Source organism: Pinus tabuliformis, chromosome 1_2, assembly GCF_031772625.1.
Source record: "Pinus tabuliformis cultivar Carrire ecotype Pingquan chromosome 1_2, CPIR1, whole genome shotgun sequence".
Taxonomy (NCBI): Eukaryota; Viridiplantae; Streptophyta; class Pinopsida; order Pinales; family Pinaceae; genus Pinus; species Pinus tabuliformis.
The window spans coordinates 1229797084-1229869172 of NC_142298.1; the positions used below are offsets into that span (position 1 = coordinate 1229797084).

At 38.8% G+C, this 72089-nt stretch overlaps 1 pseudogene; it reads left to right on the plus strand.

The window, feature by feature from the left end:
- Positions 1–33564: 33564 nt before the first annotated feature.
- Positions 33565–36474, plus strand: LOC149210683 (DNA topoisomerase 1 alpha pseudogene; annotated as a pseudogene).
- The last annotated feature ends 35615 nt before the right edge of the window (positions 36475–72089 follow it).

Here is a 72089-nt window from a genome sequence, read left to right on the forward strand (position 1 = left end):
AAAAGGGAGAGAGAGGAAGTAAGAGAGAGAGTACTAAAGAGAGAGAAGGAGAGGGAGATGGGGTTTGAGGTGGGTGAGATAGGGAGGGAAGAAGAAACACATAGAGGGAGAAAGGTGGAGAGGGAGGGAGAGTGACAAGGGAGAGATGGAGAGATAGTTAGGGATAGAGGAGCGTGGGAGGGAAGATAGATAAGGAGAGAGCGTGAGGGATAAAGGAGAGTGGGAGGCAAGAGAGAGAAGGAGAGAAGGTGAAGAGAAAGAGATAGAAGGGGAAGAGAGAGAGGGGGAGAGGAAGAAAGATATATATAGATATGGAGAGACAATGTGTATGTGTGGGGGTTGATATAGAGAGGAAATAAGAAAAAGCGAGATACAAATATATATATTATATAATATTATATAACTAGATTCATCATAACCCTGGATCTATCACGTGCCGAGGGGCATAAAAAGTCTTGAGGTACAAACCTTTACTCAATACTCAAATAAGAGGTTTACACCTAAAGAGATTTGATCCCTCTTGGCACTTCATAGATCTCAGGTTAAGATGGATCTAGGCTAGCAATATCTACATATATAAATAGAAATTCTTTTTTTAATTATTATATTAAAATTCATTTTTTATATTACTATTATTGTTATTATTTAATTTTATCATTATTTCAAGATAAATAATAAATTAAAAAAAAAAATCTAAGAAATAAATTGAAATCTAAGAAAAGTAATTATCACATCCTGTAAAGATCTCAGGTTAAGATGGATATAGGCTAGCAATTTCTACATAAATAAATAATTTTTTTTTTTATTTTTTTTATATTAAAATTCATTTTTTATATTACTATTATTGTTATTATTTAATTTTATCATTATTTCAAGATAAATAATAATTAAAAAATAAATCTAAAAAATAAATTGAAATCTAAGAAAAGAAATTATTAGATCCTGCAATCAAGTTTGATTAAAATGAAAATAATTATGTATTGGTACCATAAAATGTTAAACAAATTTTCTTCCTTTCTTCTTTCCTTTCATTTACTATGGTTGTCTCTTAGCAAGAGTGACTCCATGAAGGTAGCATAGCCTAGTCAAATTTTATTAAAATAAAAGGAATTGATGTATTGGTAACACAAAAGGTTACACATTTTTTCTTCCTTTACTATGATTATGTCTTAACAAGAGCACTTATTAAAATAAAAGGAATTGATGTATTGGTATCACAAAAGGTTATACATTTTTTCTTCTTTTCTTTCTTCCTTTATTATGGTTATGTCTTAACAAGAGTTGAGACTCCATGAAGGTGGGGGAGCCTACTCCTTTAGCCTTATCATAATCTGCCAAAGATGGTTCCCACCCCCACCCCCACCCCCAGTGGAACCAGGTGAAAGAAATAACTAAGTTTCAAGACATTTCATGTGCCATAATAAGGGGCATTCATGTCATTCTATTTTTAAGGAGGGTGGGTTTTCTTATTTGTTAGGAATTTTTTTCTTTTTTTTCTTTAATTCTAATAATATATTTTGCTTTAATATTAGTGTTTTTCTTTTGTAAGATAGTTGATAATATGAATTGTTTTAAAATTAATCCAAAATAAAATTATAAACATAAAGTTGTATAAAAACAAAATTGGGCATAGAATACGACTAAAACCACGTTGTTTTGTTCAAGAGTTTGTCTTTCTGGGACACAAGAAGACAACTTAATGACCCAAAACTAGAAGATATCTAGCACCATTGAAAACTTACTCCCTTAGGGATCACCAAGAAGTGCCTGGCGACATCTCGCACGACATGAAATTTTCCATAGTTATTACTCAATTTAGAATTAATTTTACATGTATAAGACCCCTTTGTTGGCACCTCTAGTTTGACTCTTGAATTATGATGCATTTTCCACTGTAAATAAAAATAAAATAAAGTAAAAAGTTCTAACCCCTTTGTTGGCACATCTAGTTTGACCCTTGAGTTATGACGCATTTTTCACTATAAAGAAAAATAAAATAAAATAAAGTAAAAAGTTAAGTGGAAATTTTACATTCTTCATAGTTATTACTCAATTTAGAACTAATTGTATGTGTATGAGACCCCAATAAAATAAAATAAAAAGTTCTAAATATAGAAGTGTAACTTCGACATTCTCCATAGTTATCACTCAATTTACAACTAATTGTATGTGTAAGAGACCTCCTTTTGTGTGATTTAACTGTAAGCTCTAAATATAGAAGTGGAACTTTGAGATTCTCTATAGTTATTACTCAATTTAGAACTAATTATATGTGTATGAGACTCCCTTTTTGTGTCATTATGCTAAGTCTAAGAAGACATACATACTCTATCCCCTCTCATTTTGAAAGTGTGACTTTTTTAGGAGGAAACACATGCTCTTAACCATCAAATTTTCAATAATTTTTTTAAGTGTTGAGATTTTCACCGAAACAGCAACAACAACAACCAAAAGAAATTAAAAAACCTTATTGTTGGGCCGAGAGTAACCCCAATATAGGGTAGTATAGGGTAGATGTAAATATTTTTTAAATTCTTTTTTCTGTATTCTATATTTTTTAATTCTATTTTTTTATTAATAAAATTACAAACTATTTTGCTAGATAAAAGAAACACACATATTACATTAAAATATATAACATATAAATAGTATTAAGCAAAGTCTTTCGTTAAAAATCAGAAAAGCTTGAATACATAAAATATAAATAATACTTATAAATTAACATCCATTTTACCATATAAATTAAAATAATGATTTCATGTTCGCCTCAGGTAGCTCAAAAGGCCATGGGTGTGGAATGAAGTCTCACTGAGCCGAGATCGCTGAGATAAACTCGAAAATAGGGGAGTCCTACCAAGGTTACCAAAAAAACATAATGATTTCATAACCATACTTAAATTTAATTAATAAGCACATAAAAAATTAATATTTACAATATAACATGATTTTTAACCATGAATATTGACCCCTTTTTACCATGGATATCTGTACAATACGATGGGCCAATACCATGACTTATCAATGCCACATACCCAAAACCATAACTCATTTCAAAATTAAGAAACAAAAAATTATAAATATTTTATTTTAATTTAATTTTATAACATTTTTTAAATTAAAACATAATACTTACAATAAAGATATAATATAACAAGATTCTTAACCATGGATATTCATCATCATTTTACCATGGATATTATTAACTTGTAATAGAATTTGTTACAATACCATGGGCCAATGACATGGCTTATAAATACCACTAGCCAAAAAACCATAACTCATTTCAAAACAACCTATTTTATAAATATTTTATTTTGATTTTATTTTGTAACATTTTTTAAATTAAATCTACAAGCAAAAAGCTGTGTGGGAGATGTTGTAGCATTGTAATGTTTGTAAACATTTACATATGGGTTCAATTTAAACAAATAATAGGTTAAAAGTAATTGGTTAGAGTGACACTATCAATCTATTTATGTAGAAACATTTAACTTGGTGAAAATAAAATAATTTTAAAAAATAAAATAAAACAAAATAAATTGATAATCATAAAACTAAAACTAAATTAAAATATTATAATTAATAATAAAACTTATTCATCCCGATTAAGTTGAGAGGATCAAATCTCTTGAGATACAAACCTCTTTAAACCAAAAAATAAAAATAAAAATAAAAATAAAAATCCCATCTTAACTCAAAATAGTTCCAAATTAAAATAAATCTAAACTACACTAATAATAATAATATCCATAATAAAACCCCTTTGATTTCCCACTTTACCCATTCCCCAATTAGCCCATGAGCCCTCAAGACCCCCACTGTCACGCCCCTACACTTGCGGTAGTCTTCCAACCGCTTATAGCGAGGTGCGGCACCACCGAACGCTTTCTTTTCACCAATACTAACCTTCGTGGACTACGCCTAATTCACTTGTCCTTACCTAGTTTGTGTTTCGCAACCAAGTAAAATGCAATTATCCTTTATACTTAATGAAGCCCATACTCATTCATTATCCATAGCAATTATAACAAGAACATCAACAATTGCAACAAGTATAAAGGGGAAGGGCAACTCCCGAACTAGTCTGCCCGACAATATATTATATTCAGTCTTTCTTCAATAATACAATACAAGTAATGCTTGGCAAGCTCCAAGCCAATACTTAGAATAATTTACAACATAGGCAACCATCCTTTACAATACATGTGCACCTTTGCACAAAGAGTAGTACTCACCCAAGCCACTTAATCCTCTTCACCAAGTCCTGCACAAATCTACACATATACCAAACCTTGGGCACACCTTTCCCACACCTCCAACTGACACAAGACAAGTCTAAAGTTGCACCTTAGATAGTACGCATGAGCTATGCACAGCTCCTATCTAAATCTGCGCACTTCTCATTTTCCTCTTCCTCTTATGCGTAGAGAGTGATGAGAGTTCCTTGTTCAAATGAGCCTCAAGGCTCCCACATATATACACTACTTAGCGTGGGTTTACATGGGGTGTGCAGCCCCTTGGCCAACCCCCAAAACCACTATCATGCACCCATAAGACTTGTACACAAGTCGGCCTCAAGTCTACTCCATCGCATATATATGTATGGTGTCCAACACTTAGTCGCATAAGTGTTTCTCCTTCCGTCACACATATCATCGCATTATGTCCGCATCTCTGTCGCATTGTCGTTTCGTGCGCGCCTGTGTGCCCGTCCGCCTGCGCCCTCGTGCACGATGACTCGCCGGCGCCCGTCGCACCCGCAACTGGAGGTCCTTACATCCTCCTCCACCTGGAATCGTTGTCGTCCTCGACAGCATACCATCCCGGTAGCCATCCACCAAGATCATCATCATCCACGATGTCAACCTTTCCATACAAGGCAAACATCCCTGCAACATATGTAGAGTCTCATCTCCATCATATCTTGACTTAGTGACCAACTGCCACCAAGCTCACCATGCCAAGGTATGTACCTCAACAGTATTCTCTTCATCAGATATCATCTCGATCCATGATCATCGACCCTTCTGCCACAATCTCCACTACAACATCTCGTGTCGACCTCATCATGTGTCCCCTTGTGAACCTTTGTCATGATATTCCAACAAAATGCTAACACATCTCTGCACACTTCACGACCCCATGTCTGAACTAGTTGGGTAGCTAATCCAACCATCACGCTCAATCCATGAGAGTGAACATCCTCATGCCATCATCAGTTGTTCCTCAAACAATCTTCCACATCCTCGACTCTTCAAGAATCCATCTCCATAATCCATGCTCAGGTCCATGGAAACTCCATCCATCTCATCTACAACATGTCATGATGCTTGATTGCAAGCCATCCCTGCACCATCAATCATACCTACTCCATATGCCTAAGGGAATCACTGACATGAGCAGCTAACAATGAGCCCCATCTTCTTCATCCGTCTAAGAAGATGTAGAGGGAGTAGAGCCTGAAGGCTCTCCCTCACTAATCAACTCAATCCATCTATCAGGATCCTCAATCTCCATCCTTTGTAGATAAGCAACCCGGTCTTCCTTCTGGACATCCGGCCTCACATATACCTCATCATCATGATCATCATCCTCAACCAACTTTAGCCTTCTTGACAAATCCAAGATGCTATCTGAAAGTGATATAATGACCAATGACTACTCGGTAAGCTTTGCCTCAACAGTAGAAAATCGCTTACTCATGTCTCCCATTCTTTTCTCATCCTCCATTTGCATCACTCCTAGTTTACAATCAGGCCTTGTCACACCAATGGTTGGAACACCAATGGGTACATCTTCCCTTCCATCATAAATGTTGAGCTTCTTCAAATGTGGAACAATCATAGCATCAAATTGTTTCATGAATTCCATCCCCAATACAGCTTCATAGTCATCAATCCGCATTATAGTGAAGTCCACCTTCCTAGTCCATTCACCAAGTGTAGTGTCCACTCTCTCAGCTATACGAAGAATCTCAATAGGAGGAGAATTCATTGTCTTCGTTTGTGCCTTTGCCCGTACAAATTTCAGCCCAATCCTTCTCGCAGTATCTTCACCCATGAAGTTGTGAGAAGCCCCACTATCCACCATAGTGAGTACATCAGCACCCCCAACCTTCATTCAAACATACTCCAACTTGTTTCTTTCAGGGTCTCTCCTAGAGACCTCCTCCGTAGTAGCAGAAGCACCTTCATTCCTCACATCAGATTGTGCAATAGCAGCCACCTTTGGTTTAGAAGGGCAATTCTTCATCGTATGTGGTCCAGCACATATCCAACACTTCAAGGCTTTCTTCGTCTTCGAACTATCATCTGATTTTGAAGCATATTCCTTCTTCTTATCTTTTGGTTTATCAAACTTCTTCTTCCTATCATCAGAAGTCTCATCATAATGCTCCACCAACCTGTCAACAGCAGCAAAAGCTTCTTCAAGTGTCCTAATCTTCTTCCTCTTCACTTCATTGCATGCCCAAGGCTTCAACCCAATAATGAAGTTGAACACCTTGTCCCTCTCCGCCATGTCAGGAAGATCCAGAGCTGCACTTGCAAACTCCCGCTGATATGCTTGTAAGCTCCCGGTCTGTTTTATGTAATTAATCTTCATCCTTGCTTCCCATGTTTCATCCTGAGGACTGAAATGAGTCTGCAAATCCTTCTTCATGTCATCGCACGAAGTAATTTCATCAGCACTACCATTGGCAATCTGATCCAACCTCCTTCGCCACCACATCTTAGCATCCTTTGTTAAGAACTGAGCAGCCACCTTGACCTTTGTCTCATCATCAGATAGACCCAACCCTTCCAAGTATTTCTCCATGTCCCATAGAAAGTTGCCAATAGTCTTTGCATTCCTTGTGCCATCATAAGATTCTGGTTCCTTGACCTTCACATGAGGCACTCCTCCACCTGAGTTATGCCATACAGCCTTCTTCAACACATCGATCTCATCCTTGGCTTCGTCAAGAGTTTTCTTCAAGTTCACGATCTCTGCAAGACCTTGATCCCTTGCTTCTTCAACTTCTTTGACCCTTACTTCAATTTGTGTACACATAATTTCAGTGTACTCATACTGTGTCCGGAGTTCATCATGTTGTGTTCGGAGTTCATCAAGCTCTTCCTTTGCCTTCAAATTGGCCTCTTGTTCTTTAGTAAACAAGTCCATCTTCTTATCCCAAGAAGTCTCCATATCCTCCATCTTTTCCAACACCTTTTCAATGAACCCAATAGTAGTATCCTTCATAACATGACTAGACCCAGCCTGAGATTCGACTGCCATCTCTAACAGCTTCTTTGTCCTTTGCAATCTAGTTTCGACCATTCAACAGCCACCAAGTCACCTGCTATGAGAACCAACCCTTGTTCCACTTGTGTGAAACAGTTTCCTTCACCTACAAGTACTTGTCACAAGCAACCCTGCTCCAAACCAAAGTCTTGCTCTCACCTGTCAAGTGTATACCGACTTCAATGCTTCAACACCTGAACCTGTTCACAAGCTTCAACCTATTACGAGCAAACCTTTCTCCCCAGCTCTAGACCGACCTCTGATACCACCTGTCACGATAGTGCAGTGGGATCAACACTTCATCATCAACCCAAACACGAGCTCTGATACCACATGCCACGCCCCTACACTTGCGGTAGTCTTCCAACCGCTTATAGCGAGGTGTGGCACCACCGAACGCTTTCTTTTCACCAATACTAACCTTCGTGGACTACGCCTAATTCACTTGTCCTTACTTAGTTTGTGTTTCGAAACCAAGTAAAATGCAATTATCCTTTATACTTAATGAAGCCCATATTCATTCATTATCCATAGCAATTATAACAAGAACATCAACAATTGCAACAAGTATAAAGGGGAGGGGAAACTCCCGAACATGTCTGCCCGTCAATATATTATATTCAGTCTTTCTTCAATAATACAATACAAGTAATGTTTGGCAAGCTCCAAGCCAATACTTAGAATAATTTACAACATAGGCAACCAACCTTTACAATACATGTGCACCCTTGCACAAAGCGTAGTACTCACCTGAGCCACTTAATCCTCTTCACCAAGTCCTGCACAAATCTGCACATATACCAAACCTCAGGCACACCTTACCTACACCTCCAACCGACACAAGACAAGTCTAAAGCTGCACCTTAGATAGTGCGCATGAGTTATGCCAGCTCCTATCTAAATTTGCGCACTTCTCCTTTTCCTCTTCCTCTTACGCGTAGAGAGTGATGAGAGTTCCTTGTTCAAATGAGCCTCAAGGCTCCCACATATATACACTACTTAGTGTGGGTTTACATGGGGTGTGCAGCCCCTTGGCCGACCCCCAAAACCACTATCATGCACCCATAAGACTTGTACACAAGTCGGCCTCAAGTCTACTCCATCGCATACATATGTATGGTGTCCAACACTTAGTCGCATAAGTGTTTCTCCTTTCGTCGCACATATCGTTGCATTATGTCTGCAGCTCCGTCGCATTGTCGTTTGCCCACTCGTGCACCCTCGCGCCCGCCCGCGCCCTAGTGCACGATGACTCGCCGCACCCTCGTGCACGATGACTCGCCAGCGCCCGTCGCACCCGCAACCGGAGGTCCTTACACCCACAATGTAATGAACTCCATTTATTAAACGATAGATTGTTTATGGTGTTGCCTCTTAATGTTACTTATTAAGTTAATTTGAATTCACTAATTTGTTATATTAAATAATAAATTATTATTTAATATAATATCCATTTTTAAGGTCACAGCTCAGATTGATACCAAATTGGTGTATGAGACCCCTTTTTAAAGGACAAGGAAAACACCTCCCAGCAACAATTTTCAAGAAAAAAAAAGAAAAAACACAAACTCTTAACTATTAAGCCCATTAATAAAGATTCAATTTCATTACTATATTTAATTTAATGTATATTCTTGGCCACTCGTCATCATGTTGCATCATTCTCTTTTTTAGGAGTACGTTACATTCTAATAATTATCGTGACGGAATTTGATTCGGTAAATTCCCGTAGAATACAGTCATAAGTTGTTCCTTTGATATCCATTCCGTGTTTTTCTACTGCTCCATCAACCTTTGCTAGCTTCTTCATTCAGAAAGACTATGGAAAATAGTGTTTGGAATAAGCTGTCAAGTGATCTGCAAATTCTAGTGCTCCTCTGGCTTCCCCCATTGGATTTACGTAGAATTTCATTCACTTGCAAGTATTTACGCTCATTATTATCAGACCCATCCTTTGCTATTTATTATGACCGCAACTGCCTCACCGATCCGTCTTTCCTTCTCGCTTCGCTTCACCTTGAGAAACACATGCAAAAGATTGTTTTAAACTCCTTTATTTGGCATCCAAGAAGGAATGCCATGTTTCTATGGCAAAGCCCACTGTTCGATCAATTGCCCAGATCCCACTGGTGCTCATCTAGTTACAGCGATGGGTTCGTGTGCTTCCAAGGGCTCTTAACCCCTTTGTACAATGAGAAGTATAAGTTATTGGTTTTTAACCCTCTCTTTCCCCATGAGTCCAAGATTTTGACCCTTCCTGCCGCATCCGATTCCTGGAGGGATTTGTATACAACAATCGCCTTCGACAGAAAAGTTAACGTTTGCAAGCTCATCTTCTGGCGACAGTTCGGAGAATTCAGAATTATCACTGGTGTTTACAACTTCAAAGAAGGTACATGGAAAACGATAACAAAGTGCAATGGAAGTGGTAAAGAATTCACTGTTCGGTGCTGTGCTCAACTCGTGAATGAGCGGTTCTTGTGCTGGCTATGCACTGACTCGATTTCATCTGTAAAGACGGTGTTTGTGTTTGATGCGGAGGAAGAGAAGTGGAAGGAGCCAATGCCTCTGCCTATCGAGTATTCTATTTGAATCGGTACACATGAAAAAGAGTTAATAATAATAATAATATTCATTTTAAGGTCACAGCTAAGCCAGACACCAAATTGGTGTATGAGACTCCCTTATTTGTGGGACAAGGGATCCACCTCCGCGCAGAGATTTGCCTGCTAAGTCTACGAAGGCATACATACTCTGCCCCCTCTAGTTTTGAACTTGTGACCTCTTAGTAGGAAACACATGCTCTTAACCGTTAGGCCCATTCAAACTGTATCATTAGGCCCACTCAAGTTGTTATATGTGCTAAGCAAAACATTAGTGGAGCAAAAGATGAAATTTGGGCTACGGAAGTTTGATATGGAACAAAGAGTTTGGGGAGTGGTAGAATTGACCCAGCCTCCGACTATTGAGGAAGCAGATTATCGTGTCCGGGGAGGTCCGGGATTCCTCTGGGTCGAAGAATGGGACAGAAACAGAGAGATGAACTGTAAGTGGTTTTATGATATCTCACATCATTGTTGGCAAAGTTTAGGCCAGCTCAGAACGTGGAATGTTGAATGTTTTGAAGCGAGCCTCTTTAGGTTGGGTGTGTAAACTTCACGGCCTGTTACCGAAGAGCTTGAGGGATGAAGACAACCTTTGACTTTCAGACCTGATGGTTCAATAACAGGAGTCTACATCAAGGTGAGGTCAAACCAGTAGAATTAGGGCAAAGCGTGCGATGGCTTTTATAATAGTAATTTTAATAATGGATCGTGGTAGTCCAGTTTGTGTATTTTTATTATAGTTGCAATGAACAAGATTAAGGGCTAAGCATGCAATGGCTTTTTTATAACAGTAATTTTTGTTGAAATCTAATTTCAACTACGCACCCAAAACCAGAGCAGCGCCGGATGCGTACTCAGCAGCGCGGTGGATTGACCGGAATTCGGCACCGGAATCTTCTCGGAGCGATTTGCCGACGACGGAATATTCAGGCAAGGAGCTCCGATATAATATGGAGGCGACGCGTGTCACCTGCATGACATAAGCAAGCGTCATTTTCTCGGGTGCTATCGCTCAGACAGGTAAGGCCATCCGATATCATCCTCAGCCGTCCGATCTCCTTGCGCATCCTCAGTCGTCGATCGCGTAAGGTGCATACGGGCCTGCAGCAAATCAATTCATTGCGTGGAGTGTTTGTCTTTTTGTTGACCACCGAGAATGGAAGAATTAATGGAGTTGGTGGTTGTACGTAATTTTTGGTGAACGCCCTTTAAATGGTTATGGGCACATTATCATATTTTTTTATATATACGTAGTTTTGGTGGAGACCCATTAATATGGGTATGGGCGCATAAGTTTTATATATTTTTATATATGCATGTACGTAGTTTAGGTGTGGACCTTTAATATTAGTATGGGCCACGTTTTTTTATGTATGTTCTTTATATGTTATGTAAGCCCGCGTGTGTGGTCGTCGAAATGAAATAAGTCTTTTGGGTATGGTGACTGTGCACCGAGGATGTGCATGTTTTTGTTTTGTGCCATATATTGAACGCACAACAGTGCGGTAAAGAGTAAATAGGAAAAAGTGTGGTGTGCTGCACGGGAGTAATTGCTCAGAGAACAAAGAGCAATGTTGTGCCTGCGCACGGTGGCGGTGGTGAATTTTTGTTGTAATGAACGCACAGCAGTGCGGTAAAAACTGAACAGAGGCGTATGTAATTTTGTGGTAAATGTTAAACGCACAGCAGTGCGAGATATCAGGAGCAGGGGATGTAATTTTTTTTTTACCCCATTGTAAAACAGAAGTTGTTGTAATGCCCACAGCAGTGGAAGACCATAAATGAGGAGACAGAGTTTCTCCAGTGAATCGCTCTCAGCAAAGAGGATGAATGTTTGTATGAGGCTTTATATTTTAAGCAATAGAAATGTTTTTATGTTGTGTAATGGACTGTTATGAGTCATTTGGTTTTATTAGCTTCGCTGTGCAAAGGTCCTGGAAGAAATGAAACAGAGCATTGTCTCTGTGGTGTCTGTGGTGTTTTGTCTGTTTTGGTTTTTGGTATTTTCCCGTTGAAAAATATCCAACAGTGGTATCGGAGCTAGTCCAGGCTCTTTGAAGACTCAAAGAAGCTGAAGGAAGGTGTTGTTGCAGCAGTCAAACCTCTCCAGCAGTGTGAAGCCACAGCCAAAAGGGGTAAGGTATTTCTCAAAGCTTTCCTGTGTGTTACTGTTAAAGGAACAGTCAGTGATTTAAAAGAAAACACAGTCAAGTATTTAAAACCTAGATAAGAATGACAAGGTCAAATAAGAAAGCCTCCAAGCCTGCTAAAAATGTGTCTCCCTCCTCTACTAAACTAGAAGGCAATCCATTGGAATACATTTTATTTGAAACCCCAAAGTTTGATGGAAACTTTGATGTATGGGAAATAATGATGAGGGCTTTCCTAATGTCTGAGGGGATTGAAGTCTTGGAGTCAGTGATTGATGATAGCAAGATGGATAAAGAATCCATGGAGTATGATGCACAAGCAGCAAAACTAATCTTGGATGGACTCCCTGATTCTGTGAAGAGGAATCTAGGAAAATATACATCAGCAAAGGATATATGGGACAGACTGCATGACCTTCATGCAAAGGGAGCACTGACCATGACAATGAGTCAAGAAGAACCCATCATAGAAGCTGAGAATGAGAAGCTTGACCTCATCAAGGTTCAAGTAAAAGAAAGGGATGAAGAGCTAGCCAAGCTCAAGAAGGAGCTTGATCAATGCAAGAAGAAACATCATGAAGAAGTCATATCCATGACAAATCAGCTGAATAGTGCAAAGAAGCAGGCAGATGCCTTGACAAGTCAACTTGAACAAAGACACAAGAAAGTGAATAAGCTTGTGGAAGAGATTGGACAGTACAAGGTAGAGGTCTCCTCCCTTAAGTCTGAACTACAAGAAGCCAGGAAGCAGGCACAAGGAGCTGAAAAGAAAATGAAGAGCAGTCAAGAAAAAGATGAAGAAATCTCCAAAATGAAGTCTGATATTATCTCCTTCAAAATAGTAGCAACTCAAGCTACTCGTAGCAAGGAAGAAACTGAGGGACAACTAGCAAAGAAAAATAATGAATGTGAAAAGTTAGAAGAAGAGGTTGTCCTCCTCAGGAAGAAGGCTGAAGGGATGAACAAGGTCATGAAGAGCTCTCAATCTTTGGATTATATGCTCAGCTATCACAGATCTCCATTTGATAAATCAGGACTTGGGTATGTAGGTGAACCCTCAAACAAGGATGAGGATGCTTTAAGCAAAGGAGATGTGAAGAAGCCAGAAAGAGATGGTGATGCTCCTAGTTCCAGCAAAGGAAAGGAGAAAAATGAAGGCTGCAATAGAAGAAATCCTACTCCAAGTAGAAAATCAGCTCCAAGAAGAAATGTAGCTGATGTCAAAGAGGCAAGAGGCAATGGTGATCATCAAAGGATCTCAAGGCAGCAAGGCTACAGAAGTACATCAAAAAAACCTCCATCTCCCAGGTACCAAAGTTCATTTTATGGTTATTGTTATGCTTGCTCAAACTTTGGTCATATGGCAAAAAACTGTAGAGCATTTCATGGAGATAGATGTTGTGGTCCCCGACAATCTCCAAGAAATAATTTCACAAGAAGAAATCATGAATTCTCATTCATGAATAAAGTTGAATGCTTCAAGTGTCATAACATTGGGCATATGGCACGTGACTGTAACTTGACATGGGCTCTTACACAAGCTAGACCCATGCAAAAGAAGAAAGTTACACAAGTATGGAGAAGAAAAGAAATACAGTGTGAAAGCCCCTTAAGCAACGCAGGTGATCTAAGTTTGTTTTGAGAAGAGTCTGCCAAAAGAAGACAAGCACACATTAAAGGGGAGCTTGTAATTTTTGTTGTTGAACTGTCTTAACATTCACTCTTTGATGAAGACCTTTCATAAGGGAAAAATATGAAGTTAAATATGCCATAAAATCAGAGAAGAAAAAGGGGACAGTGCTCAAATGTAAAGTGCAGCAGCGCAATAAGAAGAGTATGCAGAGCATGAAGACCCTCACAGCAGTGGGAAGACAGAACATAAAACAGCAGTTTGGAAAAAAAATTTGGAGCACATGGATTAGAATGAACAGCAGTTTTGAATTTTTGCATGGCAATGGAAGGTAGTTTCCTTCTATGTAATGTGAGAGAATATACTCACAGCAGAATGAGTGTAATGCACAGCAGATGAAATGTTTTGTATTGGGAATGAAAATGCAAAGCAGTGAGAAGAAAATGAGAAGAAGGCAAAACGCAGCAGAGCGTAAATGCCCAGTGGCTGAGAATGCAATGAAATTTTTGTTACACAGCAGTAAAAAAATGTAATGTTTTTTTTCTTCATATGCAATGCAGCATGCAAAGAAACGCATAAAGAAAAACAGGGACAACAGATTTTTAATGCACATGGGTGAATGATAATGTGTGGCAGTAGAAAAATGAAAGGAATTGCACAGCAGTGCATTATGAAAATAAAAAAATGAAGCTGAAGATTGTGTGAAGCAAGGGTGTAAAAAGGAACAGGGGCAGCCCGTGTTAACATGAGTTAGTGTATGGGCACACAGAAGTATGATGAAACAAAAGGCAGCCACAGTGCAAATTGCAGAGGCAACACAGCAGCAAATAAAAACCCAGGGATGACAGTCTATTGTTATGGGTATGGACAGCAGTGAATATGAAAAATGCAGCAGCAATACGTTTTGAACAGCAGCACATGCAAAAGAAATTTTCCTTACAGCAGTAAAGGTAAATGTAATGAATTTGTTGTTCATTGAATTGAAATGCAATATATGCAACAGAAGTGAATGTAAGAAATGTTTACACACAGCAGTGTAAATTTGTAAATTGGGACAGTGTAATTGTTCCAGAAAAGACAGAGTATTTGGTCTTTAAAGAATGCACAACAATGCAGAGTTTGCAAAGAAATGTAAGTGAAGTGCAGCAACACAACAGCAAGTGTAGACACAGCAGTGTGGGGTAGACGCAGCAAAGAAGATGGCACAACAGTGCAGCAAAGAATATGCAGCAGCATAAAAGAACAGTGTAATGATTGTTTGTTTTTGAAACTGCATCTAAAGCAGTGTTTGGCAGTAATCCCTCCGTGAGAGGAAGTGAAGTTCTTAGTGAATCCCTCTGTTAAAGAGGAAGGTGCTTTTCAGCACAGTGTCATGGTGAATCCCTCAGTCAGGAGGAAGATGCTTTTCAGCATAGTGTGGTAAATCCCTCTATCAAGAGGATGGTGCTTTTCAGCATAGTCACAGGTGAATCCCTCTGTCAAGAGGAAGGTGCTCTTCAACACATTGTAATGGTGAATCCCTCTGTCATGAGGAAGGTGCTCTTAAGCACAGTTTCAGGTTAATCCCTCTATTAAGAGGAAGACAAATTTGATTGTTTGTGGAACTGCATCAGAAGCAGTTGGTGAATCCCTCTATGTGAGGAAGATATCTTTGTAACAGCAGTACTAAGGAATCCCTCTACGAGAGGAAGAGTCTGGGTATGACTGAATGCCCAGCTGTTGAAATTAAAGGGCAGTGTTGAAATCTAATTTCAACTACGCACCCAAAACCAGAGCAGCGCCGGATGCGTACTCAGCAGCGCGATGGATTTACCGGAATTCGGCACCGGAATCTTCTCAGAGCGATTTGCCGACGGCGGAATATTCAGGCAAGGAGCTCCGATATAATATGGAGGCGTCGCGTGTCACCTGCATGACATAAGCAAGCGCCATTTTCTCGGGTGCTATCGCTCAGACAGGTAAGGCCATCCGATATCAATCTCCGCCGTCCGATCTCCTCGCGCGTCCTCAGCCGTCGATCGCGTAAGGTGCATATGGGCCTGCAGCAAATCAATGCATTGCGTGGAGTGTTTGTCTTTTTGTTGACCGCCGAGAATGGAAGAATTAATGGAGTTGGTGGTTTTACGTAATTTTTGGTGAACGCCCTTTAAATGGTTATGGGCACATTATCATATTTTTTTATATATACGTAGTTTTGGTGGAGACCCATTAATATGGGTATGGGCGCATAAGTTTTATATATTTTTATATATGCATGTACGTAGTTTAGGTGTGGACCTTTAATATTAGTATGGGCCACGTTTTTTTATGTATGTTCTTATATGTTATGTAAGCCCGTGTGTGTGTGGTCGTCGAAATGAAATAAGTCTTTTGGGTATGGTGACTGTGCACCGAGGATGTGCATGTTTTTGTTTTGTGCCATATATTGAACGCACAGCAGTGCGGTAAAGAGTAAATAGGAAAAAGTGTGGTGTGCTGCACGGGAGAAATTGCTCAGAGAACAAAGAGCAATGTTGTACCTGCGCACTGTGGCGGTGGTGAATTTTTGTTGTAATGAACGCACAGCAGTGCGGTAAAAATTGAACAGAGGCGTATGTAATTTTGTGGTAAATGTTAAACGCACAGCAGTGCGAGATATTAGGACCAGGGGATGTAATTTTTTTTTTACCCCATTGTAAAACAGAAGTTGTTGTAATGCCCACAGCAGTGGAAGACCAGAAATGAGGAGACAGAGTTTCTCCAGTGAATCCCTCTGAGCAAAGAGGATGAATGTTTGTATGAGGCTTTATATTTTAAGCAATAGAAATGTTTTTATGCTGTGTAATGCACTGTTATGAGTCATTTGGTTTTATTAGCTTCGCTGTGCAAAGGTCCTGGAAGAAATGAAACAGAGCATTGTCTCTGTGGTGTCTGTGGTGTTTTGTATCCAACAATTTTAATAATGGATCGTGGTAATTGAGTTTTCTTGGTGGTGGTGTTGTTTTTTTGGTTAATAGTTGCGATGTACCAGATTAAGCAGCAGTATAAATGTAGATAAATTGTTATTATAAGTATGTTATTCTGTTTTAAAATGTTATATATAGGGGTGAATATTTTTTTTTGTCGGTTATAATGAAGTTATAGTTAGTATGAGTCTCATGATATGATAAGGAGGCAATGTAGAATGAATAATTAATCCATAAATTTCGACCATAAATTATGAACAAAATTGTTGAATGCTTGAATTGTGATCGATCATAGGAATAGAGACATGTATTACCATTCAATTGTTTTGATAGAAAACTCACAATCATAAGTGTGAGAGTCTAAGGGAAAGTTATGCTAATCACATGTCAGGTTTTAGTTATTGAAAAATAAAAAAATAATAACAGTAACAACTAATAGAATACGAGGTAAGAAGAATAACATTTTTGGACATGGAAAGTAAGAGTGGCAGCCACATCTACTGTTGGGTTAGGATTCTTCGTCTATAAATCAGTTGCAGTAACATGGATGGGAAGGGTCAATAGATCAGTTGCGGTAACATGGATGGCAAGGGTGGATAGAGGAAGTCATCTCCTTTGCTAATGTAAGTGTTGTGTACCTTTCTATGAATATGTATCATTCGTAAATCTAGGTATTGCATTGGGAAGGGTCAATAGATCAGTTGCGGTAACATGGATGGCAAGGGTGGATAGAGGAAGTCATCTCCTTTGCTAATGTAAGTGTTGTGTACCTTTCTATGAATATGTATCATTCGTAAATCTAGGTATTGCATTTGTTAATAAAGTAAGTTTAAACTCTAAATACCTGTGATACCTAAACTTTTTAGATATTCATGCAAAGATCTAATGTTAAACTTTTGTGTTGTTATTGTTTTCGATTATTCTAACTCTTGGATTATTGTTATCATTCATGTTTTCATTATTGAAAAATAAAATAATACAAAACAGTAACAACTAATAGAATACGAGGTAAGAAGAATAACATTTCTGGACATGGAAAGTAAGAGTGGCAGCCACATCTACTGTTGGGCTAGGATTCTTCGTCTATAAATCAGTTGCAGTAACATGGATGGGAAGGGTGGATAGATCAGTTGCGGTAACATGGATGGCAAGATGGATAGAGGAAGTCATCTCCTTTGCTAATGTAAGTATTGTGTACCTTTCTATGAATATGTATTATTCGTAAATCTAGGTATTGCATTTGGTATTAAAGTAAGTTTAAACTCTAAATACCTGTGATAACTAAACTTTTTATATATTAATGCAAAGATCTAGTGTTAAACTTTTCTGTTGTTATTGTTTTAGATTATTCTAACTCTTGGATTATTGTTATCATTCTGGATCTATTGAGAAAAATATAGTTAATCTTTTAATTATGCCTATTCTCTAAGATCTAACTCAGATACATGAATCGAGCCATCCTTCTTGACCCTGTCGTGTAGCTTGATGAGGACTGTCAACATGAATTAATAAAATTTCCTCTGAAAAAACTACTCGCTTTGCCCCTTAATGCAAGGCCGTCTTCAGCTCCTCCGGTCATCTTTCTTTCTCTTACCTAGCCAGGTCTAGACCCCCGCGAAATGGAGGTCTCTTCCAGGATGAAGTCTGACTACTATCATCACGGCCTCCATCAATGTAACTGACTGGAGATGAAATTCGAGAATGCAAGTTGGATGAATATGATGCCAAAAAATCACATAAACTTTGTTCTCGGACAGCTGACTCCTTTAGATAACCATCGTTGGAAACACGCATATCTAGAGGCAGTTCCTGATAAGACCTTATACGATAACTATCGCTTCCCGTTAAATCCACACTCCCACCATAGCCATCTTGTTCTCGCCTTCCAGCTATGTCCCTGTGCATATTCAAAGCTGTTGCAGCCTCATTACTGGAGGACCCTGTTCTCGTCATTTCAGACCTCCCCCAAAATTTTGTCTTGATACTCCATGTCCACCTTGAATGGAGAGCCCCATTCGCTACAGTTCTCTCGTGCTAAAACACCTTTAACTGTAAAGTTTTTGTGAGATGACTGTGCCAAAGGAGAGATCCTCGATAGAGTGAACAATGGAAAACTAGATAAAGAAAATCAAGCGTACATAATTATGTTTACATAACTGGGTTTGGAAAATCGAACATACATAGCTCCAGTTCTTTATCTGGCATACCTAATTACATAGCTTCTTCTCTTTCGTCTGGAAAAGAAAAGGGGAGTTGTTAAGGTGATCTAGTGAAAAAAATTTCGATATTTTAAGCACTGTTGACAAATTGTTTTTGGTTTACAATAATTCACTGAATAATAATCACAAGGAAGTTGTGTCCTTATGGAACACAACTTGTTCACTTTAACCTGGAACCCAGCACCCTAGTAAACACTAAATCAAATTCAGATCAAAGCATCAGAATAATAGATATGAGTGACAGCAGCATTAAGCATTCAAGAAAGAAATGTTGTTGTTCTTGGTCATCTACTAATTAGCCAGAATTATCCATAATATTAAGGGAATTTGACCCCCAAAAAAAAGGTAAACTGCTTCTCTAAAAATTTGGTTTTAACCATGGGGTTGTGGTGGTAGCAGTTGGCAGTTTGGTAATCCACCAAGGTTTAACTCCCTTGAAGGCACAAAAAAGTGGTTGGGATCAGCCAAAGTTTTAAGTCATTTTAATCATTGCATTTTAGACCCAGAAAAGTGCTTGTGATTTGTTATTGGCCATTGATGACCATCTTTCCCTCATTACTCAGGTTAATTGTAATGTTACTTGAGTTCGGAGAAATACTGTCCCAAAAGAAAAAAATAAAAAATGGAGAGGGAAATTAAATTGGATTTCACAAACCATGACAATTTTGAAAATGTCACACTAAACCCTGGAATTCTCACACATAGCAAGCCGGATCAGGATCCCTACATACACGTGCACTTGGTGCATTCACATACATTGTATAGCTATAACCCTACCCTACAGAAATATGACCTGCAGAATGACTTAACTAGCGGGATCTCCTATCATTTTGGCGAAAAAGTTCTGGATCAATTTCGATTAAAATAACAACCCATGGAATTACATATATCAAGGAATCTGAGACATTACATCAGGTGAGAGAGGAATCTGGGACATTAATTCAGATCTGAAGTAGTTATGTACTGAAGTACTAGCAATTTACGTTTTAAAGTTTTATTCATGGTAAAAATTATTCAAGGAATTTCCATTTCAGATAAAACTTATTTGAGGAATTTCCATTGCTGATTAATGATTAGCCAGTGATATGTATTTGATGATCTTCAAGCATTCGATATTTGATGAAGCAAACAATGTCCAGGAATTGTGTCATAGTCGGATAGTGCAGAGTCTGCATCGCCTTAGCCTCTTCAGAGTTGAACAGTCAACAGTGCCTCCCACCTACCGAACACCTCCTTAACTTATTCAAAATTGAAAGGGCAACACCCTCAATAACCAAATAAATGTAACCTACTCAATTTTTAATATAAATATGGATGCTCAGCCAAAGTAGGACATCCCACTCTCTGTTTGAGATTTCTTTGTTTAATTCACCACGATCAGTTACATTTTGGTTTGTACTCTTTCCTTCAAGAGGTATAGGGCCCTGGGCCTACTCCCTGTGGAGGGCCCACGGGCTAAAGTAGAGAAATAATTTAAGTGGTTTTTTGGTCCATTCACTAAGTGAAACTGGAGCTGTTATGTTATGGAAAGAAATTATAGAAGTTGATATCGTTGCCCATATTCGCTAGATTGAAGAGAAGAGAGGTTGAATCGCAGGGAGTTTAAGAATCATGTATGAATGAGCTTTGTGTTATTTGTTGAATAAAAGGAGATGTGGAACTAGTGAGCTTTGTGTGTCAAAGCTGATGTGCTGTGTGTAAATCACCTAGTGGGTAGTGTGAAGATTGATTTTTGAGATCTGTCTGAGAATATAATAGTCATATCAGTTCTCCTGGAAATTTGTTGTCTACCGCTATTGAAGAAAGGAAAAAACTCAACAAATGTCCCACAAAGTTTTCCCTTCATAAGTTGTTTTCTTTCTGCCATAATGAGTTCTGGACTGTGACCGGATGTTTTGTTAGAGCTTCTGTTTCGAATAAGGGATCATGTTTTGTTAGAGCTTCTGTTTCTAATAAGGGATCTTACAATTTGCTCCTGAAGTCCAAGATTTTTTCAGAAGAATTTACCCGGGGAAACAGTAAATGCATCCAAGTGAGCGTGGAAGACCTTCCAAAGGCAATGTTTTGTTAGAGTTTGTGTTTCCAATAAGGGATCGTACAATTTGCTCATGAAGTCCATGGTTTGTTCAGAAGAACTTACCCTGTGAAACAGTAAATGCATCCACGTGAGCGTGGAAGATCTTCCAAAGGCAACGGTTTCTGTTTGGATGATTGACATAGTGAGGCCCACTTTGTCTTTTGCGTCATTGTCATTTAGATTGAAGTAATTTGTGAAGTATTTATCACTATATTGGTGTTAATTATTGTTGAGAGTAGCTCTTGTCCATGAAGGGAGGGAACCCATAAATTATTTGATCTAGATGGTTTAGAAGCCGGAAGCACTGTGTTAGAAGATAAATTTTACGAGCAAATGAGCTCAAAAATCAGTTGTGGCAAAGTAGGTAAGATCAACTTTAATTAAAAACTCTAGTTGTAGACATGATATCACAACCATAGGGACTTAATTAAAAAAGGAAAAATGGAAAAGCAGAGTAAAATAAAAGAGGTTGCGGAAATTTACTTGTGTAATATTAAAACCATAACGCACACTTTATATTATATGTTAAAACATAAAGAAATACATTCACTTGATAAATGAAGGCTGGAGCTCCAGGTGAGAAAAACAATAAACTTAATGGGATTTAAGCATTACTAGGTTGGGGAGTAAACTTCTATAACACTCGTTTTCACTTCCCGCCAAAATTTCCTCCACGATTTTCTCCTCACTCACTACCTCAGAGACTCTAGCTCTCTAACTTGCCCAACATGCCCAACATTACAAATGACTTTTACATCCATATTTTTCTTAACATACAATTTTCACATTAATTACATGATAGAGAAAATATTTAATATGCAACATGGGCGGTTTTACATAGTAAATGATTTTCTGAACTTGCAGGTGTTGTGGAGTGTGGGCAACATTCGTGGAATGAATGTTTGCCCATATCTAATTAATAAACTTCATTAAATGCTTTAACCTTTGTGATGTCCTCTGTGATGTGTTGTTGAATGGTCCGCTCTAAACTTCTTCTAACTTCTGTCATTATGGGTGCAAACAAAATCGCAACCATGTAGTGGTTGACTAGGAAAACATGATGGTTGTCAGTGTGTTTAAGGCAATGGTTGGGATTATTATTTCCAACACTCCCCCTTAATCGCAACTGCCGCCATTGACAATTCTCAAACAATCTCTAAAATAAACAAAACTTTCATGTGCCAATGGCTTTGTGAAAATATCAGCAAATTGTTCATGTGACCTGTAGTGCTGCAACACAATTTCATCATTGTTAATCAACACTCTAATAAAATGATATTTAGCATCAATATTCTTGGTCCTCTTGTGAAAGACCGAATTCTTTGACAATGCAATAATGGACGTGTTGTTGCAGAAAATAGTTGTCGTTGCCTCTTGGTTGCGGCAAAGATCCCTCAACATCCTTCTCATCCAAACTGCCTCACGTTGTTGCTGTTGCGGCGACATATTCAGCTTCTGTTGTTGATAATGAAGCTATCGGCTGCTCCTTGGAAGCCCATGAAACAGCTCCAGAACCCAAATGAAAAACATAACCCGACGTGCTCTTTCTGTCATTGACACTTCATATTGTTTTGTCCCATTGATATACCTTAGAATTCTTTTCGCTACTTGCCAATGTGTCTCCTTGGGTGTCTCCATGAACCTTGACACCAAATTCAATGCATACATTATATCCGGCCTAGTGGCGGTCAAATACATCAAGTTGCCTATCATACTCTTGTATAATGTCGGATTGACATTGCTACTGTAATCTTCATTGCTCAACCTCAACCCCATGACAGTTGGAGTTGGTGCAGGCTTGTTCTTTTACATTTTAAACCTCTCCAAAATGTTTGCTACATACTTTGCTTGAGAAATAAAAATACCATTTTTTGTTTGCTTCACTTCTATACCCAAAAAATATCTTAACAACCCCAAGTCAGTCATTTCAAATTCATTCTCAAGAGTTGTTTGAAATCAACGATGACAAAATCATCACTGCCTGTAAAAATTGAATCATCTACATATAAGATGACAATAAGAATCGTACCATCGATTTCTTTAATGTAGAGAGTGGTTTCACCGTCACATTTGTCGAAACCATTGTCCAACAAGTAGGCATCTATCCTGCTGTACCATGCACGCGGTGCTTGCTTCAGCCCATAAAGAGCTTTCCTCAACCGATAGACTTTGTCTTCTTGGACTTCTACCTCATAACCAGGTGGTTGTGCAACATAGACTTCCTCTTTCAACACTCCATTCAAGAACGCTAACTTTACATCCATTTGATACACTTTCCATTTATGTTGCGCGACAATCGCCACAATTGTACGCACCATCTCCATCCTCGCGACTGGTGCGAATGTCTCCTCATAATCTCTTCCATGTTGCTGCTTGTATCCTTTGACAACTAGCCTTGCTTTGTGCCTTTCAATCTTCCCATCAACATTGCTCTTGGTCTTATAGACCCACTTCACTCCAATGACTTGTTTTCCTTGCGGCAAGTCCACTAACTCCCATGTGTCATTCTTTTCTATTGCTTCTATTTCTTCCTCCATTGCTGCAACCCATTTTTCATCTTTGATTGCATCTTCAAAGTGAATTGGGTCATCTACATGACAAAACAAAGCAAATAATGAATTCAGACCAGCGCTGCTATCAACCTCATCTTGCTCATAAATTTCATTTAGATTTATGAATTTTGGTCTTCTTACGCTTGCTGAAGATGGGCTTGATATCTCACTTGGTGTTGCGCTTTGCGGTGTGCTTAGAGAAGCACTTGCTTGACTATGTGACATTGTCCTATTATTTGTTGATGGTGTTGCTTGTTGCTCGTTTTGTTGAGCTTGAATAGGAGTAGAGGGAGTCACTCTTGAGGAATTCCTTATTGCTGTAAATTCCTCTTTGTCTTCATGTGGTATACATGCTTTTACATTGACTGTCTTCTCTAAGCTTCCATCCCATGCTTCCCCTTCTATGAACTGCACATCTCTGCTGATTATGACCTTCTTGGTTGATGGATTGTAGAGATTGTATGCCTTGAATTCATCATTGTATCAAACAAATATACATTTCTCCCCCTTATTGTCCAACTTCTTCCTCAACTCATTCGGGACATGTGCATAAGCCACACATAAAAAAACTCTCATGTGAGTGACGCTATGCTTTCTTCTACTCCATGGCTCTTCAGGAACCATGTTCTAGACACTTTTGGTTGGACATCTATTCAAGATATATGTTGCACAAGCAACAACTTCAGCCTAATAGTCATTCGACAAATGATTTTCCTTCAATATCCTCCTTGCCATCTCCATAATGGTCCTATTCTTCCTTTTCCTCTACACCATTTTGCTGAGGTGTATATCTTGTTGTAAATTGCTTTTGAATTCCATGCTCCTTGCAAAATCGAAGGAATTCATTTGAGATGTATTCGCCGCCTTTATCATTTCGGAGGACTTTGATGTAGTGTTAACTTTTCTTCTTAAAAAGAGCCTTGTATTGGCGAAACTGCTCAAACACTTCACTTTTCTGTTTGAGGAGATAGACCGATGTCTTCCTTGTGTAGTCATCTATGAATGTAAATACATAGTGGCTACCACCAATTGATGGTGTCTGCATTGGTCCACATAAAACTGAGTGGAAAATCGCCAAAAGTGCCTTTGCCCTTATTGACTTTCCTATTGGAAATATCTCCCTATGTTGCTTGCCCAAGATGCATCCTTCACATATGTTGTCTGGTTTTCCTATGAGTGGTAAACCCTTCACCATGCCTTTCCTATACAGCAAATTCAAACCTCCAAAGTTGAGATGTCCAAATCTCAAATGCCATAAATAGTTTTCATCTTTGACCTCTATTTGATAGTTCACTTGTGTGACAGCTGCCTCTTTTCTTCCATCCTCTTGTGAGTTCATTGATAGTTGTGCTTGTGCACCTTCTTTCAAATCTGATCTTATCTTTAGGGGAAACATTCTATTGTTTTTCATATGAACCTTTGTAATCAGTGATCTGCTTGGAAGCCTATCCAAAATTGTGCACCCATCATATTTGAAAAAGACATTGTAGACCTTTTGCGTGAGTTTTCCAATGCTTATGAGGTTATGTTTCAGACCGGGGACAATGTAAATATCTGAGATGTACTTCTTCTCCCCATTCTTTGTTAGGATATTAACTTTTCTTTTTCTCATGACAAAGACTTTGTTATCAATCCCTAATGTCATTTCATATTTCACACTTCCATTTAGATTGGAGAACATTTCTATGTTTCCTGACATGTGGTTGCTACACCCTAAATCTAGATACCATATATCAGTTTGTTTTTCTTGTGCTACATTACAAGCTAAAAACATGCTATTGTGGTTCTAATTTTCTTTTACAAAATTTGAACTTGGATTGTTACTAATGTCATATTGCTTTTTTCTACATTCATTTGCATAATGTCCATACTTCTTACAATAATGACATTGAACTTGAGATTTATCATACCTCTGACCTTGTGCTCGATTCTAGCTTGGGCCTTGACTTAGATTTTTCTTACTGCCTCTTCCACTCGAGGCTGAAGGGCTGCTTCTTCCGCCTCTGTGTGGGCTTCTTCCTCTTCCTCTAGTAGATGATCTTCCTCTTCCTCGACCTTAACCAAATGATACTTGTGTCTTGAAGGCATGCTCCATCAAGGAGTTTGTTGTTCTATTCAGTCTATGTTCATGAGAAACCAGTGATGCATTAAGCTCATCCACTAGGAACTGTGAGAGATCCTTTGTCTCTTCTATAGCCACAACAATGGCCTCAAACCTTGTTGGCAAACTTTTCAAAACCTTCTCAACTATTTTTCTTTCCTTAAGTGTCTCACCATGAGACTTGATTTGAGTAACCATCCCACTTACATGTGTAAAAAACGAGTCTATATTATCAGACTCTTTCATACAAAGTGTTTCAAAATCTCTCCTTAGCATTTGTAGCTTTGCTTTCTTGAATTTTTCCATTCCTTGGCTGTCTGGAAGGTGTCCCACGCTTTCTTGGACTTCGTTGCTGCTACAACCCTTGGGAAAATACTTCCATGAACTGCTTGGAAAATATAGAATAGGGCTTTTGAATCCTTCTTCTTGTTGTCCCTCAACAGATCTCTTTCTGCTTGAGAAAAGGCATTGTATGTTGTTGCATCTGTTGGTTCTGGAAAACCATTTTCCATGAAATCCAAAATGTCTTGAGATGAAAACAGAGCCTTCATTGTAATAGCCCAATAGTCATAATTTTTGCTATTAGACTAAGGTATTTGTGGATTAGTCAAGCTTGTGCTTGATGTTGCCATTTCTGAGCGTAAAATAAAAAATTTCTACCAGCTGGTAAATATGCCACTCAAAACAAATTCTTACTGCTAGTAAAAACACTTGTTTTTACACTAACAATATTTAACCCGCTCCTATACCATCTTAGAAAATAAATTTTCTGGGGGTAGAGGAGCTCAGAAATCAGTTGCGGCAAAGTAGGCAAGGTCAACTTCAGTAGCAGAAAGGTAAATCTTTAGGTTGCGGCGAGAATATCATAACCACAAATGGACTTAATTAAAAACACTAGTTGCCATGAGGATATTGCAACCACAAACGGACTTAAATAAAAGCAGAGAGTTCACTTACGGCAAAACAGTGTAAAATAAAAGAGGTAGCGAAAATTTACTTGTGTAAGATTAAAACCATAACGCAACTAACCAAACTTTCTATTATCTGTTAAAACATAAAGAAATGCATTCACGTGATAAATGGAGGCTTCAGCTCCAAGTGAAAAATACAACAAACTTACTGCCATTTACGCATTACTGGGTTGTGGAGTAAACTTCTGTAAAACTCCGTAAAACTGGTTTTCATGTGCCCACCAAAATTTCCTTCACGATTTTCTCCTCACTGCCTCACAGATTCTCGCTCGCTAACTTGCCCAACATACCCAACATTACAAATGACTTTTACATCAATAGTTATCTTAACATACAATTTTGACATTAATTACATGACAGAGAAAATATTTAATACGCAACATGGGCGATTTTACATAGTAAATGATTTTTTGAACTTGCAGGTGTTTTGGAGTGTGAGCAACATTCATAGAATGAATTTTTTCCCATATCTAATTAGTAAAATTCATTAAACGCTTTAACCTCTGTGATGTGTTACGGAATAGTCCACTTTGAATTTCTGTTCTAACTTTTGTCATTCTGCATGCAAACAAAATCGCAACCGTGTAGTGGTTGACTGGGCAAACATGGTCGTTGACTGGGCAAACATGATGGTTGTCAGTGTGTTTAAGGCAGTGGCTGTGATTATTATTTCCAACACCCTGTTCAATCGTTTCGACATCAAGAACCAGGAGCGTGAGCCAACAATATCCATCCATGCGGGAATGATGCCCTTCAAAACGGTTAAAGCCTCACTTTAATGATGTATGTGTATGTAACATTACGTGGAACATGGAGCAATCAGCGTCCGAGTGGTTAGCAGGAGAAAATTTCACGTGGTGCGGTAAGAATGGAATCATTTACATGTTTTTAAACCTACGCTTTGAGTGGAGACTACATTGTGAAGCTATATTTAATATGATTGAAATGACATAAATCCATATGTTTGTTTTACTCTTTCAATTCATCCTTTTAATTAAAGTGGGACAAATAAAATTTGATACATGGATTTGAGACCTTGAAGAGAAGGGGCTTCGAAGTAAATTAAAAAGTTCATGAAAGCACCATTAGTGTGCATAATTTTAGAGAAGATGAGGTAAAATAGATCAAATGGGTTTATATATTTGGGTAGAGTATTGACTTTTGTATTCGTTGTATCTATCGTGAGATTCTTGTACTTTGTGTTGTAAGGGGGTGTATGACCAATTGTACCTGACACCCACCCCATAGTTGATTTGGCAAAGTATGTTGTAAGCCTTGTTGAGTCAAATAGGGAATGTTTATCCCTCTTAGGTGGAGAGAGGGTGATATATTGTTAATTTTAGGTATGTTCTATGCTTAGTGCAATTTATTTCAATTTTCAGAGTTAGCTCAATATTTTTTCCGTTAGCAACCACATCAATAGTAAATTGCACATAGAACATAAAAAAAAATCGCAGAAGACAAGCCAAGACAAGAGGACACAAGATATGGTGCTAGAGAGGGACAAACCCCAATGTGGGGAAACCCTTGATCAATTCTTCTTATATGTTCTTCAATAGTTCAGTAGAGAGAGAAAGAACTAGTACATATACAATAGAAGTCAATTGTTTGAATTATCTAAATAAGAGCATAGATCATCTCTAAGTAGATGATACATGAGGTAGATGAACTCAGTTGAAGACATTATACTTCAATTGATTCTCCCAAGTGATTTCATCACCATGCTACACCTATCATTGTGTTGCTCCTCATCATCATGTTGCACCTCACTGTGTTGCACCATGTAAGAACCATCATCACTATGCTTCATCTCATCATGCTTCATCAATCATGACTGTACCCATCGTTTTACTACATCATGTACCATCATGTGACATTGTTGCATCATGTTTGCCATATTGTCCCATGTGCTTGCTATACCATGCTTTCCACTATGTGCTTACTACACCTACTTACCGTATTGATATTTCATTGTAAGCATGCCTTTGTTGCTGACCCATTGTTACATTGTTGTACCATGCCAACATTGTAACATTGTTGCTATCATGTTGTCATTGTAACATTGTTGTTATCATGTTGTAATTGTAACATTGATGTACCATGTCATCATTGCTATCATGCTGCCCATGCATCTTGCTGCATTCAAATTTCATGGGTCACCTTGCTGTCACATTCCTAGCATTGTTATCCCACTGTTAATGACTGTTGCTCCGATGATTTCTTGTTGTTCCATTTGTGTTTGCAGCACCATGTGACCTTGTTGTCCCATCTTCCTTCGCTGCACCATGTGACCTTGTTGTCCCATCTTCCTTTGCTACACCATGTGACATTGCTGCCCCATATTCCTTTACTTCCAACACACCATACAAACATTGATGTTCGTCACGTCATTACTGCTATAAATTCTGGGACTGGTTAGGGCACACAATAGTCCCTAATCATCCTCAAATCTGGCCCAGAATTTCCCTTATGAAATGCGGCCTACCCTAGTGTGAATAGACCTCATTTAGATAACTATGTCTAGGGTATTCTAGGTCTGCGACTAGGGCTTCCTTAGGACTGCGTCTAAGGCTTCCTTAGGACAGTGTCTAGTGCTTCCTTAGGATTGCTTCTAGGGCTTCTTTAGGACAATGTTAGGGCTTCCTTAGGACAACATTAGGGCTTCGTTAGGACATCATCTAGGGCTTTTTTAGGACAACATTAGGGCTTTCTTAGGACAATTTCTAGGGCTTCCTTAGGACAACGCCTAGGGATTCTTTAGGACTATGTCTCGGGCTTCTTTCCATGGCTGAGATATGATCTCTATTAGGGCTTCCTCTCCTAGAATTATCTCCCACTAAAACCCAAAGCGAGTGGAGAGAAATCAAGAGTGAATTGTGTGTGTCAAATGACTCTTAAGTCATCTCCTTTTATACTAAAACGTTGAGCACATGTGGGTGTTATTTAGTTGTTGGCTGACCTTCACGAATTGTCTTATAACACAAATAAATTCATAAATCCATGAATACTTAACAAAATTGGATGATCTTTAGATCATTCCAACACCTCAGGATGAGAGCGGTCCAAGAAAAATATCAATTGCCATAAATAAGATGACCCACATGGAGTTTCGCCCTAGTTGCCAATTTTAACACTCCCTCTCAACTAGGATGAACTCCATCTGCTGATCCATTTTCCATACTGTACTATCTATGCCATCAATGCCCTGCACTGCTATGCTCTTCTTTGCTGAACAATGAAGAAGAAGAATTGATCAGGAATGTCTTATACCATTCTCTAATGATCTGAATTTAGTTCCATATTAAGAGAGTGTGTCATACCACTCTTACTACTACCATATCAATTCCAAAAGAAGGTGAGTTATGTCACTCTTACTGACACGAAGTGAGTTCCAATTGATCCCCAATCAATATCAAAAGAGAGTGTCTTAAATAACTAATATTGATCCTAGATCAATGGAGGTCATCCTAGCATAGGGGGTATGGTAGAAACAATGATTCGTCCATTGATAGTACTACTATGGTCCCTAACCCCATTTCCCTACTCATTATCCAGATGATAGGTACTTCCCATCAGTCCCAAACTGCATGGGTAGGATGCCTCGATAGGAGAACCACTCATCTTATCCATAAGTCGCCACGAGGTATGACAGGGGAAGGCTGAACCATTCACCGTGTACATAGCACAACATTAGGCAAGGGTGGGTCACCCTATGGTCTCTTGTTGCTCCAGGAATTAACCCAAGCCCCTTGGAGCTCCTAGAGATCAATGCATGCAACATACAAGACCCTCATAAGATAGTCTCTCACGACTCCAAGTCGTTTTCAGAAAGTCACAAATTTGACCTTTCCCCGGGGCTTTGACAGAATGTCTCTGACCTGCACATTAGTCCTAATGCGATGGAGCCTTCTTGCTCATCGATGTACCATATCCCAGATAAAGTGGTACCTGATGTCTATATTCTTGGAGGGATCATAACACATAGGATTCCTCAATAGTCAGATCCCCCTCTAGTTGTCATAGAGGATCACGATGGTATCCATTATGTGTCAAACAACTCACTGAAGAGCTTCCCCAACAAGGTAGCTTCACATGAGGTCATACTCATAGCTATGAATTCGGTCTCAGCGGTGCTCAAAGCAACTGTCTTTTGCTTCTTGCTCTTCCAGGATATCATAGCATAACCCAAAGAGAACCACACACAGAAGGGCTCTTCATATCCTCCACACTGCCTACCCAATCAAAATTCGAATAAGCATGCAGCTTCACATTTCCAGCAGTGTATCTCAATCCATGAGAGATTGTGCCCTAAAGATATCTCAAAAGATTCTTGCACCAATCCAATGAGTTTAAACCAAATATGATCCGAACATGCTATTTGAAAAACATATATCCAGATGAAAGTTCACCAACAACATCAATGTGAATGAGTTTAGGAAACTTAGAGGAATTTCCCAAATCTGGTTTTGATTATATTTTGCTTATGAGATGAGTTAGAGTTGGATATTTTTCTTTGTGGTCTAATGTGCATGTCATGTAGGAATAAAGGATAAAAGCAAGGGAAATGCAAGGATAAAAGATAAAAGCAAGGAACGATGGTAAAGACCTTGGTAAAAACTCGAATGGGACAAAGGATAGGAATTATAGGAGGTAAATCCTCCTCATTTACTACCCTTCCATTCAAATATCCCTCCAACAGCTGCAAGTACAAACAACCACCCTACTAGAAGGCATCCAAGGAAGTCAAAGTGCAAACAACCAAACCAGGAGTACTAGAAGGCAGCCAAGCAAGTGAAAGTACGCGTTTAGCTTGAGTTGGGAGCCAAGGCTCCCTACTAGAAGGCAGTCGAGCTAGTGAAAGTGACATAAAACAATTTATTTTGAGCTGGAAGCCAAATACACTAGTTTGAAGGAAGTCATTAGAGAGTTCAGATGTATAAGTAGAGAGGGTTAGGACCTCAGTTTTTTAGTTAGTTAGGAAGGATTCGGACTTCTATTATAAAACTCTATTTTATTTCTGAGCTGCAAAGACTTGTGACAATTTTCTCTGTTATCCATGGTTTTTATAATAATAATGAGTTATATTTAAGAAAACTTTCATTTAGCTTGAAGGGCTGAATCTGTTGGGTGAGGGCCCAACCCACGTAGCCACAGCTCCTCTTTACTGTACATGTTTGCTAACATAGAGTTTTGTTCTCTCTATTTGCTTAAGTAGTTTCAGGGTTTTCTGTTCATTTGCTCAAGTAGCTTTCTAGTTCTTCTTCAATTATTTAAGAAGCTTTTTAGTTATGTTCATTTGTTTGAATAACTTCCTATTTCTATTCATTTGCTTCAGTAGCTGCATTGGCTTTAAGCTACTTCCAGTTGTGTTTTTCTTAATTCGTAGGTTAGTTAAAGGAAAAAGATCACTATCAAGTTGTGCGAAGGTGTCTTGGCCTCATCTACTCCCTCTGGGACAATGACTTGAGGAAGGGACCCTTCAGCAACCCAAAAAACACAGGTCTCTAATTCTCATATGGGCTATAGAGTTCACTATTTAATATAGTTAGTCGTTTACCCACACTGGTTTTATCTGTCATTTTCATTTGATACTGCCTCTAGCACGTTCCTCCTAGATCACTTCCTCATCATCCGATCACCAACAAACCTTCACAATCACCATCTGATTCACTATTTTCTCTAACTAATACATAGCATGGATTCCATCACTTGCTTTATGAACTTTAAGTCCCCACTGTCGATCTACCTTACCTAATTTGACGGTTGTTGCTTCACCCAATCACTTTGGGTGCTTTATGTCCCCACTGTCGATTTGCCTTGCCTGATCCAATGGCTGTCACTTCACCCAATTGCCAACTAGCTTGGTTGATCTCCATTTTTTATCAGCCCCACCTGATCCAACAGTTGTCGCAGCATATCGTATGGATTTTTGTCCGATTGTTACCCACCCAAGATCATGCGAGAAAAGTGGTTTCTCCATGCTACATGTTGCCTAGTAAGGCTAATCGTGTGAAATTTTAGAAAACAACTTACAACTTTGAGGGCACGCGAAATACATCTTACTGCCCTCTAAACCCGCCCACCAATTCCACATGTTTCTTTTGCCTACTACCTAATCTCCACCATCCATCTCTTGACTTCACATGCGTGGTAATATCTTAACCATTCATCACTCATGTTAGCCTCGTTCATCCATCTCTTGACTTCACCAACGTGATTAGATCACGACCATTCATATCCTGTTAACCTCATTCGTTCATCCAATCACGTAATCCCCCGCGACACGATCTCCACTATTCATCCTGTTAGTTAACCATGTTCACCCATCTATCTACGTAACCTTCGATGATCCAATCTCCACCATTCATTTTCCTTTCAATCGACTGATCCAACAGTTCTTATGCACTGTTGCTCCCTCATGTCCACCTTTCACTAATTTCGACCTACGATTGCCTTTTCCGCTTGTAACCCGATTTAGCCTAAGTTCCTTTGTTACACCTTATTCTAGTTTTGATGCTCTTTACTTTCACAACATAGATAATTAGCATTAGGTTAGTGTTAATTTAGCAATTCTGCTTAGCATAGTTGTTTAAGTGGTTAGTTAGGTTATGGCGTATGTTTAGCATTTCATGTTGTTTTCTTCGTTACTGGAGTAGAGAATCTCTCTCTTAGAATAAGGTTTGCTCTCCTTCCATCAAAGAGTTAAGCTTCTTCTGACCCTATAGAAGTTTGGATTGGAACCCCTCGGGTCTCTTTCTAGAGAAACAGTGATAATAGGCAGGACCTTCGCTTCTACTTGTGCATATAGCAGTGTCACCTCCAAGTTTTTACGAACCTCGGGTTGGTAAGTAAAGTTGGTAGCCCTGGGAGTTGCAACATTATTGTTGCAATACCTAGGCTCATCAATAGGATTGTAACATTGATGGATTATTGGAATTACCCAATCAATCCCAAAAAATTCAGATATGTATTCTTGGTCCTATTAGTTCTTGGAAATTACATAGTGATAGAAAAAAGTATGAGAACGAAATAATGCTCAAGGATTACATATATAACATTCGAGCAACATATACCAAACAATTTAAGTCAAAGGATGAGACTAGTAGACAGATTGTAGTGGCAACATACTTGATTGATAGGCTTGCTTTAAGGGCTGGAAATGAGAAGGATGATGATGAGGCTAATATAGTGGGTTTTTGGACATTTAAAGTAGAAAATGTGGCATTAATTCCTCCAAAGTCTTTGCAATTCAATTTCCTAGGTAAGGATTATATTCGCTACTTCAACATAGTTGAGGTAGATGAATGAGTCTTCACACACATTGGTGACTTCAAAAAGGGAAAAAATGAAGGGGATGACTTGTTTGAATGATGAGCGCACATTTGAGGCTTCTTTATAGTCCAATATATATTCTATGCAGATTTTGGTTTTGAACATGGCTCATTGTCCACCCAAAATGAGATAAAGGGTGCATGTAAAACCAACAATATCTCTAGTAAAGCAAGAAAATGAAGATAATTGTGAAATCATAAGTATTTTTTGAACTACAAAAGGGACAGATCATGTGACACCATACACTATATTACCATTATTAGTGTCTAATGCTTGGAATGTCATTAACCTCTATTAATAAACTTCCCCCGTCGTTTCTAAAAATAATTGAGCCTCTCTTATTAACTAACTTCATTGTTTTTCAAAATGGTTGAATATCCCATACTAAATATGGAAAAGGGTCGTTATGAAACAAGTTTAGTGTTTTATATATTTTAGATTTTGGTAAAAAATAGGACTACTTATATACAACTCCCATCTCTTTCACTGCATAGATATGGTGTGTAAGCACATGTTAAGGTCACATTTCCCTTGTTCTCAAAATATTTTGTTATATACTTCATAACAAATGTTTTAATATTTGTATTCTGGATTTTAGTGAATATTGTTTATGGAATTAGGCATCTTTTATATCTTTTGTTCTAAACTTGTACGTTTCTAAAACTAGAAGGGATAATTCATATTTTCTCTAAAATAGGGTGTATACTACTTCCACTTTATATGGTCATATTAATTATTCCACCGTTATCTTGCTTGATTTGCACATTTTTTCCACACAACCTCATGAGCTCCACCTCTCTACATAGCCTATCATAACCCTTCATTAGTTTTTGTTTTTTTTCCTTGCCTTCATCTACCATCACTGACTTATTGGAGTGGAAAGCTCTTTCAAGCATTCGAATATTATTTGTTTTTTCTCTTAAGTGATGAAATTCGCAGCTGTAGTTCTTGATTCCCATGGATTGTGTAGAATGATATCAAGTCCATGAAAAATGTAGGAGGATAGTAGTATTACGTGAAAATGGATGCCACCATGAGCAAGAACTCATCTACCCCATCATTACCCATGGCTGTCACAAAATCGTCTTCCGAGAACTCTAACATTCCAACCAAATTTTCTTTCCTATGGTTGATTGTGCATGCAGCTAGAAACGCAGAGTTGAAAAGATATTGAATTTGCAAAATGTCTGAATGGATGATGAAATCCATTATAGGCACCCGATACATTTTATATGTATCTGTAAATTTACATTCGATCAAAATGGCTAAGAACTGAAGGAGCTTGTAGATTTTTCCTTGGCCAACACAATGTTTCCAATTCAACATAATTTCTATAGTTGGGTGTTATTTCTAATCCATTCCATTCTAGAATTTTGACATGCAACTCTGCAATGCCATCCCTCACGATCCATGAATTATGTTTATTCTCTCTCTGCAATGTGACTATATTTATTTTTCTATTATCATTTTCAACCTAATACAACAGATAAGATTTTGGCATTTCCACAAAAAGCATCAATTCCAAAATCTCCATCAACAAAACATGCACCGAAAATGGTTGTCAAGGAAGACGTAAAGTGAGCAACATTGGAACAAAATGGAGTAATTTTCCCTCCCCCATACTAACCTCATGGAGTCAAGATGCTTCAAAAAGGAAAGCTAGTTGTTATTTCTCCTCGAGAAGAGGAGATTGGTACTACGTTTGTAGTCATCAAGGACATAGACTATGCAATAAAAGCCAAAATGTATAGAGAATTGATGGCATGATTGGAATAAAGTTCTTGGGACTGACCATGTCGCTCAAAAGTTTGAGATTTGTTATTTTACTGTAATTTACGAATGATATCTTGGAGAAAAAGAGAAGAAGAAGATGATGAACATAGAGTAAAAGAAGTTGTGAAGGAAAATAAGCAACAACAAGATGAGAAGTACATGTGGGAAATTATTGATGGAATGAAAGGGAAGATTGGGAAATTCAAAGTTGAGCCACTAGGGATATTTCGTGGCTATGGACTTCATTCGAAAATGGGTAAATTGAAGAAGATAATTTATCCAGAAGATATTACAATCAATATAGGGAAAGATTCTGCCATCCCAAAGTGTACAATGCTAGGCCAAAGGTGGAATGAGGTCATACATGATAGGATTGTAACATCGTTGGCTTATTGGAATGACCCAATCAATCCCAAAGAATTCAAATATGTATTCTTGGCTCCTATTAGTTCTTGGAAATGCCAAAGTGACAGAGAAAAGTATGAGAAGGCAAGAATGCTCAAGGATTACATAGATAACATTCGAGAAACATATACCAGATGGTTTAAGTCAAAGGATGAGACCAATAGACAAATTGTAGTGGCAACATACCTGATTGATAGGCTTGCTCTGAGGGCTGGCAATGAGAAGGATGATGACAAGGCTGATACAGTGGGTTGTTGCACATTGAAAGTAGAAAATGTGACATTAATTCCTCCAAAGTCTCTGCAATTTGATTTCCTAGGTAAGGATTCCATTCACTACTTCAACACAGTTGAGATAGATGAATGAGTCTTCACATACGTTGGTGACTTTGAAAAGGGTGAAAGCGAAGGAGATGACTTGTTTGTATTATGAGGGCACATTTGCAAATTCTTGATAGTCCAATGTATATTCTATGAAGTGTTTGGGTTTGAATAGGGCTCGTTGTCAGGCCAAAATGAGATAAAGGGTGCATGCACAACCATAAATATCTCCAGTAAAGCAAGAAAACAAAAATAATTATGAGATCAAAAGTATTTTTTGAGCTATAAAAGTGCCATACCATGCTACACCATTATATACATTACCATTCTCAGTGTTTAATTCTTGGAATGGCATTAACCTTTGTTAATAAACTTCCTTCATCATTTCCGAAAATAGTTGAGCCCCTGTTAATGAAATAACTATATCATTTTTCAAAATGCTTGAATATCCTAGGCTAAATATTGAGAAGGGTCATTATGAAACAGGGTTAGTATTTTATATATTGTATATTGTGGTAAACAACATACCCAATTATATGTAGTTCCCATCTTTTTCACTGCATAGATATGGTTTGTAAGCACATGTTAAGGTCACATTTCCCTTGTTCTCAAAATATTTTTCTATATACCTCATAATGAATGCTTTAATATTTGTATTTTGGATTCTAGTGAATATTGTTTATGGAATTAGGCATATTTTATATTTTTTTGCTCCAAACTTGTACGTTTCTAAAATAGGAAGGGATAATTCATATTTTCTCTAAAATAGGGTGTAATATTGCTGCCACTTTATATGGTAAGATAAATTATTGCACAAAAACTCACGACCTCCATTACCTCGCCTGATTTGCCTATTATGTCCACACAACCTCACGACCTCCACCTCTCTACATGGCCTGTCGTAACCCTTGGTTGGTTTTTGTTTTTTTTCCTTTCCTTCATCTACCATCACTGACTTAATAGAGTGTAGAGCCCATTCAAGCATTCCAATATTTTTTTTATTTTAAATGGTAAAATTTGCAGCTGTAGTTATTGATTCCCATGGATTTTTCATAATGATATATCATCCATGAAAAATGTAGGAGGATAGTAGACTTATGTGAAAATGGATGCCACTACAAGCACAAACTCATCTATGCCATTGTTTCCCATGGTTGTGTCAAAATCACCTTCCAGGAACTATAACATTTAGACCAAATTTTTTTATGTTGTGGGCAAATAATGCATGCAGCCAGAAAGGCAGAGCTAAAAATATATTAAATCTACATAATGTTTGAATTGGTGAGGAAATATACTATGGACACCTGAGAAATTTTATATGTATCTAAAAATGTATATTCGATCAAAATGGATAAGAAGTTAAGAAGCTTGATGTTGCAATCATCTTAATTTTCGAGAATCATACTTCCCAAACAATATATATGTTTAGCGAGAAAATTGGTCCCTTTACACCCATATAATGACATGTGCACTAACAAGTGGAGGAACCTTGATATACCATCTCTTTTCATAAAAAAATTATCAATTTTGATTTGTTGTTGTGGGGATCTGAACTTGTGAATGCCAGATATGTAGAATCAGTGAAATGGAGAGAAGAAAAGTCTAAAAAATAGAATATGAAAAAGAGAATCACACATTTTTCTTGTTTTTTCAGCTCTGATTCAGAGAAAACAATAAGCATGACTATCAATTTTTTTTATATTCCTCTTTCACACTTTGATTTCATTTAAATCCCCCGACTTTACCATTTCCATTTTAATTTTAAATACTTGGCCTCATAGAGGTAATCTAACATCTATGAGTACTACTATAGTCTAATGTCACTATAAGTCTCACTAAGTAATGGCTTCAATATATATAAGTCTAGGATGTAGTAAAATATGCATGGGTACTTGCTATAGTCTAATATATGAGGGCATGTCAGTGTGGTAATTTCCAGCCATCTCACAGAAGTGGTTGGGTATGTCAAATACAATAGGATTATATCTTGCATATTCATAATCCTGCATAAAATAAAAGAGATATGTGTTGAAATGTGGCAACATGAATATTCCAATTTTAATTTGTCCTTGAATTAAAAATGTGAATTAAAATCGAATTTAGTCTTAACAACTACTTGGAAATAATTAATTAATTCATTTTGAATTAATTAGTTGGAGAAATTCAAGTTAGAAGTCTTTATGAAGTCAAGCAACAGTTATCCCTTAAATTAAGGAGATAAGATTGATTTATATTTGAGTTGTAATTAGTTAACTCAGTTTACTGAGTTTAGTCCAGTTAAATTAGTTTCCAAACTATTTGTGGAACTAATAGAGAGTTAATAGTTAGTTGATGCATGCATGCACTCAACTAGTGTACTCCAGTTAACTAAAGATTCCTTTATCAAAAACTTATGCATGTCTATTATGAGAAATACCCAGTTGAGATTAAAGACAAGGACAATGTACTATCAGTTGAATGTGTTTTCCTATAAAGAAAACTCGTGCATGCAGAGAGGAATCAATTCCTTGAGGATTGCACAGCTCTCACAGTGTGTGAGAGTAGTGTTCCACTTGGTTGAAGGTGAATCATCCCAGAGGAACAACACAAGGAAATATGAGCTTGGAGGGTAGAGAGGAAGGCTTGTGAGAAGCCTGGATTTCCTGTGAGAATCTGTGAGGATTGTACTGAGAGCTGCCTAGCTGTGAGAGCTAAGGCTTTGTATAATTCCTATGTATTTCCACCTTGTATGATAATATAGATAGTGGGGCTTTTAGCTGAGGATTTCCCTAAGGTATTATCATGTGTATTGTGCATTGATTCTTCTTCTTCTAGTTATATGTGTTCAACTTGATCTTTAAGATTTTGTAAACTTTGATAGTGGAAGTAGGCTATAGTATTCTACTTTGATTTATATTGCATTATCATGTTAACCTACATGCATATTTTCTACAGAGCTGTATTTGTAGAGAATTTTCTACATGGTATCGGAGCCAAGTTTATCAAAGCTGTGAACAATATACTGAGAAGAGAATTCGAAGTTTGAAGCTCAGGGTTGCAGGTGCAAATCGAATTCATATCATACTTCAAGGTTCGCCAATGGAGTTCTATGGCTTCAGACTCTAGTATGCCTTGGTAGGTAGCTCTAATTACATAGCATGGAAAGATAGAATGGAGGTTGTGTTGGAAGACAATGGCTTGAAGGATTTCATTGATAAAGAAATCCTAAAGCCAGCTTCAACTAATGCACAAGAGTTGGCTGAGTGGAAGAAGTGTGTGGAAAAGGTGAAACAGATCATCCTTGAGGGAGTTTGAGACCATATTGTTTCGAGTCTCCATGGGAAGGATACTCCATTTTCAATGTGGAAGACATTGAAGGACCTCTGCCAAAACAGTAGCGAATAGAGGAAATTAGTGCTCAAGGATAAGCTTCGAAGAATCAAGATGGAGAAGGGTGATATTATTTCCACATATCTAAACAAGATCACAACCTCCATAGATGAGCTTGGTAGTGTGGTAATAACTACTGTCAATGATCATATGGTGAGCCTCACTCTCCTTAGCCTTCCAAAGAGTTGGAATAACTACCAGGACTCTGTGAATGGAAGGGAGAAACTATCGGATTGGGAACGACTGTGGTCGGATCTGATATAGGAGGAGATCAGGAGGAGCACACGAGATGATTCTTCATCCAAGTATTATGATGAAGAAAATATGGCCTTAGCAAGTAAGGCAAGGAAAGGGAAGGGGAATGCTTCCCATTCCAAATCGAATTCTTCTCATGGAGGGAAGAAGGGTGACAAGTCTAAAGTAAGATACTTTAATTGTCACGAGATGGTACATTATGCGACTAAATTCCCATCAAAGAAGTCCAAGAAGGGATCCTCAGAAGGATCGAAAGATGAGACATTATCCTCTCAGTTCCAAATGGAATTTACCCTCATTGCATGCATGGTATCATCAATGATGGGTTGTGTTTGGTATCTTGACAGTGGAGCCTCATTCCACATGAAGGGTGTTAAAAGTTTATTGAGTACCTTGGAGGAGAAAGACATCAAGATGGACATAGAGATGGGTGACAACAGAAAGTATAGTGTTTCAAGAGTAGGCACAGTTGCTTTTCAGAGGGAGCATGGAGCTCCTATCACCTTGACATATGTGAAATATGTGCCTGGATTGAAGAAGAACTTGGTATTGGTCATGATGTTGGAGGAAAAAGGCTATGATGTTGTCTTTAGTAAAGGAAAGGTGTTCCTAAGACACATAGGCACAGGTCAGACCAAGAGGATAGCGATTCGGATGAAGAATCTCTATAAAGTAGAGGTAGATGATTGTGCAGCATTGAGTACGGAAGCAAAATTAGTGCAAAGCCAAGACATTGGCGAGTTGTGGCATAGGCAGTTGGGCCATTTGCATCGTGGGCTTTGAAGATAATGCAACAGATATCTATAGGACTTCCCAAAGGTAAACTTGAGCAAGTTGACACTTGCAAATGTTGTACCTTGGGAAAGTACACCAAGTCTTCCTTGCATGATCGAGACAGTCGAACAAAGGCTATCTTAGAGCTATCTTAGAGCGAGTTCATACTAATGTGTGTGGACTATTCTCGATAAAATCCACAACGAAGAAAAGGTATTACGTGCTCTTCATTGATGGTTATTCTCATAAATGTTGGATTTATCTCATGCAGAAGAAGGACCAGACCTTCTCAAAGTTTTGTGAGTTCAAAGCTTTGGTCGAGAAAGAGTTAGGGAAGAAGATCAAGGCCTTGAGAAGTAAGAATGGTGGAGAATATGACTCTCAAGAGTTTAAGGACTTCTGTGTAGCGAAAGGAATTAAACGGGAGTTGATGGCACCTCATAACCCACAGCAGAATTGGGCGGCCGAGAGAAAGAAAAAAACTATTGCAGGGAAGCACGGGAAATGCTACATGACTAAGGCCTACCACTTCACTTGTGGGCTAAGGCATGCAACACATCGGTCTATTTGTAGAATAGAAGCCCGCATCGTATACATGGGATGAAGACACTAGAGGCAGCTTTCTCTGGTAAGAGACCAAATGTGGGTCACTTTAGGATCTTTGGCTCATCGGTATTTTTCCATGTGACAAAGGATGCACGGAAGAAGCTTGAGTGGACAGAATATTTTGGGATATTTGTGGGGTACGTTGATACACCTCACAACTATCGGGTGTACTTTGTTGACCTAGGTTGTCATTGATGTCAATATGGTAATATTTTGGATACTAAAGGATGACATGAAGCCAACGGGAATGACCTCCTAGCCTTCTAGATGACATAGTTGGAGGGTCCATCCAACCTATCTGGATCTTGCAACCTAGTTGTGGTCATCTTAACAAAATGTCGAAAATTTCCTCTTTCCTTCTACTCAACTACCGATCTGCTATTCACACTCCCTTCTAGAGTCAAAAGATATAATCACAATGAGTGCTAGTATGCATGTAAAAATAGAACTTCTTAAGGCTAAAAGTTTCGAGAGGAATGTTTTCCCTCTATGTGTGCTCTTCTTCCTTCCACCTAATGTTGTCTTTTCTATAGGAAACTGCTGAAAAAACATTGCGTCCAGCTAGAGATCTACTCCACGAAAGTACTTAGCTACTCCCTCTACCTCTAGAATCACTCGATCTAGAGAGATCGAATATTTTTTCCCTCACTAAGAAAAGATAGAATCTTCTCAAGTGACTCGCCTCTTGGAAAAGTGATTATGATGCCCCTAGGAGTTTTGGCCTACTGCCCACACTGAGCAGTGAAATTCCTTCTCTTTTCGCCTCTAATCTCTCAAATTGATCAATTCCACTCTCATGCCATGTGAAAATTCGAAATTGGAATCCTATTGCAGCAATTGGAAATTATTCTCCTAATTTTTAATTTAATTTAACGATTTATTTACTATTTGCTAAAACAAATACTGAATAAGTCACACTGTAACTTACACAAATAAAACTGAGGAAGAATAAATGTTGGTAGAAATTTTAGCACACACACATAAAATAACACAATTATTTTTGGAGAAATGTCCCCGAAAAAACCCAACTTGGGAAAACCAGTGCAACAACTAAGGTTTTTATTATTATGTTACACTTAAATAATCTAAGTACAAGTAGGTGCCGAAACTGGCAATCCTATAAATAAATATTGGCAAAAATCTCAAGAGGAATTTTCCTCACCCCATAGGCAATCTTCTGAGACAAGTTTCCTTCTGAATGTCGACCCTCTGAGCCTCTACGCTTCTCTGCGTAGCTGGTTGGATGTCTAGCCTTAAACTAGACTCTTATGAAGTTTTTTTGCCTTCTACTAACCAAAAAGTTGCTTCTTCGGCACTCTAGGACTCCTTCCCAGCCTCTGGAACTAAAAATTTTGATCTCCTCGAGCAAATTGACTTTGCCTCTAAATGCTACTGCACTACCCCAACGTCAGCCTCTCTATGGCTCTCTTTCCTCTCTGCAAATGCACTCATTGGATTTCAAATCCTTCCTTTGGCTTCACTGTCTCTTTCCTTCTCTCAATACTTCAATATCACTAGATCTTTCTCTCACAGCTGATTGTTGCTACTCTAGAAATCAAGTTGGTCATGAAATCGAACTTGTCATGTGTCTTTTCCATCACCACATTGACCTCCTCTTTTAATCCTCTGTTGGAGCACCAACGACCAAGATTAAAACTTGATATATGGCTAGGATCATGTTGGATTCGATCCATGTGAGTCTCTAGATTATTCGCATCTTGACATAATTAATACTGATTAATTAACCATATTCTCTAAGTTGAGACTTAGGAAATAATTAAAAACTGGTTAATAATCTAATTAAGTCATTTCTAAGCAGAATTTATAGAAATGATTTATGTGTTTTTGAGATCCCATGCATTCTAGCCTCTCCGCAAAATTTCAATTCAAGAACACATCCCAAAATGGATCAAACATAGACATCTAAGTCTATGAATTTTCCTCACAGAGAAAAATGAAAGCCATTGGATGATTTTGAAAATAGTCTCATTGCATAGATGTCTTCATTCTGAATCTAACGCAATTTGGATGGGCTAAACTGGACTTCGGATAGAGTTATTGTAAAAATAAATTTTCCCATTGTCCTTCGAAAAGGAGGCAATTTCTTATTAAATGGGACTTAAGGGAAATACATGTTCCTTAGAGAAAATCGCATCCGAAAGGATCAAATGGAGGACTTAACTGGAGGCGGAAGGACTCCCCGATAGCAACCTCCGATATATTGCATCGGAGGAAGGCCTTCATGCGATATTAGAGCCCTGAGCAGAGCCCACTTGCGATTGCATTGGATCGGCGATCGGCAATCGGTGATTGGGATCACAACCAATACAAAGGGCCATTACATGCGACATATGTTGATTCCATACGCTGATGCAATATGCCGATGCGATGGGCCGATAGCGATAGCCGATAGAGCGATCGGCGAATCCCCGATACAAGGGTTGTTGCGACTTGCAACATGCGATTGTGATATGTAATCGGCGATCGAATCACACCAAACCAGAGGGGAGAACCATACCAAGCGACAATGCGATTGTGATATGCAATCAGAGTGTGGACCTGATAAGGCTTATGGATGCGATTTCATTTAATTTGAAATTCGACTTTGCAGATTTTCTTTGTATTTTCCGTGTATTGGGTTGTTTTGGCCTACACAATGTGATTGCGATATTGTGATAAAGGGGTGGAACCGAAGGGTTTATAAATGTGGCTACATATTATTTGAATTCTGGTTTAAAGGCTCATGATGTATTTTTCATGAGTTTTCCTGTGTATTTCTATTACGAATAGGAATGCATTATTTCGTGGATTTCATTTTGGAAAGAGGCCGCCGGTTCATTTCCATTTGGAAATAGACATCACACCTATGCCACGCTATGAGCGAGCATTTCTGTAACAATGATGTGTTATATAATACACAGAGCTAGTGAGCCAGATCGCCAGTTGCAGAGCCATAGAGGTAGAGAGCCAGAGGGCCAATCGAAGAAACATAGAGACAGAAGAATGATTACACACAGAGAAACTGATAGGAAGTCGCAGAGCCGGAAGGATGCCTCACAAAAGCTAGACAGAAAAATTGACAGGGTAAGCTTGGAGTTGCTTGGAGGTCGAGCGAAACTAGAGAGATAAATTGATGGAGAATCGCTTGGAGGTTGAGCGAACCCAGAAGCTCGTGAGAGCCAGAGCTGAGAGCCAGAGCCAAGAGCCAGAGCCGAGAGCAGAAGCAGAGGCCGCTAGAGGTTGGAGGAAGTTGTAGAGAATAGAGCCAACATTCATTCTCAAGGTTCCAATAGTCGAGGTGACTGTAGGGGACCACTGAATCCATTGAGATGGAGTTCAGAAAATCCTGAAGACTTCTAAGAGCCATGGAGTGGTAATGAAATTTGAGAACAATAAAGAGATCAAATGATCAAGCTATTGGGTATGTCCAAAGTGTGCTGAATATAGAAGAAGGAAATCCAGAGACAGTAAGGATTCTGAGGGAGTTGGTGCAAGCTAGAGCTCAAGATAGCTCAGAGCACTGATTGAAGGAGTCTAGTCCAGAGAAGCCTAGATTTGTTTGCAGAGTAAGGATAGCCAAGGGTAAGATGGTATTTTAAGCCCATAGAAGCCCATAGGTACAGTTTTAAACCTATGGAGTTAAGTGTGGAACTTGTAAAAGAAGCATTACCATAATCTCAAAGAGCCTAGTCGAGTTGATTAATGCTCAAGGAGATGTAGCCCAATAGGTTTGGGTGAACTCCATATTACATTGTTGTCTTTTGTGATTGCTTATTTGCCGCATTATTTACTGTTGCATGTATTTAAATATCAGCATAAGTGAAGAACACAAAGCACATAAATAGTCTAAAAGCAAACATAAGCATACACCTCTTTCAAGCACTTTTAATTCTGCAATTATCAGTCATAAGCATAGATCTTGGGAATATATAAGCTTTGGAGTGGGAGAGGTTCTTGTAAGCATGAAAAGAAGCCTTTAGTGCCCCATTTCAGATCAGGTGGTATCAGAGGATCAGGTTGATTAACCCCACCTTCAAAGAAGGTGGTATCAGAGCTCCAGGTTGATTAACCCCACCTTCAAAGAAGGTTATATTAGAGAAAGTTATACCAGAGCAGGTGGTATCATGATGCAGGTGATATCAGATCATGATGCTTGATTGACAGAGCAATATATATGCTTGTTTGACTTGAAAGGTGTTCAAATAGTAGAAATAATTTAGCTGTTTGATTGTTTGTAAACTGAATGTTGTTTGAGTTTGTAGAGGTGAAAGCTATTGATAGCTAATTCCAGGAGAGGACAAGAAGGAAGAAGGGCTGAAGGCATTCTTCTTATCCCAAAGGACCTCAAATAAATCCTTGAAGCACAAGAGGTTTGTTGCAAAAGGTTGCTTAATAATCTCTTTGTTAATCTTGTTTGAAGTTCTTTTGTTCATTCTGATAATGACAACTTCTATTAGTGAGTCCTCAAATTCTTCTTTCTTCACAAGAGTCTTTTATGAGGAAAAGAATCAAGACTTGTTCACCATGATGGATATGGTGAGAGAAATGTATGAGGATGGAAGGAAGAGCATCATACTACGAGAGCAGTTGAATTCCATGAAGGAAGAGAAGCAGTTACTTTTTGACAAATTGCAAGAAATGGAGAGGCACCTTCATATTGCAAATATGAACCTGAAAAGGATGCATGAGTTGGAGACACAACTCCTTCTTGCCAAAGAAGCCTTGGTAAAGTATCAACTTGAAGAAGAGGTAAAAAATATCCATTTGTCTTCAAATTCTTCTAAGAATGTTTATGTTGGTTCTTTTGAAAAACATACCAGAGGCATAGGGTCCAAGTTAATGTCCAATATGGGCTATGAAGGAAAAGGCTTGGGAAAACATGCACAGGGTATTGTTGAGCCAATAATAGTTGACGAAAGGCCTAAGTATTAGGGTCTTGGTTATGTACAAGCTTATGAAGAATGTTCCAAAGCTGCCATGAAGACAATTGAAACAGTTCCAAGAAGGAGTTTCATTTCAGGTCTTCTACCTCAAGAGTGTGAAGAATGTATTCTTGGGGAATGCAATAGTGTGAAGCATACTTTGTAGAAAGAAGGTGTATATAAACATGCACTTGAACTAGAGAGTTGTGGAAACTCTGAAAGCCTTGAAGAGATTGATGGTGTTCCAAAGGGATCCACTTCTTCATTTGATTCACCTCCTCATGAAGGTAATAAAGGTGAAAACGAAAGGTATAAATCTAGTTCTAATCATATTCCCTTTGATTATGTTAAGCATGATAAATTTCCATATAAGCATGGGAAAAGAATTGCATGTTCCTTTTGTGGGTTGGATAACCATAATGTTTCTAGATGTTGTAAGAGAATGACCACATACAGGAAAATTTTGGAGGAAAGGAAGCAAGAAGCCGAAGGTCCACTGGACAAGGCAAATCATGTTGTCAAGAGGGTGCACATGTGTTGCACTTACTGCCATAAGCAAGGACATATTGCTGAAAAATGTTGGACTATGAATCCAACAATGCTTCCACGAAACTTGAAGCAGGTGGAAAGAGAAAATGGCAAGAATGGAAAGAAAGTTTCCATAAATGATGTGTTTCAAGATGATTCACATGTTGCTGTTGATGTGCAGACAAAGGAAGGACCTCTGAAATGGATTGGTAATAAATGGTTAGAGTTCTTATACAATTAAGGTTGCATGTCTTTTGAAAATGCATCAAATCAATAGAATGCATTTCTTTGTTAATGCAATGCAAGTTGCAGGATTCTACTAAGAAGGTGAATGGAAAAGCTTAGTAGGAGACTCACTTTATTGCTACAACATTCTATTTCATTTCAGATTTGAAAGTACAGTGTGCTGAAGCGAAAGTTGAAGGATGAAATTCATGCATGAGAATGATGTGCATGAACACAGGGATGCTAATGATTTCCTTGTATTTGAACATGTATGTGTGATCAACTTGAAGGGTTGATTGCTTTGTTTTTAAACATGCATGTAATGTAATATGGGCTTGGAAAAGTTGGTTTGGTCTCTAATATGGAGATAATGATGAAATGTTTCATCTTTGAAAAAGAATCCTAAAGTTTTTTTTGACTTGAAGGGTCAATTGTTTTAAAGGCATGTTATGTTGGCTTGTTATCTAGTCAATCATTTGTATGCAGATGTAAATACATGGAGGTGTTCACACGATGTGAGTCTTTTTCTTTTGTTGAAGCGGGATTTTAGACCATCCAGTTGTTGTCTGTAATCATGTTGTTATTAATAGTTGTTGTTGGCAGTATGTCAAACATGTACAAATGAAAATTTTGTGAAGCAGATGTAACTTCACATTGGTTTGAGCCACCTTCAAGGTAGAGAAGTTCAAACTACCTTCTGTGACCTTCTCAGTAGGAGTTCTGCAGGAAGTCAAGGAGGAAGACAGTTCTTCCCAGGAGGACAAGCACATCCAGGAAGGGAGTGTTCAAAGGCTTTGGTTTAAAGGCAGTATGCAAGGAAAATGTATGGAGGCTGAAAGAGGAGGGTGATAAGAGGGTGAGGTACTCTCTTTTACTGTTCAGATCAGTATATCAGTGTTTTGGAGTCTAAAATATTTTTAGTGGGAAGGCGTGATCCAAAATGGATCTAACATAGACTTATAAGTCTATGAGTTTTCCTCATAGAGGAAAAATTAACGTCATTGGATGATTTTGAAATAAGTCTCATTGCATAGATCTCTTCATTCTGAATCTAACGCAAATTTAATGGGCTAAAATGGACTTTGGATGAAGAAGTTATTATAGAAAGAAATTTGCCCATTATCCTTTGAAAATGAGGCAATTTCTTATTAAATGGGACTTAAGAGAAATACATGTTTCTTAGAGAAAATCACATCAGAAAGGATTAAAGGGAGGACTTAAATGGAGGCGGAAGGATTCCCCGATAGCGACCTGAACCTCTGATATATCACATCAAAGGAAGGCCTTCATGTAATATTGGAACCTCGGGGAGAGCTGACTTGCGATTGTGATGGATCGGTGATCGAGATTGAAACCAATACAAAAGTCCATTACATGCGGTATACAGTGATGCGATGGGCTGATAGCAATAGCACCAATAGAGCGATCGACGATCAGCGAATCCTTGATACAAGGGTCATTTCGACCTGTGACAAGCGATCGCAATATTCAATCGGTGATCGGATCACACCAATGCAGAGGGGAGCACCATACCATGCGACAATGCGATTGCGATATGCGATCAGAGCATGGACCCTACAAGGTTTATGGACACGATTTCATTTAATTTGAAATCCAGCTTTGCAGATTTTCTTTATATTTTCTTTGTATTGGGTTGTTCTGGCCTACACAATGTGATTGCGATATTGCGATAAAGGGATGGACCCAACGGGTTTATAAATGCGGTTACATATTATTTGATGTACGGATTAAAGGCTCATGATGTGTTTTTCGTGAGTTTTCTCGTGTATTTCCTTTACAAACAGGAATGTGTTATTTCGTGGATTTCATTCTAGAAAGAGGTCGCTGGTTCATTTCCATTTGGAAATAGCCATCACACCTGTGCCATGCTATGAGCGGGCATTTCTCTAACAATGCTGTGTTATGTAATACGCAGAGCCACAAAGCCAGTGAGCTAGATGGCCAATCGTAGAGCCATAGAGCTAGAGAGTCAGAGGGCCAGTTGAAGAAACATCAGAGAAACAGACAGGAAGTCACAGAGTTAGAAGGATGCCTCATAAAAGCTAGAGAGCACAATTGATAGGGGAAGCTTGGAGGTCGAGTGAAACTAGAGAGCTCAATTGACAGAGAGTCTCTTGGAGGTCGAGTGGACCCAGAAGCTTGTGAGAGCCAGAGCTGAGAGCTAGAGCCAAGAGACAGACTTGAGAGTAGAAGCAGAGGCCACTAGAGGTTGGAGGAAGTTGTAGATAATAGAGCCAATGTTCATTCTCAAGGTTCCAAGAGTCGAGGTGACTATAGGGGACTGCTGAATCCATTGAGATGGAGTTCAGAAAATCCTGAAGACTTCTAAGAGCCACGAAGTGGTAATGAAGTTTCAGAACAACAAAGAGATCAAATGATCAAGCTACTGCTGATGCCCAAAGTGTGATGAAGAAAGAAGAAGGAATTCGAGAGATAGTAAAATAATTCTGCGGGAGTTGGTGCAAGCTAGAGCTCAAGATAGCTTAGAGTGCTAATTGAAGGAGTCTATTCCAGAGAAGCCTAGATCTGTCTGCAGAGTAAGGACAATCAGGGGTAAGATGGTATTCTAAGCCCATAGGTACAATTGTAAACCTATGGAGTTAAGTGTGGAACTTGTGAAAGAAGCATTACCATAATCCCAAAGAGCCTAGTCAAGTTGATTAGTGCTCAAGGAGATGTAGCCCAAAAGGTTTGGGTGAACTCCATATTACATTTTTGTCTTTTATGATTACTTATTTGTTGGATTATTTACTGTTGCATGTATTTAAATATTAGCATAAGGAAAGAACACAAAGCACATAAACAGTCTAAAAACTAAGATAAGCATACACCTCTTTCAAGCACTTCTAATTTCGCAATTATCAATCATAAGCATATATCTTTGGAATCTATAAGCTTCGCAGTGGGAGAGGTTCTTGTAAGCATGACAAGAAGCCTTTAGTGCCCCATTTCACATCAAAAACTAACAAAATATGATTTTTTTTTAATTAATTTAGAGGGATTTTCTTTATTTTAAAGGAATTGCTATATTTTTATTAAACAATTTGGATTCTGGCTAGAACCATTACATTCAGAAGCAACAAAAGTTCCACATCCCTTTAAAAATACTCTAACTATAGGCAATGAGATTTCAAAAAAAAATTCTCCAAATATTCTACGACATTTTCCTTATACATTGCTGAAAAAGTGCATTAATATTTACATACTTGAATAACATAATAAAAAAACTACTTCTATATACTAACTACTCAGTTTCCTCTGACTCATGTTGTATGATTTCTTCCATATCTGTTGCTTCAACTACCCCTTGTTGTTATATTTCCTCAGGTTCATGTTGCTAAACATCTTGTTCGATATGTAGTTGTACAATTAACTCTAGAAGGGGGGCTCCATGCTCACCGTGAACTAGTTCATTGTCAAATCCCTCAACAATTCCAAACACTTCCTTCAGAACTGACACAACTACAATTTCCACCTTCTCTTCTAAATTATCCACCTTTTGATCAATATTCACTATCTTTGACATGATGACCTCCATTGCTGCCTAAATATTCTCAATGTCTTTCCTCAAGCCTTCCAGCTGACCCGAAAAGAGGGTAAAGTGAGACCGAGATTTAGATATAATTTTCCCTCTTATGCACAAGATCATTTGCTTCACTTCAAGTCTAAACACACCAAAGGAATTCTCAGTAGATTCGGCTACACCATTACCAGACGAAGAATCCATTTCGTCGGCACAATGAATATGTGAGGAAATCCACAATGCATATGCCCTTCATAACCATCTTCTTATAGCTAGAATCAACTCTAGGTTGACGCTATGAGAGGTCCCTTCATTTTTAATTATTTTCCAAATTCCACTCCCTACTACCAAATTAATTTTCATTGCTTCTCGCTCTGAAATGATTTCCTGCACAGTCGACCTAAGGCAATCCTACTCAAGTTCAGAGAACACAATTCCTTTGTTGCATCTCTTCCTTAAATCTCAGCTTATGAACTCCTAGTTGTCCTTAATATTGTCTTGATTCCTCATAATTATCCATATCGATATTGATGGTTTGAGCTTATCACATTGACTCCCGCCATATAACAGAGGTGCCATGGGATAAATAAGGAAATTAATAATCATGTTAAATAGTCCATGATCTAAAAATGGGGGTTGATCATCCTATGACACTTTGCAAGCTTAGAACTTTACATCTTTAGTTCATAACTTATTCAAATATGAATAATTAAATTTGAATGAACTTAAAGATGAAACAAAAGAAATAAAAAATCAAAAATAATATAAAGGAACACACACAACCAATTGTTAACAGAGTTCAACCCTCCTAGGCTACATCTCTAGGACCTACTCCAAAGGCTAGGCTGCTTTATTGATCTCGGTTGCAAAGTGAGTGCATAAATATTCTTCATATTTTAGAGTCAAGATGATAATGGAGTGGCAATGTTTCCCTTCAAGAAACGTCCTCCTACAAAGAACTCTCACTCGTAATCTGACTCAATTTTACAAATAGACGATTGTGACAAAATAAGTAGTATTATGTAGCAAAGGCCCTTGTACTCAAATTCGAGATAAGAAAGAAAAAATATCACTACTTCAAAGCATAAGTGTTGTTATTTTCTTCCTCCAGATCACACTGACAAAAAATTTACTTCAATGAAGAAACTAGTTCTTCCCTTATGTTCAGAATTCCTTAAAAACACTATCTAGGCTTCTGAAATTCTTAAAAAGGATTCTATATGACTTCATAAAGTAAAAAAAATCTTCTTAAAGCTTAGCTGGGCTTCAATGTGCGAACATTACAAAAAAACTTGTTGTCACTCATTGGTTGAAGACCCTGATTTGGGTTCGATCCACATTCAATGTTAACTTGTTGCAGGTTGTTGATACATTATGATAAAAACAAGATTTGGTGGCAGGGTCAACAGACCCGCCACCCCACCAACCAACATAATACAATGTATTTTGTTTAAATTTCATATCCTATGGCATGTAACCATAGCCTTATGTCTTATCCATGTCACATATACATACCCAATCCATATGCTTTATCCAATTTGCTTGCAGGGTTCATTAATGTAGAGCCGCAAATAATGGAAGAGGATATGTATGGTGGAGCTGCCAACAATGACGGGCTCCATCCTTCTTTTCTGTTATTTCGGTATTGCATAACCTTTAACAATATGTGGTGGAGTTTTGTTAACAAGAATCAATGCGTATCCTAGTCGGTAAGGTGTGAAGTTTGTAGGGAGGAGGTCATAGGATCAAACCTCTCTAATTCGTCCATTAAGAAACTCTTTCCCAATATTGAAAGGTCGTGTGTCACACTTCAATAGGGCCACGTGGGCCTATGATATTGGTTTTCATTCAACCAATCAAAAACTGACAAATGTCCCCTCTTTGATAACTCCTTCCTAACTCTTTGATAACTCCTTGCAACGTCATTTGTGGATTTAAAGAAATTTCATCCCTCTGCGATGGCTTACCTGTTCCTTGACATACATCACATGCCTTACAATATGCTTTTAAATACTAATGAAGTGTTGGCCACAATAACCCTGCGAGTAGAATCTTTTGCGTGGTTTCTCTACCTGCATAGTGTCCTCCCATGGCACCCCCATGTGCGTCTGTGAGGATTCTGCTTCGTTCAAACTCAAGTACATACCGTCACAATATCTCATTAGTCCCCACATCTTGTATAGATGCAAGCAATGACAGAGAAATTTGTCGCATGCACCACTAATTCCTTCTTTTGCTGGACAGAGTATCCTTCAAGTGCAGTTCCAGTTGTTAGGAAGTGTATTATATCTTCAAAATGACCATCCACAACACGCACTGAAAATAGCTGCATGTTAGGTGATCCTTTTTCCAAGTTAGTAGGTTCCTCCCCTGTTTCGATGTGCGACAGATGGTTTGGTCCCGCGTTCAATCGTCCAGGCTTTACAACAACTTTAGAATCATTCTCTTGGAACAATAAGAGCCATCTGCAGATGCGCCCCCCCAACACAGGCTTATTGATTAGGTACTTCTGCACGAAGTGATCCATGTACATCTTAAAATGGCCTCCTACCAAGTAGTGTCGGTACTTCTGGAGTGCATACACCATAGCTAGCCCCTCGCGTTCAATGGAAGAATAGTTCTTCTATGCTTTGGATAATCTACAGCTTGTGAACGTGATAGGATGGTCCAAGCCTTCTCTGCCATCCTGTGTTAGTACTGCCCCCAACGTTATACATGACGTGTCGACATGTACATGAAACTCTTTCTTCCAGTCTGGGAAGACTAGAATCGGCTTGGTAACCATATTTTCTTTCAATATATCCAAGCTTTTCTTACAATCAATGTTCCAGCAGAATGTGACATCCTTCTTCAACAATTTTTCCATCGGTGCGGTGATGTAGGAATAGCTTTTGATAAACTTTCTGTAATATCCAGGATGTCCCAGAGTAGTGCATCATTGTTTCATACTTGCCGCTTCTAAGTTCAGTATCACCGCGATGTTCACGGGGTCTAGCATCAGTCCTTGTCTTCAAACCACATGCCTCAATAGGTTCCCAAAAGGAATGCAAAATAGATACTTCTTGAGATTGAGCGCGATTTGGTATCTTTGATAGGTATCCAGCATCAAGCGCAAGCTCACTATGTCGTGCTTAACTAGCCCAAATACAATCCAGTCATCAAAATATACCTCTAGGAGCTTATGAATAAATTCCTTGAATGCTGCAACAACCACGCGCAAAATGATTGTACGGGAATTCTTCAATCCAAACGACATCACAATGTATTGAAAATAACCCCATTCAGTCGCGAAGGTTGTCTTTCTCTTGTCCTCCAGTCCGATTTTGATTTGGTGGTACCCAGAGAAGCCATCCGTGAAGGAATATGCTTCCTGGCCACCTACATTGTCCAACACTTTATTCATGAACGTAGTCAGGAAAGGATCATGCACACAAGCATCATTAAGTTCTCTGATATCCACACATATCCTTATCTCATCCTTATGCTTCTTCTCTTGCACCACCATTGGGCTTACCCAATCGGATTCTTCCACAGGTTTGATCATGCCTACCACTAGCATTTTGTATAGCACTAAGTAGAGCTTCTCCTTGTATTTCGGATTGAGGTGGTAAGGCCTCTACTTAACTAGCTTCGCGTCGGGCTTTAACGTGATATTCATCACTCCTAAGTCTTCGATTATTCCTTTCATATCCTTAAACTTCGTAGGGAATAAGTCCTGGTATTCGTGGAGCAATTTGGTGACCTTATCCACCATCACGTCGTCCCATTAGTCTCCAATATTCGCGAATTTGGGATCTGCCTCCATACCAAAATTCACTTGTTTCATTTTCAGCAGTGCGGTTATATCATGGTTCTCAATCTCTGGTCCTTGAACCTTGCGGTGGCCTTCTGTTTCTGGAATGTTAATCTTTCGCGGATCCTCATCCTCATCTTCAGCAGTTACACTATAACATTCGAGTGCACGAATCATCTGAGTAGCCCATTCAGGCTGAATTAGGCCTAAAGAATCCTGCAGTATCCTCAAGATAGCTGCTTTCACCTCTTGTATCACTCCATCAATACTGTCAAACCCATCTTCAAAACTGAATGTCATCATGAATCCTTCACGCGGTATATCCCACTCACCTGTCCCATGGCAGAGCTTTGTCTCTATATACCAATTCATTAGGATAACATCCAGGGTATGACAGAACATGTGCACCCACTCAAGTTAATGCTTTTCTGATCTAAAATTGGGGCACTTAGGCTCCTTGTATGACCTTGTTAATTTCAGGTATGTTCTATGCTAAAGCAATTTATTTCAATTTTCATAGTTATAAGCTGTAGATAGAACATAAATATAAATCACAGAAGACAAGCCAAGACAAGAGGACACAATATGTGGCGCTAGCCATGGACAAACCCCACAATGTGGGGAAACCCTTGATCAATTCTTCTTTTATGTTATTCAAACTTCAGTAGAGAAAGAGAGAGAGAGAGAGAGAGAGAGAGTACATTTACAATAGAAGTCAACACTTTGACATTAGATATCGACAGAGATCAGTTGAAGACATATTGCTTCAACTGATTCTCTTAGGTGACTCCTTCACCCATCATAGTGCTGCATCTAATTCATTTGCTACACCTTACCGTGTAGTACCATCATGCTACATCATGCATCATCATGTTGCTCATGATCTCATACATCACTAAGCTCCCCATACATCATGTTGCCCATCATGTCATACATCATGCTGCCCATACATCATGATCTCATACTACTTTTGATCCTGGTTATCTTGATTGCCTTTGAGATACTTATTCATCTCAAGAGTACTAGATCTGAATAAGGTGATGACTAATGAGACTGTATGTCTCCTTTCGCAGGTATGCTGAGAATCTCCTGATCAATCCTGAAACCTACTTCATTGAGATGACACCCAACGTAATCCTCATTCCTGTTGTTCATGGTGTCTAGTCTGCCACAAGGATGCCATCGGGATCTATATGCTAGATCTATCACTATTGGGCTACTACATGTATTAGCACATCATCCTCATCACACCTCCTAGGTTAGGTTATGATGATATCTCAGAGACATCTGAGATGGTTAACTAACGTGACCTTGTTGCTGCCTTAATTCAAACTTGACTGTGGCTAGATTACTCCTTCTGCCCACGAATATAGTATAGCCATTGCCAGCGTCTCCATATGCCTTACGTATCATGTATTATGGCCTGCGTATATATACATATTGCAATTGCCTATGTGACTGTGTCATGAATGCTATGCGTATATATTTCTATTGACTACGAACATGTTGCAATTGCCTGCGATATCGTATCAGTGCCTCATGAACAATGTTAAGATATTACCATGATTGCATTGTATTTCGGCTTGCTGCTTACCTCTTCATCACTGCGGCTTGATGACTATGGAACCCTTGACTGCATATGAGTCTTCATGACCTACATAGAATCTCCATGTATTATTAGCATAAGGTCTTACCATGTATAGGGTTTTACCATGTAGCAGATTTCCTAAACAGCGTATAGAGATTAACAACGTATCTAGTTTCCTTGAACTTCATATAGAGATTCATCATTTTCTAGTAGATAGATGTCTTCTTGACCTGCGTTGGATTAGGGCATCATTTTGTAGCTAGGGCTCCTGCTAGGCCAGCGTACTATTTTGTTCTTTCCTTCTCCAAAAACCTAAGACGTGGACAGGAGATCACCTCAAGAATACATGTGCGAAATGACTTCAAGTCCTCATCAATTTATACTAAAACATGGATGATGAATAGACACATCTATTGGGCATCTGAGCCTACTCAAGTTGCTAGTCAACTTGGTAATAATTCCATAATCAAAATAAATTCATATGTCCATAAATACTTATCAGAATCTGATGATCTTTAGGTCAATCCTACACCTCTCGATGAGAGAGATCCAATAAAAATATCAAATCCCATAAACAAGATGATCCACAAGGACCTCTCCCAATTCCAAAGCTTATTTATTCCCAAGTCTTTATGATTAACCAATGCAGAATTAACTATGTGCTTCAAAATAAGGTGTATGCTTATGTCTGTTTTAGAATTGTTTATGTTCTTTTAATATTCTATTGTTATGTTGATACAACATATGTATAACATTAAACAACGCAGAAATAAAACAAACACAAATAAGACATTTATTTAATTAGGAGCTCACCTAAAACTATTGGGCTACATCTCCGTGAGCTCTAGTTAACTCAACTAGGCTCTCTAGGATTATGGTCTAAGTTCTTTTTACAAGCTCTTGGCTCAACTACACTATTTTACATAGAAACAATGGGTTTAGACATCATTTTATCCCTGGCTCTGAATATTTTGGTTCTCTGGCTCTAGCTCTCACTCTGGCTCTCACTCTGGGTCTTGGCTCTGGATCTAGCTCTAACTCTGGCTCTGGCTCGTGCCTCTGGCTCATGGCTCTGGCTCTTAGATCTAGCTCTGGCTCTAGCTCTGACTCTGGCTCTTCAGCTCTAGCTTCTATGGCTCTGGCTTTTGCTTTTGGCAACCTTCAGCTCTCTGGATTTTCACTTGATCTCAACTGAACCCAAAGGCTCCCTCAGCTGCTTTGTGCAGTAGCTTTTCACTCTCTCTGCTCTCTCAGCTTTGCAACTAATTTTGCATTCAACTTTTCCTCAATTGAGCTCTCTGGGCTCCTTTGAGGGATTTTCCTAGCTTTTCAGCTTCCCCATTCATTTCCCTACATTCAATCATTCCCTACGGCTCTGTGGATTCTCTGTGTTGTCAATATGACTGGCCATATGGCTTTGTGGCTTTCAAATGCCTCATCATCAACCGAAAATGCCCGCTTGTAGCATGGAATGATGATTAGGACTGTTACAAGGGTTCATGGCCATTTTCCAAGGAATAAGCCGAAAATAAGAAAATTCCCTTACACAGAGATTTCTGGCAAAATACACTATCAAGTGTGATTTTCAGACGTGAAATTCCATACAATCACCCCTAAATCCCTATCGGGTCTACCATTAGGCATCATATCGGATCGCATTAGTGTATTGGGCAAAATCCCAAATACACGAGAAAAACTTCAAAAATCTGACAAAATCCTTTTTATCGGATTTGCAAACTTATCGCATCCACCCTATAATAATTTCAGGTCCACCTTTGGATACAGTCGCAATCTCCAACGTTGATATGCGGGAACTCTGATCCAACGATCCATATACGATCTTGGGTGGCTTAGGTATACGAAGGTTACCCGCCCAAAAAGACAGTTTCCCTCTCTCCTCCACCAGCCACGCGTCGTTCACCGTATGGGATTGGGCAGAACCAACCTAAAACTACTTTACGCCTAAGGCCCACCCAAAATTCTACCTACAGAACTCAAATTTCATTAATCACACCTTTATTTCCCCTTCGAGTCTGGTTTTATTGCTTTCGAGCATTTTCCTTTGTATTTTGGTTGTATAGTGGAAATGCGTAAATACACAGGAAAATCCCTTTTTCCAGATTTCAAATTTTATAAACTTCACTTATGAAATCCGTCAGGTCCAGCCTTTTTATCAGCATCGGGGGTCATTGATCACCGATCACCAATATCAGCGATCGCAATGTCACTCAGCTCGAGGTTCTGTGTATCTTCGATGCTGATTCTCCAATCCGATCATCGGCAATCGATGAATCGCATGATCACAATCGCCAGATCTAGGGTCCTGATATCGCAATCGGGACTATCTATGACCTGATTGATCGGACTAGCGGATCGAAGTTTCTTCCGCTTCTGCTTAACTCTGCCTCTTTGACCCTTCTCCTGCGATTTCGCTTCATAAGGGTTTTTTTCCATTTTTAGGGGATTTTGCCTCTTTTTCTAAGGAAGAGAGGGCATCTTCTTTCTGCGATAACTTCTGCACCCTAAGTCCATTTTATCCCATTAAACTTGCAATAGATTCGTAATGAAAAGATATCTTCCATGGAGCTATTTCTAGGAAATTCTTTGGACTTTCGTTTTTCCTGTATGAGGAACACTTAGACTTAGGAGTCTATCCAAAATCCATCTTGGATCATGCCTTCCCACTAAAAGAACTTTTAGTCTCCAAAAGACTGATATACTAATTTGAGTAGTACCTGAGAGTAACAACACCCTATTCTTTCAGCCTCCACACACTTGCCTTGCATAGTGCCCCTGAACCAAAGTCTCTTACCACTTCCCGTCCTGTATGGGCTGGTCTTCCTGGGAATAACTGTCTTCCTCCTTGCCTTCCTATAGAACCTATGTTGAGATGGTCATAGAAGGTAATTTGAACTCTTCTTCCTTAATCACTGATCCAAGGTGGCTCAAACAAATGTGAAGTACATCTGCTCCACAAAACTTTCATTTGTACCTGTTTGAAAAGCTGCCAACAACAATTGTTAACAACAACACAAATATAGACAACAACTGGATGGCCTAAACTCCTGCTTCCACAAAACAAACAAATTTCACCTCTAGTGAACACCTCCATGTCTTAGATCTATATACAAATCATGGACTAGATAACAAGCCCACAAAACATCCCTTTAAACAAATGACCCTTCAAGTCAAGCACATAGAAAAAGACCATTAGGACTCTTTCAAAAGATGAAACACTTCATCATTATCTCCATTTGGAGACCAAGTTAACTTCTCCCAAGTAAATATCGCATCACATGCATGTCAAAGCAATCAACCCTACAAGTTAATTACACATACATGTTCAAAAACAAGGAAATTGTCAGCATCCCTGTGTTCATGCATCTCCTAGTCATGCATGCATTTCATACTTCAACTTTCACTTAAACACACTGTACTTTCGAAGCTAAAATGAAATATAATGTAGATGCATCAATATACATGCAATTTTAATCGGATAAGAACTCTAACCATTCGTTACCAATCCTTTTCAAGGGTACTACCTTTGTCTGCACATCAGCATCATCATGTGAATCATCCTCAGAGACATCGTTCATTGAATCTTCATTCCCATTTTTGCCATCTTCTCTTTCCACTTTCTTCAACTTTGGTGGAAGCATAGTTGGATTTAGTGTCCAACATTTTGCAGCAAGATGTCCTTGCTTATGGCAGTAAGTGCACTGCATGTGTATCCTCCAAATAGCATGATTTGCCTTGTCCAATGGACCTTTGTCTTCTTGCTTCTTTTCCTTGAAAATTTTCTTGTATGGGCATTCTCTTCCAACACCTAGAAACATTATGGTTATCCAACCCACAAAAGGAACATGCAATTCTTTTCCCACACATATGTGGAAATTTACCATGCTTTGCACAATCAAAAGGAAAATGTTTAGAACCAGATTTATACCTTTCTCTTTCACCTTTATTGCCTTCATGAGGAGGTGAAGCAAATAAAGAAGTGGCTCCCTTTGGAACACCATCAATCTCTTCAAGGTTGTTGAAGTCTCCCCAACTCTCTGCTTCAAGTGTGTGCTTCTAAACACCTACATCCTGCAAATGATGTTTCAAGCTATTGCATTCCTCATGAATACAATCTTCACACTGTGTAATGCAACTCTTTCTTGGAGATGTTTTAATGGTCTTCATGGTAGCTTTGGAAATCTCTCCTTGAGCTTGTCCAAAGCAAAGACCCAAATACTTAGGCCTTTCCTCAATTATTATTGGCTCAACAATACCTTATGCATGTCTACCCAAGCCTTTTCCTTCATAGCCCATCTTGGACATTAGCTTGGAACCTAGGAGTCTATCTAAAATCCATTTTGGATCACGCCTTCCCATTAAAATAACTTTTGGTCTAGAAAAGACTGATATACTAATTTGAGTAGTACCTGAGAGTAACAACACCCCATTCTTTCAGCCTCCACAAACTTGCCTTGCATAGTGCCCCTGAACCAAAGTCTCTTACCACTTCCCTTCCTGTATGGGCTGGTCTTCCTGGGAATAACTGTCTTCCTCCTTGCCTTCCTATAGAACCTATGCTGAGATGGTCATAGAAGGTAATTTGAACTCTTCTTCCTTAATCACTAATCCAAGGTGGCTCAAACAAATGTGAAGTACATCTGCTCCACAAAGCTTTCATTTGTACCTGTTTGAAAAGCTGCCAACAACAATTGTTAACAACAATACAAATACAGACAACAACTGGATGGCCTAAACTCCTGCTTCCACAAAACAAACAAATTTCACCTCTGGTGAACACCTCCATGTCTTAGATCTATATACAAATAATGGACTAGATAACAAGCCCACAAAACATCCCTTTAAACAAATGACCCTTCAAGTCAAGCACATAGAAAAAGACCATTAGGACTCTTTTTCAAAAGATGAAACACTTCATCATTATCTCCATTTGGAGACCAAGTTAACTTCTCCCAAGTCAATATCGCATCACATGCATGTCAAAGCAATCAACCCTACAAGTTAATTACACATACATGTTCAAAAACAAGGAAATTGTCAGCATCCCTATGTTCATGCATCTCCTAGTCATGCATGCATTTCATACTTCAACTTTCACTTAAACAAACTGTACTTTCGAAGCTAAAATGAAATATAATGTAGATGCATCAATATACATGCAATCTTAATCTGATAAGAACTCTAACCATTCGTTACCAATCCTTTTCAAAGGTACTACCTTTGTCTACACATCAGCATCATCATGTGAATCATCCTCAGAGACATCGTTCATTGAATCTTCATTTCCATTTCTGCCATCTTCTCTTTCCACTTTCTTCAACTTTGGTGGAAGCATAGTTGGATTTAGTGTCCAACATTTTGCAGCAAGATGTCCTTGCTTATGGCAGTAAGTGCACTGCATGCGTATCCTCCAGATAGCATGATTTGCCTTGTCCAATGGACCTTTGTCTTCTTGCTTCTTTTCCTTGAAAATTTTCTTGTATCTGGGCATTCTCTTCCAACACCTAGAAACATTATGGTTATCCAACCCACAAAAGGAACATGCAATTCTTTTCCCACACATATGTGGAAATTTACCATGCTTTGCACAATCAAAAGGAAAATGTTTAGAACCAGATTTATACCTTTCTCTTTATCCTTTATTGCCTTCATGAGGAGGTGAACCAAATAAAGAAGTGGCTCCCTTTGGAACACCATCAATCTCTTCAAGGTTGTTGAAGTCTCCCCAACTCTCTGCTTCAAGTGTGTGCTTCTAAACACCTACATCCTGCAAATGATGTTTCAAGCTATTGCATTCCTCATGAATACAATCTTCACACTTTGTAATGCAACTCTTTCTTGGAGATGTTTTAATGGTCTTCATGGTAGCTTTGGAAATCTCTCCTTGAGCTTGTCCAAAGCCAAGACCCAAATACTTAGGCCTTTCCTCAATTATTATTGGCTCAACAATACCTTATGCATGTCTACCCAAGCCTTTTCCTTCATACCCCATCTTGGACATTAGCTGGGAACCTATGCCTTTGGTATGTTTTTCAAAGGAACCAATATAATCATTCTTAGAGGAATTTGAAGACAAACTGGAATGGTTTACCTCTTATTCAAGCTTATACTTGTCCAAGGCTTCTTTGGGAACAAGGAACCATGACTCCAACTCATGCATCGTCTTTAGATTCATATTTGGAATATGAGGTTGTCTCTCCATTTCCTGCAGTTTGTCAGAAAGCAACTGCTTCTCTTCCTTCATGGAATTCAACTGCTCTCTAAGTATGCTGCTCTTCCTTCCATCCACGTGCATTTCTCTCACCATATCCATCATGGTGGACAAGTCTTGCTTCATGTCTTCATCAAAGAGTCTTGTGATGAAGAAATAAGAATCTGAGGACTCACTTGTAGAAGTTGTCATTATGCCAATGAACAAAAGAATTTCAAACAAGATTAATAAAGAGCTTATTCAACAACCTTCAGCAACAAACCTCTTGTGCTCCAAGGATTGCTCTGAGGTCCTTTGGGAAACAAGAATGCCTTCAGCCCTTCTTCCTTCTTTCCCTTCCTGGACTGAGCTATCAATAGCTTTCCCTTCACCTCTGCAAAGTCAAACAATAGTTAGTTTGCAAACAAGCATACAATCAACCTCTGACTATTTAAACACATTTTAGGCAAGCAATCTTTTCTCTGTCAATCAAGAATTCTGATATAACCTTCTTTGATTGTAAGGTTAACCAATCTCAAGATCTGATACCCCCTTATCTGAAAATGGGGCACTTAGGCTCCTTATGTCTATTTCAGAACTATTTATGTCCTTTTAATATCCCGTTGTTATGCTGATACAACATATGTATAACAGTAAACAACACAGCAATAAATCAAACACACATAAGATAGCAATTTAATTAGGAGTTCACCCAAAACTCTTGGGCTACATCTCTGTGAGCTCTAGTCAACTCAACTAAGATATTTGGGATTATGGTCTAAGTTCTTTTTACAAACTCTTGGCTCAACTCCACTGTTTTACACAGAAACAATGGGTTTAGACATCATTTTATCCCTAGCTCTAAAGCTCTCGGCTTTCTGGCTCTAGCTTTCGCACTGGCTCTCACTCTAGCTCTCGGCTCTAGCTCTGGCTCTGACTCTAGCTCTAGCTCTTGGCTCTGGCTCTTGGCTCTAGCTCTAGCTCTGGCTCTTGCTCTAGCTCTTCAGCACTGGCTTCTTTGGCTCTGGCTTTGGCTTTCTGCAACCTTCAGCTCTTTGGCTTTTCACTTGATCTCCAGCTGACCCCAAAGGCTCCCTCAGCTGCATTGTGTAGTAGTTTTTCACTCTCTCTGCTCTCTCAGCTCTGTAACTTCTTTCAGCATTCAAATTTTCCTCAATTGAGCTCTCTGGGCTCCTTTGAGGGATTTTCCCGATTTTTCGGCTTCCCCATTCATTTCCCTGCATTCAATCATTCCCCTGCGGCTCTGTGGATTCTCTGTGTTGTCTGTTCAATTGGACATATGGCTTTGTGGCTTTCAAATGCCTCATCATCAGCCAAAAATGCCCGCTTGTAGCGTGGAATGATGATTAGGAGCTGTTAAAACGGTTTGGGGCCATTTTCCAGGGAATAAGCTAAAAATAAAGAAATTTCCCTTACACAGAGATTTCTGGCCAAATACACTATCGGGCGTGATTTTCGGACGTGAAATTCCATTCAATCGCCGCTAAATCCTTATTGGGTCCGCCATTAGGCATCATATCGCATCACATTAGTGTATTGGGAAAAATCCCAAATACACGGGAAAACCTTCAAAAATCTGACAAAATCCCTTTTATAAGATTTGAAAACTTATCGCATCCACCCTATAATCATTTCAAGTCGGCCTTTGGCTATAGTCGCAATCTCCACTATTGATCTGCAGGATATCTGATCCATCGGTCCATATACAATCTTGGGCGGCCTAGGTATATGGAGGTTACTCGCCTAAAAAGGCAGTTTTCCTCTCTACTCCACCAGCCATGCGTCGTTCACTGTATGGGATTGGGCAGCGCCAGCCTAAGACTGCTTTCCACCTAAGGCCAGCCCGAAATTCTGCCTACGGAACTAAAATTTCATTAATTGCGCCTTTATTTCCCCTTTGGGTTTGGTTTTATTGGTTTCGGGCGTTTTCCTTTGTATTCTGGTTATATAGTGAAAATGTGTAAATACACAGGAAAATCCCTTTTTTTAGATTTCAAATTTTATAAACTGCGCTTATGAAATTTGTCGGGTCCAGCCTTTTTATCAACATCAGGTGTCACCAGTCGCTGATCGCCAATATCAGCGATCACAATGTTGCTCAGCCTGGGGTTCTGTGCATCTTCGATGCCGATTCACCAATCTGATCATCGGCGATTGGTGAATCACATGATTGCAATCGCCAGATCTAGGGTCCCGATATCGCAATCAGGCCTATCTCCGACCTGATTGATCGGATCGGCGGATCGAAGTTTCTTCCACCTCTGCTTAACTCTGCCTCTTTGACTCTTCTCCTACGATATCGCATTATAAGGGTTTTTTGCCATTTTTAGGGGATTTTGCCTCTTTTTCTAAGGAAGAAGGGCATCTTCTTTCTGCGATAACGTTTGCACCCTAAGTCCATTTTATCCCATTCAACTTGTAATAGATTCATAATGAAAAGATCTCTTCCATGGGGCTATTTCCAGGAAATTCTTTGGACTTTTGTATTTCTTGCATGAGGAACACTTAGACTTAGGAGTCTATCCAAAATCCATCTTGGATCATGCCTTCCCACTAAAAGAAATTTTGGTCTCCGAAAGACTGATATACTAATTTGAGTAGTACCTGAGAGTAACAACACCCTATTCTTTCATCCTCCACACACTTTCCTTGCATAGTGCCCTTGAACCAAAGTCTCTTACCATTTCCCTTCCTGGATGGGATGGTCTTCGTGGGAAGAACTGTCCTCCTCCTCACCTTCCTACAGAACCTCTACTTAGATGGTCATAGTAGGTAATTTCAACTCTTCTACCTTAATCATTGATCCAAGGTGGCTCAAACAAATGTGAAGTACATCTGCTCCACAAAACTTTCATTTGTACCTGTTTGAAAAGCTGTCAACAACAATTGTTAACAACAACAAAAATACAGACAACAACTGGATGGCCTAAACTCCTGCTTCCACAAAACAAACAGATTTCACCTCTGGTGAACACCTCCATTTCTTACATCTATATACAAATCATGGACTAGATAACAAGCCCACAAAACATGTCGATAAACAAATGACCCTTCAGGTCAAGCACGTAGAACAAGACCATTAGGAATCTTTTTAAAATATGAAAAACTTCATCATTATCTCCATTTGGAGACCAAGTTAACTTCTCCCAAGTCAATATCACATCACATGCATGTCAAAGCAATCAACCCTGCAAGTTAATTACACATACATGTTCAAAAACAAGGAAATTGTCAGCATCCCTGTGTTCATGCATCTCCTGCTCATGCATGCATTTCATACTTCAACTTTCACTTAAGCACATTGTACTTTCGAAGCTGAAATGAAATATAATGTAGATGCATCAATATACATGCAATCTTAATCGGATAAGAACTTTAATCGTTCCTTACCAATCCTTTTCAAAGGTTCTACCTTTGTCTGCACATTAGCATCATCATGCGAATCATCCTAAGACACATTGTTCATGGAATCTTCCTTTCCATTTCTGCGATATTCTCTTTCCACTTTCTCCAACTTTGGTGGAATCATTGTTGGATTCAGTGTCCAACATTTTGCAGCAAGATTTCGTTGCTTATGGCAGTAAGTGCACTACATGTGTATCCTCTTGACAGCTTGATTTGCCTTGTCCAATGGACCTTTGTCTTCCTGCTTCTTTTCCTTCAAAAGTTTCATGTATGTGGCCATTCTCTTCCAAAATCTAGAAACATTATGGTTATGCAACCCAAAAAAGGAACATGCAATTCTTTTCCCATAAATATGTTGAAATTTATAATGCTTTGCACAATCAAAAGGAAAATGTTTAGAACTAGATTTATACCTTTCTCTTTCACCTTTTGCCTTCATGAGGAGGTGAAACAAACGAAGAAGTGGCTCCCTTTGGAACACCGTCAATCTCTTCAAGGCTATTGAAGTCTCCCCAACTACCTGGTTCAAGTGTTTTCTTCTGAACACCTGCATCCTACAAATGATGTTTAAAGCTATTGCATTCCTCCTGATTACAATCTTCACACTCTGTAATGCAACTCCTTCTTGGAGATGTTTTAATGGTCTTCATGGCATCTTTGGAACTCTCTCCGTAAGCTTGTGCATAGCCAAGACCCAAATACTTAGGCCTTTCCTCAATTATTATTGGCTCAACAATACCTTATGCATGTCTACCCAAGCCTTTTCCTTCATAGAACATCTTAGACATTAGCTTGGAACCTGTGCCTTTGGTATGTTTTTCCAAAGAACCAATATAAGCATTCTTAGAGGAATTTGAAGACAAACTGGAATGGTTTACCTCTTATTCAAGTTGATACTTGTCCAAGGCTTATTTGGCAACAAAGAACCATGAATCCAACTCATGCAACCTCTTTAGGCTCATATTTGCAATATGAAGTTGCCTCTCTATTTCCTGCAGTTTGTCAGAAAGAAACTGGTTCTCTTCCTTCATGGAATTCAACTGCTCTCTAAGTATGTTGCTCTTCCTTCCATCCTCATACATTTCTCTCACCATATCCATCATGGTGCACAAGTCTTGCTTCATGTATTCATCAAAGTGTCTTGTGATGAAGAAATAAGAATTTGAGGACTCACTTGTAGAAGTTGTCATTATGCCAATGAACAAAAGAATTTCAAACAAGATTAATAAAGAGCTTATTCAACAATCTTCTGCAACAAACCTCTTATGCTCCAAGGATTTCTTTGAGGTCCTTTCGGATAGAAGAATGCCTTCAACCCTTCTTCCTTCTTGCCCTTCCTGGACTGAGCTATCAATACCTTTCCATTAACCTCTGCAAACTCAAACAATAGTCCGTTTGCAAACAAGCATACATTCAACCGCTGACTGTTTGAACACCTTTTAGACAAGCAATCTTTGCTCTGTCAATCAAGAATTCTGATATAACCTTCTTTGAAGGTGAGGTTAACCAATCTCAGGCTCTGATACCACCCGATCTAAAAATGGGGCACTTAGGCTCCTTTTCTAACTTACAAGGACCTCTCCCACTTCCAAAGCTTATTTATTCCCAAGTCTTTATGATTAACCAATGCGGAATTAAATATGTTCTTGAAAATAAGGTGTATGCTTATGTTTGGTTTAGAACTGTTTATGTGCTTTTAATATTCTGTTGTTATGTTGATACAACATATGTATAATAGTTAAAAACATAGCAATAAAACAAACACACATAAGGTAGCAATTTAATTAGGAGTTCACCCAAAACTCTTGGGCTACGTCTCTGTGAGCTCTAGTCAACTCAACTAAGCTCTCTGGGATTATGTTCTAAGTTATTTTTACAAACTCTTGGCTCAACTCCTCTATTTTACACAGAAACAATGGATTTAGACATCGTTTTATCCCTGGCTCTGAAGCTCTTGTCTTTCTGGCTCTAGCTTTCGCACTAGCTCTCACTCTAGATCTCGACTCTAGCTCTGGCTCTGACTCTGGCTCTAGCTCTTTGATCTGGCTCGTGGCTCTAGCTCTTGGCTCTGGCTTTGGATCTAGCTCTAGCTCTAGCTCTTCAGCTCTGGCTTCTTTGGCATTGGCTTTGGCTTTCTGCAACCTTCAGTTCTCTGGCTTTTCACTTGATCTCCAACTGACCCCAAAGGCTCCCTTAGCTGCTTTGTGCGGAAGCTTTTTTCTCTCTCTGCTCTCTTAGATCTCCAACTGCTTTCAACATTCAACTTTTCCTCAATTTAGCTCTCTAGGCTCCTTTATGGGATTTTCCCAGCTTTTCAGCTTCTCCATTCATTTCCCTACGTTCAATCATTCCCCTGCCACTCTGTGTTGTCTATTCGACTGGCAATATGGCTTTGTGGATTTCAAATGTCTCATCATCAGCCAAAAATGCCCACTTGTAGCATGGAATGATGATTAGGAGCTGTTACAAGGGTTCGGGGCCATTTTCCAGGGAATAAGCCAAAAATAGAGAAAATTCCCTTACACAGAGATTTCTGGCAAAATACATTATCGGGCGTGATTTTTGGATGTGAAATTCCATTCAATCGCCCCTAAATCCCTATCAGGTCCGCCATTAGGTGTCATATCGCATCGAATTAGTTTATTGGGAAAAATCCCAAATACACGGGAAAACATTCAAAAATCCGACAAAATCCTTTTTATCGGATTTGAAAACTTATCGCATCCACCCTATAATCATTTCAGGTCCGCCTTTAGCTACAGTCGAAATCTCCAGCATTGATGTGTAGGATCTCTGACCCAACGGTCCATATACGATCTTGGCGGCTTAGGTATATGGAGGTTACCCACCAGAAAAGGTAGTTTTCCTCTCTCCTCCACCAGCCACGTCTCATTCACTGTATGGGATTAGGCAGAGCCAGCCAAAACCTACTTTCCGCCTAAGGCCCGCCTGAAATTCTGCCTACAGAAGTCAAATTTCATTAATCACGCCTTTATTTCCCCTTCGGGTTTGGTTTTATCACTTTCGGGCATTTTCCTTTGTATTCTGGTTATATAGCAGAAATGCGTAAATACACAGGAAAATCCCTTTTTATGGATTTCAAATTTTATAAACTGCGCTTATGAAATCCATCAGGTCCAGCCTTTTTATCAGCATTGGGGGTCACTGATCACAGATCTCCAATATCAGCGATCGCAATGTCACTCAGCCCGAGGTTTTGTGCATTGTCGATGCCGATTCACCGATCCGATCATCGGCAATCGGTGAATCGCATGATCGCAATCGCCAAATCTAAGTTCCCGATATTGCAATCGGGCCTATCTCCAACCTGATTGATCGGATCGCTGGATCGAATTTTCTTCCTCCTCCGCTTAACTCCGCCTCTTTGAATCATCTCTTGTGATTTCGCTTTATAAGGGTTTTTTGCCATTTCTAGGGGATTTTGCCTCTTCTTCTAAGGAAGAGAGGGCATCTTCTTTCTGCGATGACCTCTGCACCCTAAGTCCATTTTATCCCTGTCAACTTGCAATATATTCATAATGAAAAGATCTCTTCAATGGGGCTATTTCCAGGAAATTATTTGGACTTTCGTTTTTCCTGTATGAGGAACACTTAGACTTAGGAGTCTATCTAAAATCCATTTTGGATCACGCCTTCCCATTAAAATAACTTTTGGTCTAGAAAAGACTGATATACTAATTTGAGTAGTACCTGAGAGTAACAACGTCTCATTCTTTCAGCCTCCACAAACTTGCCTTGCATAGTGCCCCTGAACCAAAGTCTCTTACCACTTCCCTTCCTGGATGGGCTGGTCTTCCTGGGAAGAACTGTCTTCCTCATTGCCTTCCTGCAGAACCTCTGCTGAGATGGTCATAGAAGGTAATTTGAACTCTTCTATCTTAATCATTGATCCAAGGTGGCTCAAACAAATGTGAAGTACATCTGCTCCACAAAAATTTCATTTGTACATGTTTGAAAAGCTGTCAACAACAATTGTTAACAACAACAAAAATACAGAAAACAACTGGATGGCCTAAACTCCTGCTTCCACAAAACAAACAAATTTCACCTCTAGTGAACACCTCCATGTCTTACATCTATATACAAATCATGGACTAGATAACAAGCCCACAAAACATGCCTTTAAAAAAATGACCCTTCAAGTCAACCACGTAGAAAAAGACCATTAGGACTCTTTTACAAAAGATGAAACACTTCATCATTATCTCCATTTGGAGACCAAGTTAACTTCTCCCAAGTCAATATCGCATCACATGCATGTCAAAGCAATCAACCCTACAAGTTAATTACACATACATGTTCAAAAACAAGGAAATTGTCAGCATCCCTGTGTTCATGCGTCTCTTGCTCATGCATGCATTTCATACTTCAACTTTCACTTAAGCACACTTTACTTTCGAAGCGAAAATGAAATATAGTGTAGATGCATCAATATACATTCAATATTAATCTGATAAGAACTATAACTGTTCTCTACCAATGCTTTTTAAAGGTACTACCTTTGTCTGCACATTAGCATCATCATGTGAATCATCCTGAGACACATCGTTCATGGAATCTTCCTTTCTGTTTTTGCCATCTTCTCTTTCTACTTTCTTCAACTTTGGTGGAAGCATTGTTCGATTCAGTGTCCAACATTTTGTAGCAAGATGTCCTTGCTTATGGCAGTAAGTGCAATGCATGGCCATTCTCTTCCAACACCTAGAAAGATTATGGTTATCCAACCCACAAAAGGAACATGCAATTCTTTTCCCATACATATGTGGAAATTTATCATGCTTTGCACAATCAAAAGGAAAATGTTTAGAACCAGATTTATACCTTTCTCTTTCACCTTTATTGCCTTCATGAGGAGGTGAAGCAAATGAAGAAGTGGTTCCCTTTGGAACACCATCAATCTCTTCAAGGCGGTTGAAGTCTCCCCAACTCTCTGGTTCAAGTGTGTGCTTCTGAACACCTGCATCCTGCAAATGATGTTTCAAGCTATAGCATTCCTCCTAAATACAATCTTCACACTCTGTAATGGAACTCCTTCTTGGAGATGTTTTAATGGTCTTCATGGCAGCTTTGGAACTCTCTCCATAAGCTTGTCCATAGCCAAGACCCAAATACTTAGGCCTTTCCTCAATTATTATTGGCTCAACAATACCTTATGCATGTCTACCCAAGCCTTTTCGTTCATAACCCATCTTGGACACTAGCTTGGAACCTATGCCTTTGGCAAGTTTTTCCAAAGAACCAATATAAGCATTCTTAGAGGAATTTGAAGACAAACTGGAATGGTTTACCTCTTCTTCAAGCTAATACTTGTCCAAGGCTTCTTTGGCAACAAAGAGCCATGACTCCAACTCATGCATCCTCTTTAGGTTCATATTTGCAATATGAAGTTGCCTCTCCATTTCCTACAGTCTGTCAGAAAGCAACTACTTCTCTTCCATCATGGATTCAACTACTCTCTAAGTATGTTGCTCTTCCTTCCATCCTCATACATTTTTCTCACCATATCCATCATGGTGGACAAGTCTTGCTTCATTTCTTCATCGGAGAGTCTTGTGATGAAGAAATAAGAATTTGAGGACTCACTTGTAGAAGTTGTCATTATGCCAATGAACAAAAGAACTTCAAACAAGATTAATCAAGAGCTTGTTCATCAACCTTCTGCAACAAACCTCTTGAGCTCCAAGGATTTCTTTGAGGTCCTTTGGGATAGAAGAATGCCTTCATCCCTTCTTCCTTCTTGCCCTTCCTGGACTAAGCTATCACTACCTTTCCCTTCACCTTTGCAAACTCAAACAATAGTCAGTTTGCAAACAAGCATACAATCAACCTCTAACTGTTTAAACACCTTTTATACAAGCAATCTTCGCTCTGTCAATCAAGAATTCTGATATAATCTTCTTTGAAGGTGAGGTTAACCAATCTCAGGCTCTGATACTATCTGATCTGAAAATGGGGCACTTAGGCTCCTTTTTTAACTTACAAGGACCTCTCCCACTTCCAAAGCTTATTTATTCCCAAGTCTTTATGATTAAGCAATGCGGAATTAAATATGTTCTTGAAAATAAGGTGTATGATTATGTTTGTTTTAGAATTGTTTATGTGCTTTTAATATTCTGTTGTTATGCTGATACAGCATATGTATAATAGTAAACGACACAACAATAAAACAAACACACATAAGATAGAAATTTAATTAGGAGTTCACCCAAAACTCTTGGGTTACGTCTCTGTGAGCTCTAGTGAACTCAAGTAAGCTCTCTGGGATTATGGTCTATGTTATTTTTACAAACTCTTGGCTCAACTCCACTGTTTTACATAGAAACAATGGGTTTAGACATCATTTTATCCTTGGCTTTGAAGCTCTCAGCTTTCAGGCTCTATCATTTGCATTGTCTCTCACTCTAGCTCTTGGCTCTAGCTCTGGCTCTGACTCTGGCTCCTGCTCTTGGCTCTGGCTCTTGGCTCTGA